Raw genomic sequence first — 58,099 nt, forward strand, 5'->3', positions numbered from 1 at the left:
TTTATGCAAAACATATTAATGTGCTATGACCTCAGATGACAATGACTGTTCTGAATGACGTATTGTGAAGGACAAACTCATGTTTGTGTGAGTGCATGACTTGGGGTGGCCCAAAGCTGAATTGAGGGTGCACAGGACTAGCCCCTTATTCTTTTCTATGTATTTTGGCTATCATTGTAGTAGCTGGTATAATAAACAATTTCAGCATTGTGATTCAGTCACTATGTTGGTCAACTGAATAAGGTTGGAAGTGATCTTAGAGCTTCATATTATATCACTGTGTGATACACAGCTATAGCAGTTGTGCTGGAACACCAGGAATGCAGCTAAATACCAATTGAAAGGACTATAAAAATGGTAGAAAGTGTGTGTGGGGGGAGGGGAGAGGACTGAGAATAGGGGCTCCATTGTTCAACATGCCATTCAGTCTCTCTTGACATTTCCCAGAGCCTTTCCCAGCACTTTGCAGAGGTGGCTACTATAAGGGTCTGTAAACTGCCTGGTAAACATATGGCCCTCCTCTGTGCTCTCAAGGTGGCTAAACAGGCCTCAGATGATTTAACAGGCCTGGGGGTGGGGGTGGTTCTCATGATTAACTGATGGGCAGGGCAAACCACTCCCCTTTTGAAGTTGTAGAGTCTGATGCACCTCGAAATCTTCAGGCCGTTATATCCACCCTCTCTCCCTCGCTTTGCCTCCTGCTGCTGCCCCACAATAGGGACAAACAGGGGAAGAAAGAGGAAGCAAGCAACGACCATGTGGCCTATTCAGTGGACGTTTTTATCGCGCTGCTTCTCCTTGACACAGCAGGAAATGGCGGCAAGTTTCATTATAGTAAAAAAAACCAAAACACCCAGATTTTCCAGAGTGGGAGATGCGCAGGAGGCAGATGGCGTCGTGAAAAGGACCTGTGAAAAGCCATGAGTGGCCAGTAATGAGTGTGCTATAAAACGCTTGTCTGATGACACTCTGTGACCAGGTGATCTATGTGCCTGCCCATTCAGCCTGCTGTCCAGGTGCTACCTCTTGATAGGCAGCACTCCTGATGGTTCTTTAAACTGGAATTGGACTGGACAGACTTTCAAATAGAAAACACCTTCAAATAGAAGACAGTCCTCTGGCAGCCCATCACAAGACCACCCTACACTAGCAAATGCAGACAATTGTACTGACACAATTGTATTTCCATATATTCCAAAGGAGGCCACTGATCTGCTCAAAACTAGAGTGTCCAAATAAGATGCCTGCATGCCATGTACATTCAGTAAACATGGAGACCCAGACAGTAATGAGAAGATGAAGGCTGGTGATTAACCTTTTTCTACCAGAAGCTGGGTGAAATTTAGCAATCTACCTGCCTCACTGCCTTGATCAAACGTCATGAAATTGGTCCTAGAGGGCTGATTTTTGATGTGCTGTAGTTTCCCCACAGTTCACAGCAAGCAGCTTTCTGCCCTTGCTTAGGACATGGTCTGAGGGAGTAACCCTTGGGTACCACTGATCATCAAATGTATCTCCTCTTCATTAATTTGTGTAGGCTAGGATGCATGCCAAAGAGGCACATGCAAGAGTCAAAATTCAGAGCACCTGCTCATAATATGAAAGTTGCCAATTAAAGTCTTGAAGAAGGAGAGATTATGATAGCTGGCAGGGAGCATTCTTTCTTATCCATAACTTTTGATTCCCTTAATCCCTTTTTGGGATCAGAGCTAAAGCAGTGAGCAATGCTAGAGAAAGACAAAAGCATCTGGTACCAGGTATTTGTGGGTGACAAACCGCAGAGATAAGGAGCTGAGGTTGCATTCAGCGCTTGAATGAAGGTGATCCTTAGAGCAGGGGTGGGCAAAAGCTAGATCACCAGATTGTTTGGACTTCAATCCTCAGAAGCTCCTGCCAGCATGGAGAAATCATGACTACAACTTAAAAAGAAATACAATACATCTCACCGTAGTGGGGAAAACTGTGACCAGGTGATCTGTATGTCTACCCTCTCAGCTTGTTGTCCGTGAGCCAAGTGTGGATGGGCAACTTGAAGGCCCTGCTCTTTCTTTGATGGTTTCTTTATCGTTAGACGAAACTTGTTGGACCCGGACAGCCCTTCAAATAGAGAATGCCTTCCAATAGAGGGCTGTCCTCTGTCAAGTAGCACACATGGCCACCCTATCCCTCACCAGCAGCTGTACTATAGGTGGCAGGGATGGGTAGGAACAAGGGACCAGGGGAGGGCTGTGTACCTGTCTGGCCCTTGAAAGAAACAAAGGCCATGGTGGCCTGGGTGCAAGCAGTGTGTCTGCTTCTGGCCCTGCTAAGCTCGCTGGGGACAGGCCAGGGGGGTGCTTTAAGGAGGAGGTGATGCTGGCAAAATTCCTGCCACCCTCTTTTAAGGGCACAGTGCTGAAAGGAGAATATCTGGGCTGGGTGGCTGCAGCAGCTGCCATTTTCTTTTCCCCAAATGCCTCCGTGTTCCACCCCTGACATAATGATGCTGCAGTCACCCAGCCTGGCACTTCTCCTTAAAAGGCTTGGACTTTGTACCACTGTGCCAGACGTTGGCATTGGGCCTATCCTAGACAGTGAAGTATTCTCAAACCTTGAGCTGGCCTTGCCTAGCCAACAATAAAAGTTTTTTTGCCCGGGGTTGGACTTCGCCTGAGCAATAGCAGTGTTTCTGACTGTGGGGTGATTCTGTGGCTTTTCTATCCTGACACAACTCCTGGCTCCTTCCGGACTGCTGCCGCCTCTGGTTCAGCCCTGGCAATTGCAATGCTCACCCAAGCTCCATTGAATTGAGCTAGATCGACACTACTGCTTTATAGAGGTATTGAAGGGCACTGATAACTATTGGGGTACATTATGCATTCCAAATACTGTTTTCCCAGTGCTTTTTATTCCACATTATCCAAAATACCACAAGAAATGTCATTGTGTGTCCTACGAAGTATAGTGTTACCATGATGAGATCATAATGATCTGACACAAGGAGTAGATCTGGCTGAAGCATCTCTTGTTTATTTCCCCCCCCCCCCATTAGTAAAATGTTTTATTTAAGTAATACATGGTAACAAATTACAACAAAAACATAGAATCATAGAATAGTAGAGTTGGAAGGGGCCTATAAGGCCATCGAGTCCAACCCCCTGTTCAATGCAGGAATCCACCCTAAAGCATCCCTGACAGATGCTTGTCCAGCTGCCTCTTGAAGGCCTCGAGTGTGGGAGAGCCCACAACCTCCCTAAGTAACTGGTTCCATTGTTGTACTGTTCTAACTGTCAGGAAGTTTTTCCTGATGTCCAGCTGGAATCTGGCTTCCTGTAACTTGAGCCCATTATTCTGTGTTCTGCACTCTGGGAGGATCGAGAAGAGATCCTGGCCCTCCTCTGTGTGACAACCTTTCAGGATTCCCCTCAATCCTCTCTTCTCCAGGCTAAACATGCCCAGTTCTTTCAGTCTCTCTGCATAGGGCTTTGTTTCCAGCCCCCTGATATCTTGGTTGCTCTCCTCTGAACACGCTCCAGCTTGTCTGCATCCTTCTTGAAGTGTGGTGCCCAGAACTGGACGCAATACTCAAGATGAAGCCTAACCAGGGACGAATAGAGGGGAACCAGTACCTTGTGCGATTTGGATGCTATACTTCTATTAATGCAGCCGCAAATTGCATTTGGAAGAATTCAAGTATGACGTGGCCATACTTGAGCCCATTATTCCGTGTTACATCAATAAGTCTTGATGTAACATAGAGCATCTCTTGTTGCAAATGCGGATGTACCTGGAGCAACCAGTTGTCATGGCTGACAATTTGCCTATAGCCACAGCTGCCTTGAGGCTATGATCTCTTACTAAAACCGGAGTGTGCAACCTGCATCCCAGGGGCCACATGTAACTCCCAGTGAGGAAAGAGTTTCAGGATTGCCAGAGGGAGGTCGGCAAGAGAAAACAGTGTGTATGTATCTGCGCATGCATGTGGCCCTTAGGGCCAAAACTGCTGGAAGTTCATTTCCACCAACTGCAAAATATCGAGTACAAGGATAGTAAAATCTTCTATATGAAGCAAGCAACAGGTTTTACAAAGATTGTGTCCTGTCAACCCTGCTGTAGAACATGGAGCATATGGTACTATGAGAAGGCAACACTGCAGCATACTGATAGAGTAGACAGCAGATGCCTCAGGAGGCTTGCTCAAAATTCTTCCATGGTGAACGTGATATGCTTTGACATGAGGAAATGTGCATATATTAGCAATTGTGGTCATGCATTCAAGAATTTGAGGAGGAGCATGAAGCAGTAGGGTCAAGGGCAAGTTTATGGCAACAAGAAGTGCAATCCAAATAGAGATTAACTTGCAGTAGAGTATTACTGCCATACAAACAACAACAACAGGAGGAGAAGGAGGAGGAGGAGGAGGCAAAATTCTGGCAGGAATAGACAATACAGACAGACACAATACCGCTGCAAAAATAATTCACCAAGAAGTGGCAATTAAATTCAACCTCATCAAGCAACCTACACCATACTATACATACTCACCTGAAACAAAATGCATATCATAAAATATACAGAACAGTTCAAAAAGACAAGACAATACCTTGCAACTGACCAAACATAACAGTTATAGACAAAAAAGAAAAACACACTTGCCTCATTAACATAGCAAAACCTAATGACAAGAATGTTGTAGAAAAGGAAGAGGAATGTGTGTGTTTTCTTTTTCATTTCTTTTCCTTTTTCTATGTCTATATGTAATGCTTTTAGGCTATGTATGTTTATGAAACAATAAAAAATGATTTAAAAAGAGAAAAGGAAGCAAAAAAGAGAGAAAAATATACACCACTGGCTATGGAAGTTAAAGAACTATGGCAACAGGAAAAGACCACAATTATTCTGTTAGTCACATCAGTCACCGGCATCACTTTTTTTTTTTTTTTTACAGAAAACTTTCACCAAAATACATTCACATTAACATCCAGAAAGCAGTCGTACTCATCACATGCTCAATTGTCATGAAATTCCTGAATCAGTAAAAGACAGCATGACTTGGCAAAGCCAGCCATGTCTGTCTAGAAAAACTGCCACAAGCAAGAAAAGAGTAGTAATAGTAGTAGTAGTAGTAGTAGTAGTAGTAGTAGTAGTAGTAGTAAGAATAAGAATTCTCATGTAATTCTTATTTATTCATTAACAAGGTTGTGTGGTATAAACAATTAGAAATTGACTTAGGACTCTGGCTTCCAGAAAGAATTCATCTGTTCCAAGAGCCTTCCCAGATAATTAGAATTTTATTTATTTATTGTACTTTTAAAGCACCCCTTAACCAAGGTTCTCTAGGGAGTGCACAACAACTTTCAGTAGAACAGTGGCCTTCAGTTGGTTAAGAGCTAGGACCTTCCTGGAACTAAAACCTCCAACCCGGGCCCCTCTTGAAAGAGTTCATGCAATGCTGGGGGACAGTAAAAGAGTGGAGCCCATCCTCCTCAGAAAATAAAACAGTGGTGGCAGCAGCATTGACACATCCCATCTGCCCAGGCTCACAGACTTCCTTCCACATAAAAAAAATAAATCCCAAGCTTTCTTCAGGGAGCCTATGCGGCAGGGTTTTGCTATTTTATTGTTTTACTATGTACAGCACCATGTACACTGATGGTGCAATATAAATAAATAATAATAAAATAATAATAACAGCAGTCTAGTTTAGGAAAGGGGGGTTCATTTTATTGTGGAAATTGTTAAACAAGTGGGAGTCAGAAATTCTTGCCGATCTACTGCAAATCACTAGGGGTGTGCACGGACCCCCCTGCTCCGCCCCGCGGGCCAATCCAAAAATTTTGGGTCGGCCCGCTCTGCTCCGCCCATACTCCGCTCCTCTTCGCTGCGGAGCTCCGGCTCCAAATCGGAGCTCCGCAGTGGAGGGGAGTGGCACCAGGTAAGGCCGGGAGAGGAGGGCGGGAGGTTTACCGGGCCCTGCCGCCATCGCCGCCCGTGCGGCGACGGCGGCAGGGCCCGGTAAGGGACCAAGGGAGAGGGGGGCCTTACCTGCCTCCGCGGTCCGTCGGCATCTTCAATTGAGCCCACGGTTCAACCAGGAAGTCTGGGCCGCAAGTGGCCCTGACTTCCTGGTTGAACCGCGGGCTCAATTGAAGACGCCGACGGACCGCAGACGGAGGCAGGTAAGGGAGAGGAGGGCGGGGGGGTTACCGGCCCCTGCCGCCGTCGCCGCATGGGCGACAGCGACAGCGGCAGGGCCCGGTAAACCCCACTTACCTTTCCGGCGGAACTCCGGATCGAGGCGAAGGATCTGCCTTCACCTCGATCCTCTTCGCCACGCTCCGCCGGCCCCCCAATCCTCTTCGCCTCCGCCTTAAGGGCAGGCGAAGCCCCCCGCTCCGCTTCTAATTCGCCGGTCCGATTAGAAGCAGAGCACATCCCTACAAATCACCCAGGGTATTTCCAGATGGAGGGCTTGTAGTGCTTACATAAGAAGAGCCCTGCTGGATCAGCCCAAGGGCCCAGCTAGTCCAGCACTCTGTTCACACGGTCACCAACACAGCCATCGGCCAGCAAGCAGGGCACAGTGCAACAGCTCTCTCCCTCCCACTGCCTCAGATACTGGAGGTAGCACATAACCATCAGGACTATCTAACCCCTTTTAAAGAGATCCAAATTGCTGACCATCACTACAACTTGTGTAAGCGGGCTCTAAAAGACTCACTTGTTTAACTTTGCTTATAATCAAATTAGGAATCATTTTGTAAATGATGGTATTTGGTTTTACCTGTTAATTTTGATCTTCTGTTTTTTTTATCATAATTTTATTATTTATTGTGGTTTTCAAGTTCTGTTGTATTCTGCCTTGGAGGGGTGTACTGTAAAAGGTGGCTTTTAAATAAATAAGCAAGCAAACAAATGTGGGCTCTAATTCTTGAATACTTTGCAGAGAACAAATAATAATTGCTGGCACTTTCAGACCTCTAATTATTTGTCTCTTTTATTTTCTTACCTCCTTACTCTTCCTCTCTTATCATAAGCACTATATCCATTCTGGTGCTTTGTTAGTAAAAAGCAGTACACAATAGTATATTTCACTGTATTCTTTCTTAAATCAATACACTGCTGATAAAATAAAAATTGAGTCATGGCAGCCCTGGGCTACTATCTAAAAAAGCGATAGAATTAGCAGGATAGATCCAATTGTCATCCTAAGCGTAAATATACACAATACTGTAACCTTCTGTTTCCTGGATCCTAAGGGTTTGGGATTTACTCCTCTGAAGCTACTGTGGTTCAACTCAAACCAAGTCTGGGATCTCGCAGAATACAAGACCGGGTTGCAATCAGCTCTGGTCATGCAGGCCATTAATCTTCGTCCATGTTTCTATGCCCTTAATTTTTCTTGGATTTGTAGGTGACTTTGTTGTTAAGGGGCATTTTCCAACTTCTCATGCTGCTGTGAAGGACGTTGAGGATAATCCTCTTTCTGCAAGGGAGAAGTGCAAGGGAGACGGGGCCTCTGCAGAGAGAAACTTTAAAAAGAAAAACTTTTGGGGAACTGAAAAGGTCCTATTCAGCCTTGAAGAATACCAGCATGGAGATGGTCACCTAGCAACCTGGAGCAATGTGGCAGAGCTTGGATTCCAGAGCAGGAGGAACAATAATTCCTTGCTGCCCTACTGAGAACTCAAAGGCTGGAGATCTTCTCCCGAGAGCACAAAGGATGGGAAAACCTCTTAGGAGAAAATAGTCTTTATTGGAGCAATGGCAAATATAACAAGGCAGGCTGCCAACGCCTCACTCCGAAGTATGAAGGAGAAAAAGAGAAGGCCTAATGACTGGGCTTTGCTCTTCTCTCGTTGATTTACTTGATATTCTTGTCTATAAGGCAAGCAAGTTTATCATGGCCTTCTCCATGCTGGGAACAGCTGCAGGTTGAATTTGGCTGGTGCAGTGCAGAATTTTTTTTCAATTTATTTCAGATAAGAATTTACCAAAATTCACTATGTTCATACACGGAAGAGAATGAAATTAAGATTTCAAAAATTCAAATGTGGGAGGAACTGAAACTGACACATTCACCCACCCATGTTCCACATGAGTTTTTGTTTTCAGTTATATGATGTTCAGCCGCAGATTCACAGCCACTACAGCCACCCTTGAAACTCCGAAGAAAAAGAGTCAGGGTCTTACCCTGACTTTTTTCTCCAGAGTGAGGCCAGTATGGCATATCCACTGTCTAGCCTCGCTCCAGAGTTGCAGCGGAGGTGTGGCCAGGCTGGGCAGGTGGTGACCCCTGCGTGGTTGCCGTCCACCTGGGCAGAGGACAGGGGCAGGCTTGGCACCAGAAAACCTGTGCTTTTGCTGCAGTATTGGGATTAGCCGCCCTGCAGCAGTGAAAGCGCGAGGTTTTAGCTCAGCGCAGCAGCAATCTGCCACCGTATAGACAGCCGCAAGGCCTGGGAGATCCTGCAACCAATAGGAAACCTGGAGAAACTCCATTCTTCCTAAGCCTTCCAGGCTGACCTTTTCTCTAAGCCTGGAAGGCATCCAGTTTTTGTTCTCGTGGAGGTTAACATCTAACACATCCTTCCTTTGCTGGATCCACACAGCTTTCCAGTCTCTCTCGGGGGGCTTCCAGACAAGGCACAACCAGCCTCATTGATGGAATTTCACAGGGGTTCCTGGCATCATCTTCTACTCATAAACTCCAGTCCCAGCCCCATGTTTTGCCACAGCTTCTTTCCTCTTATTTCTTACTGCGGAAAATCTATTAAAGAAAAAAAGATGGAATAGCTCTACAAGCCTTCTGATTGTTAGCGCTATTATTTATTTATTTATTGCATTTTTTTATACTGCCCAACGGTCTTCCGTCTGGAACCATCCTTTTTCTTATGTTTTCTCTAGATGCCGTTTTTTTGAGGGCCACTTTGTGGTCTGGACAAAGCAGCAAGGAGTGAGACTAAGAATTCTAAGGGAGGTGTTTTGTTTTGCTTTAAATCACTTTGTTATTATTTACATTGGCTTTAAAAATTATAGTTTGTGTTCCCAGTTACTCAACAAAAAAATAGGCTGAACTTGAACACTGCGAGTCCTCTTTCATTCAGAATGACTCGAAAGTAAAAAAATCTGCTAAAAAAAAAAAGCCCTCTTCAAAAGGAAAAATAGCCACAAGGGATCCAGCTCAAACTTTATGTGATAAAAGTTATTATTATTATTATTATTATTATTATTATTATTTGCATAGCTGAATCTCTCTGGGCTGTTCACATAAGTTAAAAACACTTAAAAACAATATACAACAAATATTTTGACTCTAAGTCTCAAGGTAATAATACCAGCGGGATTCAAATCAACTTTCACTAGTGCTTTAACTATTGAAATTAAAATTTGTTTTCTATACTGCCCAATAGCCAAAGCTGTCTGGGAGAGTCTCAGTGATGAATAAAGTAATAAAATACAATATAAAAATACAGCATATATTATCATTTATTTGAAGCTTGGTCAAAGGCAACTTTCAGTCAGGTATTGTATGTACAACCACTTCCAGCCAAAGCTTCCCGTGAATGGAAGGGTTCCATCAGTAAGTGGGAGTATTTTGATCCAGTAGAGCTTTCCCACTGGCTGAACAAGGAGAGGTAACCTTTGCAGTCCCCTGAAAAACTGCTCTGGATGGCTGGGGAAGCCTTCAGCAACGTGAGGGAGGTGGTGCTGTGCTGGGGGCTACAGAGGGAGGAGTGAGTTGGCAAAAATGGCCTTCCTCCTGTTTTGCTTCAGGCTGTGGGTTCTGTTGATGCTCTGTGCTGCCGTCTGGTTTGCAGGGTTCTGCTATGGGTCAGAACTTTGGCAGGGGTCAAGTTAGGTGAAATTTCTCAGGGAAGCTAAACAGGAAGAGATCAGCACCATGGAAAGCTTCAAGGGAGGCTGAAAGCCAGAGGAGGTTTTCTGTAACCTGGTTTGCTCAACACGACAACTCACTATGGGTGATCTGCCATCATGGGTTGTTGCGTCACGTGAACCTGGCATGGTTTTTGCCAGGTGGCTTATTTTTCAAGAATAAGCTACCGTGAGAACCCATGGCTTGTTTTAGGGTTGTTCATACCCATGGTGGCTTGTTCTGTTGATTGAACCCAAATTTATCATGAGTTGCCAGGAATGGCTACGGAGTTACCTGGCCAGAGCGGTAAAAAAAACCCCTTGTGATCTCAGTCATGCTACTGCCATCCTCCCTCATCCCTCCACCCTGTGCCCATAAAAATAGCAAAGAAAGGACACTGAAGAATGTCTCAAGCACTTCTGAAATTTTTTTAATTTTTTTTTGTTTTGTTTCCATGCAAGTACACAGGAGTGAATGACAGCTGCCATGAGATTTTAACATTTTTTGTCTCCATTTGACTGCTGTCTTGAAATTTGCACAATTTCCTCTCTGTGGTATTGCTTTGCTAAGACATTTGCATAAAATCACAGAATAGTAGAGTTGGAAGGGGCCTATAAGGTCATCGAGTCCAACCCTCTGCTCAATGTAGGAATCTGCCTTAAGGCATGAATCTTGAAGGCCTCTGGTGTGGGAGAGCCCACCATCTCCCTAAGTAACTGGATCCATTGTTATACTGCTCTAACAGTCAGGAAGTTTTTTTCTGACGTCCAGCCAGAATCTGGCTTCCTGTAACTTCCATTATTCCATGTCCTGCACTATGAGATGATTGAGAAGAGATCCTGGCCTTCTTCTGTGTGGCAGCCTTTCATGTCTGCCCTCAATTCTCCCTTCTCCAGGCTAAACATGCCCAGTTCTTTCAGTCTCTCCTCAAAGGGCTTTGTTTCCAGACCCCTGATCATCCTGGTTGCCCTCCTCTGAACATGCTCCAGCTTGTCTGCATCCTTCTTGAAGTGTGGTGCCCAGAACTGGATGCAATACTGAAGACAAGGCCTAACCAGGGCCAAACAGAAGGGAACCAGTACCTTGCACGATTTGGATGCTATACTTCTATTAATGCAGCCCAAAATAGCATTTGCCTTTTTTTGCAGCCACATCACACTGTTGGCTCATATTCAGCTTGTGATCTACAACAATTCCAAGATCCTTCTTGCTTTTAGTATTTGGTTTCTTTTTTGTAGATGTAGAACTTGGCATTTATCCCTATTAAATTTCATCATGTTGTTTTCGGCCCAGCACTCCAGCCTATCAACATCACGTTGAAGTTTGTTTCTGTCTTCCAGGGTATTAGCTATCCCACCCAATTTTGTGTCGTCTGCAAATTTGATAAGCATTCCCTGCATCTCCTCGTCCAAATCATTAATAAAAATGTTGTAGCGCACTGGGTCCAGGACTGAGCCCTGTGGTACCCCACTTGTTACCTCCCCACAGTTTGAGAAGGTAGCGTTGATAAGCACTCTTTTGAGTCCCATTCTGTAGCCAACTGTGGATCCATCTAATAGTTGTTCCATCTAGCCCACTTTTAGCTAGTTTGTTAATCAGAATGTCATCGCGCATGTTGTCAAAAGCTTTGCTGAAGTCAAGATATATGACATCTACAGCATTCCCACAGTCCACAAGGGAGGTTACCTTATCAAAAAAATGAGATCAAATTTGTCTGACAGGACCTGTTCTAGTAATCACTGCATTATTTTTGAGGTGCTTAGAGATTGACTTCTTTATTATCTGCTTCAAAATTTTCCCAGGGATGGATGTCAGACTGACTGGTCTAATGTTTTCCAATCCGTCTCACTGTTCTGTAGCCTATATGTGTATGTGACAGCTAGCATTTATTTATTTATTATTGCATTTATAGCCCACCTTTTTTCCTCCAAGGAACCCAAGGCAGCATACATAATCCTCCTTTCCATGTTATCCTCACAACAACAATCCTGTGAGGTAGGTTGGGCTGAGAGTCTGTGACTGGCCCAAAGTCACCCAGTGGGTTTCCATAGCCGAGTGGGGACTAGAACCCGGATCTCCCGACTCCCAGTCCAAGACTTTAGCCACTACACCACACTGGCTCTCTAACATCAGAGGGAAGAGATAAGCAAAAGTGGCTGGAGTGAAGGCACTTTACCAGTTGTTGTTTTTACTTCAGCCTTTAAAAAGACAAGCACTAAAATGTTGGATGAAATTGACTAGGACATTGATAAGAGAGGGATATCAGTATGCTGGGCTAAATCTGGGAGAGGCGCTATTGGACAGCAGTGAAATTCCACAGAGAAATAAAAGCTGGCAAACACCTTCCCATGTTCATAAGGGCTCTGAAAATTAATTCCATTTGGCAATCTGATACAGGGTGGGGGAGTTTCCCTCGATGGCCAGCAACCCTAATGGCAGAAAGGATGCTGACACAGGGACCGAGGTAACAAGGAGTTATGTTGCAAAGGCATCTGGGATATGTGCCAGAGCTGGTGGGAGGACTGAGGGGGTGGAACAAGCCACAGCAAACTCGATCACATATCGGAAGTACGTGGGTTGTTCAGTGAGCAAAGGGGCAAGAACTAACCAAGCAGACATAGCACTGACCTACATTACTTACAAAAACTTCGTTTCCACCTCTCGAAAATATGCCATGCGCAAGCACAGAGCTAGTTCAGAAGCAGAATACATCTCTGTAAGTATGAGGTTCAAAGCAGGTAGCAGCCATGGGAATGATCTTGGCCTGAGACTTTGGAAAGAAGTGGCCAGCCTCCATAGGTAGCACCAGGAGGATTGAACCGTCTCGTTATAGTCAAAATAGACTCTCAGGAAATAATTAACCCCACCAATTATGTCCTTACATAATAGAATCCTTTTGAATTTTGTTTTGTCACATAACTGGCAACTGTGTGTGCAGTGGGGTAGATGTTTTTGCGAGAATGAATTCCATAGTCTTTAGTGGCAAGGAGCCTCTCAACAGAAATAAAAATATGGCTTGGGTCGAGGGACAGCCCTGCTTCCAAAGTTTCTGTCTCCGAGCCAAAAAAGAAAAGAAAAAAAAGCTAACCATCCGAGTTCTATCTTGGTCAAGATCGCTGGTAGAGCTTCATGATGTTTTCATCATGAAGTTTTTTCCATACCCTCCGTTCCAGATCAAAATCATGGTTGGAGTAGAAGATTAGCTTCTTCTTTTCCTTGTCGTAATAATGATCGGAATAGTTTTGGTAGCCTTCTGTGATGTAACCATAAGCGCTGACCTGCGAAAGGCAAGGAGTCATAATCAGGGACAAAGAGCTAACAGGACAAAGAGCTTGCATTGGCTGCAGGAAAGGAGGGCTGGGAGCCATCTTCATAACCTAGGGTGACCCTATGAAAAGGAGGACCAGGCTCCTGTATCTTTAACAGTTGTATTGAAAAGGGAATTTCAGCAGGTGTCATTTGTATATATGGAGAACCTGGTGAAATTTCCTCTTCATCACAACAGTTAAAGCTGCAGGTGCCCTGCCCTCTTTTAAATCTGGTCACAGTATAGCTGCAGTATAGTTCTTGCAGCTTTAACTGTTGTGATGAAGAGGAAATTTCACCAGCTGCGACATGCATACAAATGACACCTGCTGAAATTCCCTTTTCTATGCAAATGTTAAAGATACAGGAGCCCTGTCCTCCTTTTCATATGGTCACCCTATCATAACCACAGGAGGAAACCACGTTGTTATTAACTGCATCTTTAAGAAATAGCGGATACCTCCCCTAAAACCTGGCTTTTTAGTGCTTGAAAAAATATGCTTCCAGGTCATCGGTGGGTGGGGCAGAGTAGAACCAAATGTCATCAATGAAAGAAACTTGTTTCTCTGCTCCTGTCCAGGCTCCCCAGCTACTACTACATTTTTATGAATGGAAACTAATTAATACACTAGAAATGGCTGTAGTTTCATGAAGGCAAATTAGCCCCAGCCAGGGAACTCAAGCCTCAACCCCTTTTGTCCTTTTCTTCCACTTCTCTCTGCTCACAATGACGGCCTCTCCTCATCCTGATCCCGCAGTAGATCACTACTTCGATTCAGTACAAATGCACTGTTGTGTAATGGCAAAGAAAATAGTAAAAGCTCCCTGTTTGCAACTCTGGAAATGCGCACATTCAGAAATGGGTCAAAGTACAAAGAAAAAAGGGGAAAGGAAAGGAATAGAAGTAACTGCTGAATAGGGGAAAGTGGGGGGATGGGGGAAGAAGGAAACTTCCATGAAGAAGGAAAAATCCCAAATTATCCAGGACAGAGTATGAAGGCTCCCTATGAGAGCACCCCACCACCGCAATTTCACCCAATTCCAGCAAACTGTCATGGAGTTATATAGCTTCCTACCCGTTTTTACTCCAAACATCACAGAAGCGAAGTAAAGCAAACTTCAGAGAAGCTAAATAACACAAACATCAGAGAAGCAAAAGCTAAATAACAGAAACATCAGAGAAGCGAAGTAATGCAGCAATAAGGAAGTGCAAAATCACGGCTTTCAACAGGAACAGGTGAGGAAAAGGAATGGTTGGGGGAGGGGTCCCAGCCAGGTCACTAAGACATGCAGAGAATTTCATGTGGAGGAATGGGGCATATTGCAGAGGAAGAGCCTGGGAGCTGCTTTAACTAAAAAGAACAGAGTAGAATGAGTCTCCAATACTTTGGCTTTTCGAGACGGAAGCAACTGGTTGGGAGCACACAGGCCATGACGTTATGTGCTGCAGGAAATCCCCTGTGAGAGACAGCCCCCTGGAAAATGAGACTTGGGGCCAAGCTAAGTGTGCTATGGAAGATCCATGATTGGGATCTACTGCAGAGATTAAAACAATCGCAACAATTATTAGCAGGTCTATGTGGGATGCTTTGTAGATCAGGGAAGTGGCATTCTGGGAGAGGGTGCTTAACTCTTATTCCCTTGTCATTTCCCCAATTGGAAGCATTCACCCCAAAAGCTGATGTTACCTTCTGAGGGATTGGGGGGGAAAGATAAGTACACTTTTCTGTACTTACCCCCCACCCCACTGGTACAGGTAACAGCAGTTGGTGGGGGCAAGATTTGAACCGGAGAAAAAGCAACACTACTTCCCCAATCTTCAAAGCAACTCCAGCATCAGGTCTACTTTAAGGCCTTAATTCTGAAACTAATGATGACTGGAGGTGGGCAAGATGGAAATTTGACATACAAAATTATGGCATGCAGTATTGGCAGACTGTGGAGCTCCGACTTAAACCATGAAGCCTGGAGGAGATGGGCATATATTTGTCATTTATAAAACAAAAATGTTGCAGCTGGACTAAGTTATGCAAATCAGATAATACACAACATTCATTCAACCTGCATATTTCAAACTGGCTGAATGTTTTTCTTTCTTTTGCAAAATTTGGCCTTTTTTTTAAAGGCAATGAAGGAATAATGTAAAGAATAACAATATGAGAGAAGGAGATACAGGCAGTGAGACAAGGACTGGAAGGCATTAGGGAAGACTGGGAACAGCCCAGCAGCGTGCTTATTTCTCCTGTCCATCTTGCATCAGGCAGAATGCTTGTGCCAGAGACTAGGGCAAGAACTACACGAGAGCTCTGTTCATGTGTCAGGCATCGCCATGCTGACATTTCTGCAAAACAGATTCATTGCTGTGGTGACAGATGCTGATAAATATAGTGCAGTATCTACCATGTTTATAATGTGATCCCGCATCACACGCAAATGTAATTTCAGGAAAAATAGGAGGAGTTTCCTTTTCCTTTCCTTTTTTGTCTGAACTGACAGTATGTGCATCTTTGACGGTGTGCAGCAACAGAGGCTTAAAAGTAACTTGCATGATAATTCATGATGGGAATAATTTAGTATTGATGCCTCTCGTTAGAAAGGCAGTTAACAAAGAAAAAACAAAAGGCAGTAGAGAATGAGCATTTACCAGTCCACATGCATACAAGGCTAAAATGGAGGCCACACTCTTTAGTGGAGAAAAGGTAAAAAAAAAAGTTTATTCACATTATTCTTGCACAAAGTGTGCAGGTATAGCATAGAGTTTCAAAAAGATGGTTTGTTCAGTCCATTTGTATTCTATAACAATGGCAGGAGCTAGAGAGAAAACACAAGTGCTCCCAGCAATGGAAGAAGTTAGAGAGAGAGAGAGAGAAAGAGGGGGAAGGAAGGGGAGGAGCGAAAGGAAGAAATCACAGGAAACCACACTGTAGGCAATAGAGATCCTAAGGCCAGCTGTGGTCTAAATTCCCATGCATTAACTAACTGCAACACTGGCCCCTTCCAGTAACTTGTAGACGAGGTTGCAACATTCCCAACAATTTAGAGCTCCTCTCCTCCACATGAGTGCAGTCAAAGGTAGCCTCAAAAAAACAAAAAATTGTAGACGAGGAGGGGAAGGATGTGTGTGTGTGTGTGTGTGTGTGTGTGTGTGTATTGGGTGGGTGGAGCTGCCTTTGAGCTTTAAATCCACTCTTACTGGTAACATTTATAATACCGCTAGGATGGAACACGCGTGTCTTTGTAGTGCATGGAAACCAGCAGCTTCAGAAAAACCATCACAAAAGTAGTTTGAAAAACAATGGAATATTGAGGGAGAAATAGTATGAAGAGGACAGTTTGTGGTGTGCATCATGTGAGTGCCAGTGAGGCAGGCATTGCAATGCTGGTAAACAAAAACCCTCATGTAGATCATCCCAAAGTAGCCAGAGGAAGAAGCAGAAGCAGATCCAGCTGTTGCTAGGTAAACATGTCCTGCAGAGCTGGTTCTCGAGACAAATGTCCCATTTACCCAACATGAAGGTCAGCCCTTAGTTGCTCCAACTATATGGCTCAGATTATCAACTTTATGTCCTGTGCAGCCCCTGTAAATCCTTACCTGGTCACAGAGCTGGAGTGCAGTTAATAGAAGGAAAGCACCTGTTGTGGGTCTATAGATCCTCCAGTAAGATTTGTGTAGACTTGAGGAGTTTAAAAACCTACAATGGGGCATAAAACAGATGACATGTTTTAAATAATACCTTTTGTTGAGTTGATAAAGAGAAAAACCACACCCCAAGCAATATAAATTAACAAAGAAAACATATATATCAAATGTGTCTTTCCAAAAAGATTGATGAGCTAAGGAGGGCTTAGGAAGAGACTGATTGTATGACACTTATAATCACCAACTGCATGAAGTGGTGCCAGAGTTCAAGATGGGTGATATTCTTGAAATATGATGTCTGGAACATCATCATGTTCACCCTGGCTTTGTAAGCTATGAATATCCATGCAATAGGAGACCGGTACTCCCTGTCTTGACCATGGCAGCTTCCCCATGTGCAGTGACAATTGAAATTAGCGGTCTGCCAAAAATTTTGACCATTCCATTTTTAGCATTTCATGGGGGGGGGGGGGTAGGGGGAAAACAAAAACTCAGATGAAAGAGGCTGGGGAAAGTAAAATTCCAGAGAATTTTCTCCTTGGGGAGGCGGACAAAGTGTCCACATACCTTTTTAAATGTTGCCAGTTGTTGAGGGGTCTTCCTTCTTTCTTTCCCCTTTTTTTTAAACAACACCCCCAGCATTTTCAAGAGCCCAGGAGTTCTTCCTGAATGCTTATTGGAGAGGGAGAGGTCACATGGTCTCCAATAGGCATTCACTAAGAATTGACAACCTGCTCATTTGGACCAGACAAATCCAACATGTCCCTTATTTTTGAAGAGAACTTCACATCCCACTTACCTGTTTTTCATGTATCTAAGAACGTCTGGATGAATCACAAAGTATTTATCCAGGCTGAAATCATTATCAAATTTGTCCCGAGGCCTTGGCCTAGGAAAGGAAAGAAAGACCTTCAGGCAGAGCACGTCCCATTCAACCCTAAACTGGTTTGGCCACCTTTCCTACAAGTTAGGCAGAACTAAGTGAGGGAGGCTGGCGTGGTCTCTCTAACACGTCGCAGGCTTTGTGAAGTTCACAAGGGGCTAGGAGATACTGTGGTATATTTCCCACCAAAAGAAGGGGTGAGAAGTTGACTCTAATCTATGCCTGCTCCCAGCTGGGGTGTGTTGTAGGCCAGGAGTAGCCCTCAGGGGATTGTCACACAGAGCATTCTGTGAAGAGAAACTAAAGTTGCAAAATGCTTGAGGAATATGGTTTTGAAAAGGGCCCAGAAAGCACACAGCATCTCTCACCCATAGATGTCCAAAAATCCCTTCCTGACTCTCGTGTTCAGCAGAAGCGCTTTCAGCCATTCGTAATCTCTGTGCCCTTCCAGGAAATGGAGGTACTTGATCTCCTAGGAAACACACCACACTTGCGCTGGTAGGGGGGCACAGCAGATGGAACAGAAGTGCTGCCAGAAGCACATCTAATGAATGGGTAGGAGAGGGCATGCTCTATGCTGGCCAACCAAAAATCACATTCTGCTCCAAACCTCAATCTGAATCATTTATGTAAATGATGCATGGCCAACCCAAGCTTTTCAGAGCAACAGAACAGGGTTCAAAACGAGAGAAGGGAGAAGATGGACTACGCTGCCAAATTTGGAGTGCTGGTTGAAGAATCTGGAGGGGGTCCAGACTCATCTAAATCAATACAAAGCAGGTACTGTGCCTCTCTGAAGTGCTGACCAAAGGGTTACAACAGTTGGTCACTGTTCAAGGACATAAAACACATCCGAGAGGTAAAAGCTCCTCTACTGCCAAGCCTAATCTCACCAGATCATTAATGTTGACAGTGGGAGGAACCACTGCTTAGAGTTTATGCAACGACACCTGAGTATTAACACGTTAGATAGTATCAGCAGCCAACACTCTGCAAACTATACTGTCCAATATTACCTCTCTGCAGGTGTGTTTGCTTGCAGCGGCTGCTTGTTGGCTTTGGAGCTAATGGTGGTGGTGGGGAAACATCCTCAGGGCATCTATGCTGTGCCAGAGCTCTAAGGGCCAAACTAGATGAGATGTTGCTTGATTTGTGATGAGATCGCCCACTTTTAAAAAAAGAAGAAGCCAAAACCAGCTGCAGGTAGTGGAGGGGAGTTGGGAATCAGATTTGAGCTGTGGAGCTTGTTGGTGGGTGAGTGTGCTAAACTTTTCTTCTCCACTATTTTCCTTTGCCCCCAAAGCTCCTGTTTGCCCTATGGGGTGGGGGGGAGGTCGGGGGCATATAGATAATGTATGGTAGCTGCCTTACCTTTCCGATGGGCACCTTCTTGAATCCTCGACGGCCCAGTATTGCAACAGAAGATGCTAAGGAGTAGGCTGTGAATCCATAGAAGGATGTCCTCGTTCCCACATCTTTCTCATAATCCTTGACCACGGCCCCGCTCACTCTGGCCCAAGAGACCGCAGTGAATGGCAAGGTTAGCGACTTAGGTGCTCCATCACTAGATTTCACTACACGCTGCAGGGATGGGTGATTTTTAACAGATGATGAAAAATAACTGACTCAGGCTTGGACTTCCCTAAGTTTCTGGCGGAAGGAGCACCAAAGGTTGAATGTATGTAGAATGTTTCATTTTTCTATATGTCAGAGTATTCAAACCTCAATCAAAAACACTGGTCTTCCTACAGATGCAGAGGATTGAAGTATAATGGATATTTGCTAGAAACTGACATTTGGAGGAAGGAAAGTTTGTCATTCAGTTTACTCCCGAATCTAGCACACATCAGCCTTTTCTACACCTCCCAGTCTTCTGGGAGGGAGCAGAGAGGAACTCTGGATTTCCTGGTTCCCAAATCCTCCCCCTGGGTCCACATGTGGCATGTGACATGCCGAGAGGAAAGAGGCATGTCACGACCACCATTTTTTTTCCATGAGCTGGGCTGGTTGTGCTAAAGCGAGGCCCCGCTCCAGCAAAAAAGTAAGGGGGGGGGAAATGACCGCATGCCCCTTAAACTCCCCCCCCCCGTCATCACAGGGATGGCGGAATGGCTGTCAACCCCCCCCCCTGGGCACAGAGCCACGCAGTGCGGCTCCATGCCCATTTCTAGTGCCGCACTTACTCACAAGTAAGCGCAGCACCAGGTGGCATGGGCGCCCACACCTCCCACAGGAAGAATCGGATTTTCCTAGGGTTTTTTTATTCCTGAGAAAACCTGTCCCCATTCCCCCCTGCCCCCAGGAGTCCCTGTGTGTTATTTGGATACACAGGGACTCGGCCGTGACCAGCCCAGACTATAGGGCTGGGGGCATATAAGCAGCACCCTAACTGTCCAATAGTTAGGACTCTTTGACCTAAAGAAGCCTCAACCTCTCACGCAAGAGGAATCTTGTGAAAGCCCCATTCCTTTCTTCTCTCCCCCTCCTTCTCTCTCTCTCTGCTGCTGCAAAGGCGCCCCATTGCCTCCAACCTCATCACATCCCAAACTGTTTAGATACATAGCTCCATCACACCTGTTCCCCCCCCCCCCCTGGATATGCACCCATGATTTTGGCCTCTGTTTCATTAACACAGCAAGTGCTGGTCAATTTCATGTGCATGCGCTGTTGTGCTATTTCATCTCATGGCTTATTCGCTCTCCCACTCCACTGCTCCCCGCCCTGCCTCCTTCCCCCTCCAGTTCATTGGTTCTTGTTCTTGATAGATGTTGTGATGGACATGGCATGGCTGCCTCCGTTCCATTTTCAGATAACTGCTTCATTATAGCCTATTGGAATTAACCAAAATGCTTTATCTTTAAAGCATTTTGCTTTAAAGATAAAGTGATGAAACTTGGCAGCATGATAGCTCTTAAATATGGCTTTATGCAAGCCAAGTTTGAAGCCAATCCCTTCATCAGTTGATTTTAAAAAGTATTTTATTTTTTAAAAAAATGCTCTCTCAAACTGTTCCTCCTTCCTATAAAGACACACACAACTCTCTGATTCTCTGTTAATCCACCCCTGCACATTTATGGACGGAGGTTTTATCTTTTACTTTGCTGGCGGGCATGTCCCTTTAATGAACTGTTAATTTGGATCGCTGGATCCAGAATCAAAGACATGGAACAATTCTCAGGTACAGAGGGAAAAGAAAAAGAAAGGGTTCTCGTTAAAGCCAATTTGGCAAGCATCCGTGTTACATATTCATGCACCTTCACCCCTCCTCTCTGCATCAGCAAAGTAAAGGATAAAACCTCCCTCCATAAATGCAGAGCTGTGTGGGACTATAAAATGGTTTTATTTCTTTTCTTTTGGGGGGAAGGTGCAAGAGTATGCAACACAGATGCTTGCCAAATTGTCTTTAACGAGAGCCTTTTTAAAAATTTCCCTTCTGTACCTGAGAGTTGTTCCGTGTCTTTGGTTCCAGATCCAGCAATCCAAAATAAACAGTTCATTAAAGTGATATGCCAATGTGCAGGGGTAGATTAATGGAGAATCAAGAGATGTGTGTATGTGTGTGTGTATGGGGAGGAGGAATGGTTTGAGAGAGATTTACTTTTTTAAAAAAATCCTTAAAAATCAACCAGTGAAGGGATCAGCTTCAATCTTGGCATGCCTAAAGCCCTACCTAAGAGCTATCACGTTGCCAAGTTTCATCTCTTTATCTTTAAAAATGGGGGAGTTGTAAGCATTTTGGAGCAGCGAAAGCCCATTTGACTGGCTCAGTTCGTTGGGCATGGTGTGCTGGAGGAGAACCACCCTGCCCTCCTCTTTCATCAGCAGGCACATGTTCAAAGCACCCACCCTCAACAAAAGAGAAAGTGTGAGGAATACACAGGGGTGGAAGGGCGCTTTAATTCCACATGGAGGAAATAAACCAGACTTTACCCACTACAAAATATGACGGGAAAGGGAGGGGAAGAGGCAATATGAGTGCAGGACAGTGACGACGTCATGTGAGTACTGCGTTGCAAAACCACAAACCAGGCATGACAAGTGTGTGATAAAATGCTGGTGTGATGGAGCCCATGGAGAGGTAAAGCACAGCCCCTCCTTTATTAACTTCTCCCTGGCAAGTCCATTAGCTTGTCAGCCCTTCCCTTTTCACAGAATCATAGAATAGTAGAGTTGGAAGGGGTTGTTAGCAGAACCACCTCCATTTTTAACAGGAAACTGTAAAATCTCCATTGCACTCCAAGCAAAATGTCAAAATGCCCTGTATGAGAATGTCTCCTTGTGTGCGTCCTTGCATCCTTGATTACTAATATAAACAAGAGTCCTGGCTCCAGCTGTCTGTGTTGAAGTTAACTCTCTGTAACTTACTGTCAGGCCAAAGGTATTGTTTACAGGACTGTTTAGCATAATTAACTATGCCTCAGTGTTATGTTCTGATTGGTTAATGCTGCTACTGGGCCCTGCCCCTTGAAAGCTTTAATACTGTACCATATTCCCTATGTCTTTTGTCTGATTGCTCCCTTTGAAGAGACCAGGCCTTGATTACAAATCAATAAAGCGCTTTTGAACCCTCTGTCGTTGGAATGGTGGAGTCGTGCTTAAGGGCTGTTTGGATATCGTCCTTGGGTGAAAAGAACATTGATCTAACAAATGGCGCCTGACTCGGATCTACCCCACGACGGATTCATGCCTGCCAGTGGAGCCTAGATTGAGAAGCGATCGCCAAGAGAGATTTCTCTTGCCTCAAGTAGGTTAACATGCACTGTGCAGACATGGAGACCGAATTGACGGGACCATTCGAGCCAAGGTTACAAAATCGACTCCACCCGACAGATGGAAGGGAACAGGCAACAACAATTTGCAATCAGACGTGATTAGAAAGGGCAAAGACGGGAGACGGCTATTTGGTGAGTGAAACCTTTAATCCCATGGACCCTGACGGGAAATGGAGGGAGTGGGTGTTCACAATTGACCTCAGAAATGGGAAGCTTATAGTCAGTATTGGAAAAGAGTCCCCGAGCCCATTGGGGTTGTTGTCTCTGGGAAAGCTTTCATTGAAATTGAAATTGAGATTTTGAAACTGTAACAGTGTAACAATGAGTTAAAAATGTTTGTGACTGTGAATGAATGTCTTTTTTATGTTAGATTGTGGATTTTTTGAACTTGATCCAAAGTTAATTTCAGCTGTGTCATTGGAATCAATTTGCAAACATAGAAATGTAATTGAGTAAATGTACCTCTCAAAGGATCGCCCTTTAGAATTACAGAAAAGTTGGTGTTGTGTTAAAGTGAAAGGAAAAAATTGTCAGTTTGTGTTTTCCACCCGGCCCAAGTGAAAGAAATTTGAAGTTTTTGTTTTCCTTCTCCTCCCTAGTGTTTTTTTGCTTCTCCTATGCTTAGCAGCTAGAAATAAGCAGTTTTATTTTCAGTGAAAGTTTTTGTTTTAGATTTTGAAGACTTTGTGTATTTTCTCTTTCACAAACCTCAGATAATTAGAACCCCATTTTCACAGAAGAAATGTCTTCCATAGCTTTGAAGATTCACTGCCTGAGTTGAAAAGCTCAAGTCCTTGTTGCCAACAGTTTTGCCAAGATGAGAGAAAGAAAAAGTATGTTGTTAAAAGTGGATAAGAGAAATGTCTGAAAAAGAGAGAGAGAGAGAGAGAGAGAGAGAAAAGGCTGTGCAGAAGAGATAGTTTGAAAGACTTTTAAAAAGGTTGTTTTGGTTGTTTTGAAAAGAAGTTGATTTGAAGTGAAGTTGATTTGAAGAAGAGTAAAGTATGTGAATAGCAGAGGTGAAGAAGATGAGAAGTTGAAACGTAGTGAAAAAGGAAAGTGTTTGAAGGTCAGTGTACGTGGCATGGTTTTTGACCAGAAGGAAAAGGGGGGTGAAGAAGCCCTGCCTTGAAAAAGTTAGTGAATGGACAATCTTGCATCCTCTGCTGATGAAGATTGGAAATACTGAATTGCTATATTTTTGTGTGTGTTTTGAACGTTGTGTTCTGAAAATTGCCCAGTGGTTCTTTTTTTGGGGGGGCAGAGATATTCTAACTTTGGCCTAATAGAACTTTTGAAATGCTTTGAGCCCTGAGCCTGAGCCCTAAATGCAACTACAATTGAAGCCTAAAAGCACCCCTGTGTTCTTGCATCAGTATCCTTTGAAATTAGAAGCCAGAAGAAGAATACAACTATTGCTTTTTAAAAATGGACTTGTGAAATGATTAAAGCAATTAAAAACTCCAGCTTGCATCACTATGTTTGCCCTACCAGCCTCAAGTGTGCTGTGCAAAAAACGTGGCACAGACCAGTAGAGTACAGTGGCAGAAGCTAACACCTGAACCCTGCCTGCCAGTCCAGATATGAGATCAACCTCCTCGTGGACCCAAGGCTTGCCTCATTGAATCCTGCCACGTTGATACCTGAACTACAAAGAAAAGAAGTTCCAGAGCATGAATGCCTTGAAGTCTTGCAACTTGGCACCAAACCTCGCCCAGACCTATATGATGACCTCGAGTTGTTTACTGATGGATCCAGCTACAATTGTACAACAAGCAGCTGAACTCGTAGTATGCACAGAAGCCCTGATGCTTGTTTCAGGCAAAGGACTATATTTACTGATTCAAAATATCACATGGACAGATTTGGAAAGAAAGAAGATTTGTGACTGCCCGTGGAGCAGTGACCCATGGAGAATTAACAGTTGATCTGTTAAAAGCCCTGATGTTGCCAAAAGAATTGGCTAATTTGTCTACAAGCGAGCTGCCATAATTGGAGCTAGCCCATTTCTCAGTATTTGAATCCACCTTATGAAAAAGGAGACTTGGAATTAGCACAATAACTCAAAGTTTTCAAGAACCCAGAAAGATGGGATTTGTTACCCCTGATGTGCCAAGAATCATCATGACCGCCGTTTAAAGACTAGGTGTTTAAAGACCTCACAAGATGGACATTGATCAGACTCTTCAATGACTGAAAGACTTTTTTGAGAACCAAGAATCAGCCAAAGAATATAAATGCACAGTGAATTGTTTTTACTGGCTTCATTTGTAAATGCATCAAAAGAAAAGCCCCTGCAGACATGGACTTGTTATCTTTTTTTAAGAATCCAGATTGACTTTGTTGAAATGTAAAAGTTTTTTGAACACCTACTTGTTTTTGTTCAGGTTTTTTTCTGAACACCTACTGTTTTGTTCAGGCCTGAAACCATAGAATCAGATCTAGAAAGCTATTTTACTTCTTAGGTAGTGTAGAACATGGCACTTTTGTCCTAAAAATAGGCTGGCATCTCATGAAGATTCCAGTCTGGTAGGCAGATAGAGTTAATAGGACCCTGAAAAGAGACCCTAGCAAATTAGAAATTTCCTTGAAATGGGTGGATGTATTTCCAATTGCATTGTTAAAATCAGAAAAAGGTCTTAAATTGTTTCATTTTGAGCTAATGTTTGGCTTTTCCTCTCAGTTTTTAGTGGGGGAACAAGAAAGAATTAAATAGGAATTGGGAAATGTTTTATTCCAAGAATATGTAATTGCCCTGCAGTTTTCTCTTTTCCAGCTCCATCGTTACCTGCACCTTTCCAGAGATTGTCGTTAGAAGAACCCTGCCTATTCCAGCCTACCTGCTTAAAGTAGGACCCCAGGATTGAGAAAGCCCTTGCTGCTTTGTACTTGTAAGTTGTAAGTGAAATTATTATAGACAGATAAATGGACACATTGTTCTAAAATAAAGCCTCCCCTGTGCCAGAAGGACACAGGCAAAGCAAAGTTCATCTGCCTTCTGGTGCACCGGAAGCCACCAGCAACATAGGCGAAAAAACCAGCACGGAGCAACCTAGGTACTCAACCCAACATTTAAAAGACACTAAAGTTATCTTACATGTGTGTGAAGATTGTGTAGTTGTAATTTTGATAATTCTTACTTTAGTAGGTTCCAAGTGTTTCTTTAATTGTCATAGCAAATGTTTTTAAGAAAGGATTTGTGCCTTTTACCACTCATAAGTGACTTGGCTTCGTTCCACAACTGCCAAATGTTCTTTGCAAAAGCTTATCTTCCTGCCCTGCAAAAGCTTGTGATCACCACACAAGCCAAAATATCAGAATTGTGTACACATATTATGATTCTACCCAAGGACTTTTAGAGCCCTACGGTAGTTGTAAATGAAAGTTAACAAAGAATAGCAGAGTTGGAAGGGGCCTACAAGACCATCAAGTCCAACCCCCTGCTTAATGCAGGAATCCACCCTGAAGCATCCCTGACAGTTAGTTGTCCAGCTGCCTCTTGAATGCCTCTAGTATAGGAGAGCCCACAACCTCCCTAGGTAACTGATTCCACTGTTGCACTGCTCTAACAGTTAGGAAGTTTTTCCTGATGTCCAGCCGGAATCTGGCTTCTTTTAACTTGAGCCCGTTATTCTGTGTCTTGCATTCTGAGAAGAGATCTTGGCCCTCCTCTGTGTGACAACCTTTTAAGTATTTGAAGAGTGCTATCATGTCTCCCCTCAATCTTCTCTTCTCCAGGCTAAACATGCCCAGTTCTTTCAGTCTCTCTTCATAAGGCTTTGTTTCTAGACCTCTGATCATCCTGGTTGCCCTCTTCTGAACACGCTCCAGCTTGTCTGCGTCCTTCTTGAATTATGGAGCCCAGAACTGTACACAATACTCTAGGTGAGGCCTAACCAGGGCTGAATAGAGAAGAACCAGTACCTCACGTGATTTGGAAGCTATACTTCTCTTAATGCAGCCCAAAATAGCATTTGCCTTTCTTGCAGCCGTGTTGCACTGTTGGCTCGTGTTCAGCTTGTGATCTACAACAATTCTCGTTTGTAGTATTGCTGAGCCAAGTGTCCCCCATCTTGTAACTGTGCATTTAGTTTCTATTCCCTAAATGTAGAACTTGGCATTTATTCCTATTAAGTTTCATTCTGTTGTTTTCAGCCCAGCACTCCAGTCTATCAAGATCACTTTGAAGTTTGTTTCTGTCTTCCAGAGTATTAGCTATCCTACCCAATTTTGTGTCATCTGCAAATTTGATCAGCGTTCCCTACACCTCCTGACAAATCCATGTTGGCTTCTAGTAATCACTGCATTGATTTCAAGGTGTTTACAGATTGACTTCTTTATAATCTGTTCCAGAATTTTCTCAGAGATGACTGGTCTGTAGTTCCCAGGTTCCCAGGTTCCTTTTTGCCCTTTTTGAAGATAAGGACAACGTTAGCCCTCCTCCAGTCGTCCGGCACCTCACCCATCTTCCATGATTTTACAAAGATAATAGACAAGGGTTCTGAGAGTTCTTCTGCTAGCTCCTTCATTACTCTTAGATACAGTTCATCGGGCCCTGGAGATTTAAACTCATTCAGGGAAATTAGGTGTTCTTTGACCATTTCTTTATCAATCTCAAACTGCAATCCTGCCCCCTCAACTTCTGCTTCACTTTTTCCAGGGGAGTCATAGACCCGCTTTTAAGAGAAGACCGAGGCAAAATAGGAATTAAGCACTTCAGCCTTTTCTTTGTTGTCTGTTATCAATTTGCCTTCCTCATTAAGCAGTTGAACCACCCACTGATGATCTATTTAGATGGCTCACTAGTTAGTTGTCCAATATGGAGTAGTTAAAAGAGGGATTTCTTGCATTGTATTTTGTTCCATTGTAATGATTTTTGTTTATCCTTGCTTTTTGCCTTCCCTGTATTTTGTCTTTTATGAAAAATCTTGCAAAGTCTGTAATCCACCAGCAAATGTATTTGTATTGTGAAGCCTTAGCCACAGATGATCTAAAAGAAGTTAGCAAGCTTGATTTTTAAATTGCTTTAAAGGGGGGAAAATGTTAGCAGAACCACCTCCATTTTTAACAGGAAACTGTAAAATCTCCATTGCACTCCAAGCAAAATGTCAAAATGCCCTGTATGAGAATGTCTCCTTGTGTGCGTCCTTGCATCCTTGATTACTAATATAAACAAGAGTCCTGGCTCCAGCTGTCTGTGTTGAAGTTAACTCTCTGTAACTTACTGTCAGGCCAAAGGTATTGTTTACAGGACTGTTTAGCATAATTAACTATGCCTCAGTGTTATGTTCTGATTGGTTAATGCTGCTACTGGGCCCTGCCCCTTGAAAGCTTTAATACTGTACCATATTCCCTATGTCTTTTGTCTGATTGCTCCCTTTGAAGAGACCAGGCCTTGATTACTAATCAATAAAGCGCTTTTGAACCCTCTGTCGTTGGAATGGTGGAGTCGTGCTTAAGGGCTGTTTGGATCTCGTCCTTGGGTGAAAAGAACATTGATCTAACAGGGTCATAGAGTTGGAAGGGGCCATAGAGTCCAACCCCTTGCTCAGTGCAGGAATCCACTTTGAAGCATCCCTGACAGATGGCTGTCCAGCTGCCTCTTGAAGTCCTCTAGTGTGGGAGAGCCCATGACCTCCCTAGGTAACTGGTTCCATTTTCGTACTGCTCTAACAGTCAGGAAGTTTTTCTTGAGGTCCAGCTGGAATCTGGCTTCCTGTAACTTGAGCCCCGTTATTCCGTGTCCTGCACTCTGAGAGGATCGAGAAGAGATCCTGGCCCTCCTCTGTGTGACAACCTTTCAAGTATTTGAAGAAAGCTATCATGTTTCCCCTCAATGCAGGTTGGATTCCTGCAGGGGGTTGGACTCGATGGCCTTGTAGGCCCCTTCCAACTCTGCTATTCTATGATTCTATGATTCTCCAGGTGAAACATGTCTCTCTTCATAGGGCTTTGTTTCCAGACCCCTGATCATCCTGGTTTCCCTCCTTCATTACCCACAGTTTTCTGGGGAACGAACTCAGCTTTCCCCTGCTCCTTTTTCTGCCTCTTCCCCAGGCTTGTGTGCCTCCAGGGCTAAGCAACTTGCTGGCTTTCTCTCTTTTGCCCAGAAACTCAGCTTGGTTCCTTACCAGGCTCCTTTCCCTGCCATTCTCCACATCCATCTCCTTCCTCCTTCTCCCTACTACCAGGACTCCTCCTGCCTGCAGCTTCCCCACCAGCACCAGCACCCAACCTATTTCTTAGTTACACTAAACCATTGCTTCTCATGTCTCTCTTAATAATTAGAACCAACAATTGATACGAATAAATAATGAATCCTATAAAATGCTTACTGCCTTTTCTGGTCTATTAAGAGAGCAATCCTTTGCCCACCAGACCATGCTCTCCATCCCGTCCTCATCCTGCTTGTAGCCGGCGTGGAGAGAACCAGGCCAGCTATTTCTCTACATTCAAAAAGTGGAGTGTGGAGACAGGGAAAAGGGGTGTTTCTGGGGGCAGGAAGATGAGGAGTAGGGCAGCTGCTTAATGCCATTTCCTATGGCTGACCCAGCCTCCTTCCCCACCCTCCGAGGCACTGCTGCTAGATGGGCAAAATCGCCTGTCTAGCAGAAAGGCAAGTTGGCTGGAGCACAGAGCCACTGCTCTCTCCTCCCGCTCTGCATCAGATACTCAGCAGCCTGCAAGCTTGGAGGCTGCCACCTATCTGGATATGATTGCGCCCTAAATGTTATGTTTTAGTTCCTTTCAGTAAACTTCTCCTGGGGGGATTCCACACGTCGTACTGAGGTCGCTTCCATGCGGCCCCAGTGCGACGTGAAAGCGATCGTGTAACTTGCCTGGCGAAGAGACGAGGAAGAGGCGGAAGAAGCTCTCCACTCCGCCTTCTGCCACCGAGGTCTCCGTCCCGGCGGGCGAGGAGGTAGGTGGGTGGCGGTGGCGGCGGCAAGGACGCCTCTTCCTCGTCTCTTTGCCAGGCAAGCTACACGATCGCTTTCACGTCGCACTGGGGCTGCATGGAAGCGACCTCAGTACGACGTGTGGAATCCCCCCGGGTTAAACGGTTTTATCTTTAATCCCCCAAATCCCATAACTCTTAAGGTGCGAAGCTCAGTGCTCTGTGTTAAAAGAGCCCTCCAAATATCAAGGCTGCATACCTGAAAGTACACACTCAGGCCTACATCCGTGTGAAAAAGAACATTTGGTAACATTAAGAACAGCACTGTAAATACAATAATATTCCCAGGGCCAGCAAAGTTGAAGTGGGGCTATAAATATAAAAATATTAAAAGTTAATAATTAAAAGTACAAGTAAATAAGCAATTAATTAAAATGCACTTTTAACATGTCCCACTCATAATAATAGAGGATTTAAGAAATGAAAACATCACTGTAAAAATATTCTTATTCTTATTCTTAACAACAACAACAAAACATTAAGAAGGTGAGAACTTTATTGGGGCCAAGGCAGGGGCCACTCCCTGCTTCTGCATGGGCAAAAGAAGGAACGAGAAGCCAGACAAAAGCATCTCCTTTCCCCCTAAGGGCCTCTCTTGAGATTCACATACCTTTTCGCATAGGAGCATCACCATGTTCTCAAATGGCCGAACTCCCCTGTATGATCCCCGCACCCAGCCCTCCATGCTCTGAAAGACCCCAGGGAACATGGCCACACGCCCTGATGTCAGTTCGTTCCCAGTGGGCACACAGGGAGGATGATCATTCCGGAGCATCCACAGGAACTCCCTCCTGAAAGAAGTTCATCTTATCCAGTTTGGGCAGATGGCCGTGCCTTTAGCCTATAACATCTGATTTAATAGTGGGCTAGATAGTTTGTTTTATGCTATTGAGATGAGGTGCCAGTTGTAATTAGTGTTTTAGCTTCCGTTGCTGATGCTTTTATAGACTTCTTTCATCTCACTGTTTTACACTGCTTACATTTATTTGCAGTGTTTTCTTATGCTTTGCCTCAATGCGGGGTGCGGGGAGAAGGTGAGGTATAAATCTTTTAAATACATTTATAGATAGATGGGGAAATAAATTAAAACAACAGCGACGACAGCAAATCCCCTTACCGGAACACATAATCATGGGAGTCAATCTCCTGGCCCATTCTGGAGTTGTTCAATATGCCCCCATTTGCTACAACTGCACAGGTGATACATCTGGAAGCCTGGCTGCTGTTGCGTGCAAAGAGAACTTGATGGTAGGGTTTATGAGGAAGCATTGAGATGACTTCTTTTACCACTGAAAAGAGAAAGGCATCATTATTTCGTACAAGGGGCTAGCAGGTAACAGGAAAATACATAGCTCTGAAATGGGAGGGATATAGGCCATTACCTAGGCACAGAAACAGGACTGAACTGGAGTACATTGCTTGCTATCTAGACTTAAAGATGGGACATGAATGTTCATCAGTGCTTAAAGTTTGTGGCCTTTCATAATAATGATTGGATCTAGAGTTGCCCTTCTTTGAAGTGAAGGATGCCTTCTATTTGCAGAAGGGAGTGAGATCCAGAGGAGGTTCCCACTGGACAAAAGGCCACACTGCTCCAAAGGTTCCCCAACCTCCAAGAGAAGTTTTTCAGGGGGGAAGTGGAATCAAAGAAAATTCCTTATTCCCCCCCCCCCAATGTTCCTCCAGCAAGAACATCCAGTGAATATTAGCTCCATCTATCACCCTGTTGAAGGCATCCAAACTCTTCCACCTGAGGACACTACCTCATTGTAACTCATAGTTGGGCCAGCTCGGCTTCTTGCAGTATGTTGCAGTAGCAGCTGGTACCAACGAATCAGGGTGCTTATGTTTCTTCTCATCCTGGGTTTCCTCTAGGAAGTGGCAACTGTTCATTCCATTGTCTGATCAGCCTTATCAGGACAGGAGGACAAAGAGCATATATTCAGTCCACGACACTACTGCTTTATAGCAGTACTGAAGTGCATTGATAACTGTTGGGTTTGCAATCCACATTCCACATACTGCTTTCATAATGTTATATCCTGCTTTTTATTCCACATTCGTAACGATTTGACACGAGGTATAGATCTGACCTCAGTAAGGGGACATTTAGAGCTCCATCAGACGGACGTTTTATTGCCTGCTTGTTAACTGGGCACTCATGTCGTCTGCCTCCCACATGCCTCCCATGCACCTCCCGCCCCTTCTAGCTTTCTTCATGCCACAAAAACACACCCCAGTAAGTCTGACTTATTTTTAAAGACAGAAGTTGCTGCTATCTCCTGTCATGTGCAGGAGAAGCAGCGCAATGAAAATGGCCCACTGAATGGGCCAGTGCAAGTTATTTACTTCCTCTTTCAAAAGTGGAAGTAATTAGGGACAAAAGCAAATGCAATTTTCCCCATGTGATGAAGCTCATTGAGGACTGGTAGCCTGTTTGAGATAAGACCTGTGATTCCTTGTTCCAGAGAGGGGAATTCCTGTTCTTATCCCTTTCAGCATCCCCCTTAGTAGAGTTGCTCACATGAGTAATTTAGTTCCATGAATCCAAAAGGCGGGACAAAATGCTCCAAGCGGTTCCATTCGCTGTCACTGAAGTGACTCTTGTCCATGAAGAGCGTGATGTTGGGCAGAAAAACGTTCTTCAGCCAATCGGATTTGGCAGCCTTGAGCCGCAGAGAATCAGGACAGCTCTTGAAATGCAAAAAGGAGGGAATGAAGTTAGGAGGTGGCTATGGGAGGAACCAAATTCGTCCAGTCAGGAAGAGCTTCCTGTCTTTAAGACCATCTAACAGGGCACTGTTAATGTTAAGGATGTGACTGAGATAGTAGTCTAAAAGTATATGTTTTGCATCATGTCAAATATTTTAAGAGCTAAGGTAGTTTCGGCAACTATCTTTGTTCTCCTGCTGTTGTTTTGTCATCAGTGTGGTGTAGTGAAGGTGGCACTTTTTGGTTAGCTAACATCTGCCCCCACCCCAGACTTCCTTGTTCCCTCTGAGCTTAGTTACAATTCACACAGTACCTGGAGGGAAATGAATTGAATATATTGTTCCCTGTTGTAATGCAACGTATTTTGGGGTGGTTTGGTCTCGAAGGGGCAATGAAGACCTCTTCGCTTTATAAAAGACCTGCTGGAACAGGTTTGTTGATATGGATCCACACATCTGCCTGAAGTTTCAGACTCTCCTTGGAGGCTTGGCTACAAGGCCTGTCAGGGTGAGAGCCTGCACTTTGAAAATCTACCACTGCACTGCTGATTGACGTTGTTTCTGTAGGTTATCTTCTTGTGATGTCCTTGGGTTATATAAACAAACAAACTAACTAACTAAAGTGTTTGAGAAAGATGTGAGTGGTCTGGATGCCAAAATGTACATTAGGGACCCTAATGTGGGTTCTAGACTTGGCAGTGCTTTCCGCATGTGTTTTCATGCTTGAGGCTTAAAGCGGCTCCTGTTTCCATTTACGTTCATATTACAAACCAAAACATACATTAGCCAGAATGCTCACTCACAATACAAATGCCTCCCTTCCCCATTCTCCTCTGTTTAGCAAACCAGCCTCAACAGCAGCAACAACAACAATAATCCCACATAAGAGACAGGAGATCTCTCTATACATGCTCAAAGCCCAGTTATATGACACAGCTGCAGATTCGCAGCCACCGTGGGGCTTTTCTGTGAAGCTGTGCTGTTAAAAAGTTGGGGACTTAACCCAACTTTTTTTGGTGGGAGCGAGGTCACCCCAGCTCTTCTGCCATCTGACTTTGCTCTGTGGTCAATCAGGGGAGAGTTCCGGGAGGGTGGCGACCGGTGATTGGTCGCCGGAAGAGGGCTGGGGCGGTTCCAGTGCATGCATGACCACAGAAACCCCACACTTCCTCCTTGGCATAGGGATTACCAAGCACAAACCCACAGCAGGGAAACCACAGGGTTTAGGGTGAATGTGGTGCTAATGCAGCGCTGTCAAGGCAGACCCCTCCTTGTACTAAAGTCTCCTATTCCGTAACACCATCTATTCAGAGAAAGTTGGGGATTTGGGCAGTTGTTGCAGGGTTTTCAATGATCTGTCTAACCCTATCCACCACGTCAGGGTGTTTTTAAAACAATAATATGGTGCATAGCTTGATAAACCTCCAAACATTCCAATAAAAGCCGTGTCTGAAAAATACTGTCACACTGCTCAAAACTCTGGGTTTCAAGTTGTTAAGTATTTGCCTGGGTTTTGACAAATTCTGCACTTCAAAAAATGCTCATGATCGGTTTGCTCTGTGGTGATGTTTGGCATTCTTTGCTAAAATCTCTCCGTTTCTGCCATCAGAAAGCCAAGCATTTTGCAACTTGAATAAACTTTACCATTTGGGTAAATTTGCAGAAAATTGCACACATTTTATTTTCCTGCATACCTAGTTGCAAGGTTTGTTTGCTTCCAACAGAATTTGATTATTATTTTTTATAATAATTTTGGGGAAGCACACAGTACTGGGAAGGAGACAAGGAGGAAGGAGAAAAGTATGCAATAGGTATGTAGAGGCAGAGGGCAAAAGGCTTTGGGTCATGAAGAGGAATGTTTAGCAGGTACTGCCCACATGATATCTTTGCAGTGACAAGGTCTATAAATATGCTTTTCAAAGACAGATCTCCCATCCGCTTGATTTTGCAGAATGCATTTGGCCTTAAAACACACACCATATTCCATGCTTTGCAGTGCAGCAGCAGCAGCAGCCATGTAGAGTTTTAGCCCTTCTCATTGGGTTGTTAAACCTATGTCTGAACCATACCAGGTTGCAGATAGGGGCCAATATGACTGAATGGTCCTCCGTACAAGACATTTCCTCCATAGAAAAAACTAGACATCAGGGGAAAGGATTGTAGCCTATTCTCCCTGCACCCCACACTCTGATATGCTAGTTTTCAAAGTTCAGGGATTTATTTTGTATGGACAATCATGGAAGTTGTCACTTGCTGTATGAATTAGTACAGCCCAGATGCAGGTTTATCACCTCAATGAGAACTAGGCCTTAGATTCAACACCTGTTGGAATTTCCATTGGAAATATCATCTTCTTTAGTTTTACTATTGTTCTTTTGCTTTATTTATTTATTTCTAAGATCCAATGGGCTTGCCCTTTAGAGCAGTGGAGGCTGGTGGCTCCAATTTTAGTGGGGCTGTGAATCCATTCTGGGTTTCAGTCAGGACCCACAAGAACTCTAAATGCACTATCCAAGGTGCCGAGCCTATTTTGTGGCTAGGGTTCAACACCTTGGATAGATCCTTTAGAGTTCTGGCTGGCTCTGACTGAAACCCAGAATGGATTCACAGCCCCATCAAAATCGGAGCCACCAGCCTCCACTGTCTGAGAGAACGGAGTTTAAATCCAGCTCAATCCAACTGGGATCCCATGAACAAGTCGAAGCAAAGGTAAGCATGCTGTAGCATAAACATACTGCCAAAAGCTACTTGATAATTGATTGTTTTGCAGTCATCATCTCAGACCAGAGCTTATAATGTTTATAATACTGTAGGAGGCCCAGGGTAAGCCCTCATCCCAAAGGCCAGGAAAGATTAAAATGGTGGGAAGAGAAGGTGACAATGCCACCCACCATCGCCAATTCAAACTTTCCTTTCATTAGATCTCAGATTACAGATAACTGAACTGATCGAAACCAAGTCTGTAGTTAGTTATCATTTGTGTGTGTGTCATAATGGAACACAGATATTTTTAGGAGAATTATGACCAAGTCATGTTGTATTGACTTACTGATTGTCGGGTGGAATTATCCAGGACATACTCATCCTCAAAGTCCCAGTGGGGCTGAATTTTGTAGTCAGATGCTTTAAACCTTTTGTGAGGAGTTGCTGTAGGAACTCGATTTGTGACTTTTTGAGCTGTCATTGCAGAAACATTGCGATCTATAACGGTGGGGAGTGATTCAACTTTGTTAGAGTTCTCTTTAGCTGTGTCTCTATGTCTGGATCGTGTCCTCTCGGTTTGCTTTGCTCTGGATGGTGGTGTGACATTTTTCTCTTTTAGCTGCAGTTGACTGGATGCTCTTAGTACATCCTTTCCCTCGGCCGGCTTTTGGCTGGCTGTGGATATCACATCTTTAGCCTCTGTTTGCTTTCCTCCTTGCTGTTTTGGCACTACACCTTTATGTTTTTCTTCCTCTGGGCTGGATGTTGGCAAAACATGCTTCTCAACTCGTTTTTCCGATGTTGGAGTTGCATCCCAAGCTTCAGGTTGGCTTAAACTTGCTGCAGGTGTCACATTCCTGTCTTTAGCTTGAGCCTTATTTGGTGTGGGCCCTAACTTCTCTTCAGTTGCTGTTTTTATTGGCTGTTTTGCATCTGGAGGTCTTGGTATCTCCCCATTGACAGCTAGAGCAACTGGGCTAGTTTGCTGGAAGTCCACTTGCCACACTTTGATGGGATAATGAAAATAAGAAAAGTGCCTGGAAAAGAGTTCAAAAACAGGGTTATAGCCAGTATATTTGTATAGAAGATAGACTCAACAAAAATTATTACACAGAAATCAAAACAACAGGTTAAAGCTCACAGATTAACCACACTTTATTTATTGTACTTCTAGGTTAGTAAATAAAGTGTTTTATCTGATGCCTAAAAGATAGTGACATTGGCATGAGGTGAATGTCCTCATGGAGAATATTCCATAATTGCCCCCCCTCCAGTTGACATCTGTCTTACTCTGCAGGAGAAGGCACTCTGCAAAGGGCCTCACTAGATTATCTTGCAGGCAATTGCATATGGAAGTAGCTGCTCTTTCATGTGCCTCGATCCCAATCAATTTAAGGCTTTGAAATAAGAACCAGTACTTTGAACTGGTCTTTGAAGCAAACAGGCACCCAAAAGCCATTCTTTCGAAACTGGCAGGATGTGATCCAAGCAAACTGTTTAAGTTAACATCTGGCAGGCGTACTCTGCACTAATTTTCAAAGACAGCTCCATATACAACACATAGCAATAATTTAACCAGGATAAAATGCTGTTACAAGTCCGGCTGAAAAGAACATTCTGGATATGGTAGAAACATGCATTATGCAGAGCAGGTAAGAGGCATTAAGAAAAAGTATGGGGCTAAAAAGGGCAATTGAACAAGGGACAGCAGCTGTAGTAACATAATCACTACCAGGTGTTCTTGACATAGTAGGAGGATCTGGTGGACTGATAACTCCTTCCCTTTCTCAGGGCTCCGACACACCTTTTTTTTCCTCTGGTTTGCCTCCACGCTTTTTACCTCTGTTTCTTTAGCGCTGCAAGCACTCCTTCCTTTCACGATCGTAGCTATACTGGTGAACTCCTTTTCACTTGTTTGCTCTCCCGCTGCTATTGCACCGACCCCACCCCTTCTTCTTCTCCCTCCAGTTCTTTGGTTTTTGTTGTTGATAGACATTGTGATCAATGTGGCAGCCTTCCCCTCTCACTCATTTGAGCTCCTATGGGAATTAACCAAAATGCTTACAGCTCCCTCATTTTTAAAGATAAAGAGATGAAACTTGGCACAGTGATAGGTCTTAATGAGGGTTTTTGCCATGTCAAGTTTGAATCAGATTGGTTCATCTCTTGAGTTGTTAAGATTTTTTTAAATTCTCCCCTTAAACCATTTCCCTGATAGGCCACCAATGTGATATTCCACCTGTTTGCATTTGTGGAGGATCTATTTTCCTTTACTTTGATAATGCGAAGTTGTGCATCTTCAGTTCATAAAATAGAGAACTTGGCATGCCTTAAGCTTTACTTAAGAGCTCTCAAGGTCCAAAGTTTCATCTCTTTATCTTTAAAAATAAGGAAGCTGCAGACAAGGAGGTTGAGGTTGGAGCAGTAAAAAGTCCATTCATTTGAACGTTCGACATGGAATGCTGGAGGAGAACTGCCCCGCCCTTCCCTTTTGTCAGCAAGACTACATTCAAAGCACATGCCCCTAACTAAGGAAAAAGTGAGAGGACAGCACTACATGGAGGCTTCAATGTGCACTAAATGTGCTTGGGGAAAATAATCCAGACTTTCCCCATTCTAGGAAAAGATGGAAAAGGCTGGAGAAGAGGTGGGGTGTCTGCAGGACAGGCACGGTGTCATGGGAGTACCGTGCTGCAGAACTGCACAGCAGGCATGGTGAGAGTGCATTAAACCACTGGTGTGATGGAGCCCAATATCAACTATCCATCCTTTTAATCCACTACACCAGTGTAAGCAGCTCTGCTGGTGTAGGAAATGTGATTCATCCATCCACACAGCTGTGGTTATACAGACAGATGTGTAGATCCTGTAAGGTGTACTAACATAAGGTAGGGAGGGGGATTTTCCCACTGTACAAGTACTGCTGTGTTGGAATGCTGGGTGTTTGCAACTGAACCATGAAAAGCAGTTCCTTCCGCCTTTACTGCTGTCTAGGGTAACCAATGCAATTACACAAGTTACACATGGTTAGAACTGCTTCTTATGTTGGCACAAATGTGCAGCGTAGCTTCTAGCCAGAGAATAGCTCAGAATGACTTAACGCATTGCCAGAGGGTTTAACAAATGTTGCTAACTCCAGGATGTGTCAATCCTTTCCCGGCTGCTGCAGTTTTGGAAAGCAGCCAGAGCAGATGATGTGCCCATTTGTCATTCCTCAAAGCAGAACTGCAACATTGCAGGTGTTTGGTTAATGGGCTGAGGTGCTGCCCTCTTGGGAAATGGCTTCTATCCCTGAGAGTTGCTGATCACTCTCTGAACAGTAATCCAAAAGAATCCCTCATAGATATTCATCTCCATTGCTTTCCTGTAGGGATGCCGCCTCGATTTCATAGTAAGAATTCAATGTTGCAGGATAGGAAAAGCCACACATAGTAATTTTAGCTTTTGGTGGGCAGGAAGAAGAGCAGCACATTAACAAATAGCTTTATAGCACTTAAGGTGTGGGAACTAGGTAATTTTACTATGTCACACTGTCCTCTGACATCTGGAAAGGGAAAAAAATCAAGGGAGGGTTATTTGAGACTGCCTCCTATTATTTATTCATTTCATTTCATTTCTATACTACTCAATAGCCAAAAGTCTTCATCCCACATACCTGTTTCCCTCGAATTATCCCCTACAGCGCAGAGCTGTCGCTGTTGTTGTTGCTAGCTAAATCACACCCTGGTGGCAGCGCTCCTAAGATCCTTTGCATACCATGAAAAGGGTTTAAGGGGGAAATGTTAAAAAATCATAAAAAATCAATGGATGAACCAATCCAATTCAAATTTGGTATGCTTAAAGCTCTCCTTAATATCTATTGCTGTGCCAATTTTGATGTCTTTATCTTTAAAACCAATGCAGATGTAAGCATTTGTTTAATTTGAAGCTTAAAAGTATCAAATCCTGCTCCTGCTCCCCCAGTGGCCGCTCGGAAAACAACAAATGATTTGCTCCAAAAGTAGTAGCAAAATAGGTCGGGTCTTTTGGCTTTATAGCACAATTAAAGCAGGATGCATGGGAGTACTTCACAGTCAAAGAAGATTATAAACTGGGAAACTTCAGAGTCCTTGGCACGCAATTCGCAGTGATTCACAGTATAACGCTGGTGTGATAAAGCTAAAAGTTCAAGAAAGGAATCTTGTCATACTGGTAATACAAAAGACTTAACAGAAATAACATTCAGAACAATACAACAAAATCCTTGAGAATAATAATGTTTAATATTCTTCAAAGTATGGGTGTTGTTTTGTATTCTTATATGGTTTTAGTATTATATTTTGATTGTAGCTCCTGACGAAAGTTCCTGGTATCCGAAACGTTGAGCTTTTTGATTTTTTTTAAAATTAACTTTTGACAATACCATTAAAGTTTTATCATCCTTCACAGCACCAGAGCCAGTCTCTCTTCTCACGCCATTTAGTGGTGTTTTTTCTCCTTTTTTTCCATCTATATCGCCCAATAGCCAAAGTTCTCGGGCGGTTAAGGGTGCCACATCATGCTAGACCCATCTTCATTCATATCTTTTCTTGGAAAATAGTTTCCCTGAATTTTTTCAGGGAAAAATGAGGGGCATTCTAAACACGTTGAATATTTTGATTGCTTCCCCCTTTTAAATTCGTCTTGGGCAGAACAGTCCTAACCCCCCACCCCCTTCCATGGTTCTAGAGCAATGCTGCCAAGTGTGTTTGAGGGGTGGTGGTGTACATCTGCCTGGAGGCCCCAGTTATACAAAGAGAGAGTTCCACAGGATTACACCTACCATTAGTGGTGACTGCACCACTGGTCATTGTGAAGGAGAGCAGATAGACTGCGCTGGGTGGAGGACAGGTTGAGTGAAGTAATTGGGAGAGGGTAGTTTTAGTAGTATATTTTATGCATGTAGTTTTAAACTGAATAAAGCCTTGGCGGGCCACTCAGCGGGAGGAGGAAGACGAAATAGTGAGTCCCTGGCACCAGGAAGAAACTCTTTATCTGCATCAAGGTTGTAAACCATCGTGAGAGGCAAGGAGGAGGATTATGCAGCTGGGAGGTGTGAAACCTATGTGCCTGACTGACGCCAGGGGGGAGGGTGGAGGAAAAGATGAAACAAGGGAAAAGGGTATATAGTGAGGGCCCCCTCCCCAGGGTCTGTCTTGTCTCTTCCGAAAGACGTGAGGAGAGTCTGGGCCACCACCACCAACGCCCTACTTAGGAATAGGTAGTTTGAGTTAGGTTTCTTATTTTTAATGGTTTACTGAGGTTTTATGCTATGCATGCTTACTAGGTGATTTTAGTTACTCTTCCCATGTATACCCTGCCCTAAGTCTTAATAAAAGTCTTCTACCTTGCTATTGTATTTATTTATTTATTACATTTATATACCGCCCCATAGCCAAAGCTCTCTGGGTGATTTACAATGTCTTGCTTCATGGGTTCCGTGCTAGATCCAGTGGCACAGAGCGGTTCAAGTGTTTGCTCTACCTTTACATCACCGAAATAGGGTGCTCCAGGACAGAGGGGCATTGGATCCCATGGAGCCAAAATCCCTTTGTTCCCCCGAGGGTTCCCGGGAGTGGGCCCTCAGCTACGCCAGCCTGGAACTGCCTAATTCCCGCCACCATCACCCCGCTTTCAATGCAGAGAGATTTAAAAGGTGTGGGGGGGAGACCTGCCAACCTCCCACCTCCTGCCCTGGCTGACGTGTGCTGGCAGGGCTTGGAAATGGCGGGTGAGCTGCCACTTGGCTCTCCACCCCACTTTGGATTGTGCTTTAACCTTCTCTTCTGACCTCCCCTATTCATTGCCAGCACCTGTTTGCCTTCTCTATTTTGTGGGGAAACTCTATGACTGTTTAATGAATGCCAGAGGCTGCAAATATAACAGCAATAATCCTTTATTGTTTACAAACCGTAACAGTCCCAATGAATTCACTTCGTGAAGGCTTTGCTTCTTTGTGCGTCAAATCCTTCTGCTTGTAACCTTCCTTTTAAATATGAGGCAGGAGTGGGGGAACACAGCCTGCGGCCCACATGTGCCACTTTGACCATTTTTGCACCCTTGCTGCTGTGCCACCAGACTGTGGCAGCAGCAAGGCAAGTGGGGGGGGGGCAAGAAGGTGGCCCACGTTGGGGTCAGGAGGGCAGTCCAGCCCTCTGCCCCCTGGAAGTTGCCCACCCTTGATATAAGGCCTTGGTTCTCAATCCCTATTGAGGATCCCATTTCACTACAATACCAGTGCTAACCACTGACATCATATGGGTTAGCTAATTGGTTAATGGTCCCACGTTACGATTGTTTCGTGGAGAAGCCACCACAAGAATGCTGTCTGAGAGGGCTGTAACATGACCATTGACCAAAAACGTTTGCAGGAGGTTGACGCTCTAAATCACAGCAGCGATCACTCCCAGACTACATGTTTGGAAGGTGGCGGAGGCCGACAAACACTGCTAGACTACAAGGACGGCCAGGAGAATACACTGTTATCATGCCCAATCAGTCATGGTAATCCCCTGCAACAGGAAGTACTGCTTGGAGAGAGTTCTTTCCATTGCTCTTCCCAGTTGGTGGCAACTTCCTCTGATCAGGACTACACACTGCAGCATCTTGTCAAGATACGGATGCATCGTTGATTTACATAGAGGCCTTATATAGGGTGACCATATGGAAAGGAGGACAGGGCTCTTGTATCTTTAACAGTTTATCGGAAAGGGGTATTTCAGCAGGTGCCATTTGTATGCATGCAGCACCTGGTGAGTTCCCGCTTCATCACAACAGTTAAAGCTGCAGGACCTATACTAGAGTGGCCAGATTCAAAAGAAGGCAGAGCTCCTGCAGCTTTAACTGTTGTGATGAAGAGGGATTTTTCACCAGGTGCTGCATGCGTACAAATGACACCTGCTGCAATTCCCTTTTCTATACAACTGTTAAGAATACAGGAGCCCTGTCCTCCTTTCCACATGGTCACCCTACCTTATATTTCTGTACTATCTCCCATCCAGGGGGAGACAGGGGGAGTGCGACCCTGTTGGTTCTCCTGGACCTCTCAGCGGTCATCGATACCATCGACCATGGTATCCTTCTGGATAGGTTGTCTGAGCTGGGAGTTGGAGGTACTGCATTGCAGTGGTTCCGCTCCTACTTGGATGGCCGATTCCAGAAGGTGGTGTTGGGGGATTATTGCTCTGTGCCGTGGCTCCTAAGCCATGGGGTTCCGCAGGGCTCTATCTTATCCCCTATGCTGTTTAACATTTACATGAAGCCGCTGGGGGAGGTTATCCGGAGATGTGGACTGAGGTGTCATCAATATGCGGATGATACCCAGCTCTACCTTTCCTTTTCATCAAACCCAGGTGAGGCAGTGACTGGTCTGAACCAGTGCCTGGGTACGGTAATGGACTGGATGAGGGCTAACAAACTGAGACTCAATCCAGACAAGACGGAGGTACTGTTAGCGGGTGGTTCATCTGTCCGGCGAGGTATGTTTGCCCTGTCCTGGACGGGGTTGCACTCTCCCTAAAGGATCGGGTCCGTAGTTTGGGGGTGCTCTTGGATCCAGAACTGTCACTTGAGGCACAGGTGAACTCAGTGGCAAAGAGCACCTTTTATCAGCTTAGGTTGATATACCAACTATGCCCTTATCTGGACAGAGATAGCCTAGCTACAGTTATCCATGCTCTGATAACCTCTTGCTTGGATTACTGCAATGCGTTATATGTGGGGCTGCCTTTGAAAACGGTCCGGAAGCTTCAGCTGGTACAAAATAGGGCAGCAAGGTTATTAACAGGGACTGGCTGGCGAGATCACATCACGCCAGTCCTTTTCCAGCTTCATTGGCTGCCAGTCCAGGTCCGGGCCCAATTCAAAGTGCTGGTATTGACATTTAAAGCCCTAAATGGTTTGGGGCCAGGTTATCTGAAGGAACGCCTCCTCCCATATGTACCTACCCGGACCTTAAGATCATCTACAGGGGCCCTTCTCCGTGAGCCCCTGCCAAAGGAAGTGAGGCAGGTGGCTACTAGGAGGAGGGCTTTCTCCGCTGTGGCACCCCGGTTGTGGAACGAGCTCCCCAGAGAGGTCCGCCTGGCACCTACACTGTACTGCTTTCGTCGCCAGCTGAAGACCTTTTTATTCACTCAGTATTTTAACACTTAATTTTAAATTTTACTGTTTTAACTCTGTATCTTAATCTTATATCAACTTTGCTGTGTGGTTTTATCCTGGTTGCGCTTTTTATACTGTATCTCGTAATTGTGTTTTAACCTGTTGGGTGTTTTACTGTGGTTTTAATTTTTGTGAACCGCCCAGAGAGCTTCGGCTATTGGGCGGTATAAAAATGTAATAAATAAAATAAATAAATAAAATAAAATAAATCCTTAAAGGTCAGTACAAGGACCTTCAGTACAAGGTCATGCATCACACCCACCCTAGATTTATGTCAGAGAAATTTGAAAAGACTTGGCCTATGTAAACATCTTAGACAGCAGATGGCTGCCAGCCTCACCTCCAGGCATAATAACAGGATACAATTGTAAAGGCGAATAGGTACACAATTGCAAACAGAACTATTGGCACTCAAAGGCATAGACATGTTCCGAAGAATGAGTCAAGCTGTGCTGAACATTTGGTAATAATTGACGCTTTAAATTGCAGTTGCTGAGTTCAGAGGAGGATAGGGTTGGCATGCTGGTTAATTGACTGGTCAAATATTATCAGTTGGCAGCCCCAGGATTTGACTGCAGTCAAATAGTCCATGGGCACATCTAAATGGGCTCTTTACAGTGAGGTAAATGTGCAGATTCTCATTTTTGGACACATGACGCAGCCGTCCATTCACCACAGCGGCGGCTTTTACCCTTGATAGTGCGCATATTTGGATTTCCATTTTACCGCGACTTTTAGGCTAACGTCCGACTTTGCATCGCATTATGGTTATGTGTCCTTGGGGAAGGTAAATTGCATGATGACATGTGTGATTGGCTGATTTTCCTCCTTTCCGCTTATCTGCTGCCTTGTTCCTTCCCGCCGTTTACAACTTGAATTTGACAACAAAGATGGCTAACGGGGAGCGAGCGAGCCGTACCTGCTCGCCCTTGTCTGCTGCCTCGTTCAAGTTGGGGGGGGGGAGGGTAATTCAGGTGCTGGGCTGTAACCCAGGGCATGATCCTGCAAGGCAACACCACACTGACCTCTCCTTTCTTCCATATAAATATGCGGATCTCTGCATATAGAATTTATTGTGTTATTTGTCCCTCCTCTGTGCAGAGGTGAGAATGTGCACAGCATCAAGGACACTCAATATAAATCACTGTTGCTGCTGCACTGTGATGGTCACTGACTAATTCAAATCAGTAGAAAAAGGGTTAAAATTTAATGAAAAGCCATTCAGCTGTCGTATAGATGAAGGCCATGAAACTAAAAAGCTACTCTGTAGATGGCAGCCACCTAAATAGCACAACCTCTCTCCAGGCCTCCTGCTACAACTGCAGGCACCTCCAAACCGTAGCACAATTACAAGTGGCAACAGTACTCACTGCCTAGGATTGCCCACGATGCTATCTTGTTTGTTGACGGAACCAGAGAATACCTCCCTCCATGGGATCTGGCAGTATCAAGCCTAGACATTTTTTTTTAGATGTTAATTTCGTAATTACAATATCAGTTAACTAATTTGATTTGTAATGAGCATCAAAACCAGATGGCAAGTAAAATAACATTTTTGTAGTTCTAATAAAGTTAATGCTTTAAAACTGCTTGACCTTTATCGACTGGTCCAATGTCTAACTCTAAAAAGGAGAGAACACAAAAAAGATATAAATCTATTTTCCTAGTTTTAGCTAGTTGTGTATAAATCAAATAGCGACTTAGTAACATACAAGCAAAATCTAAGGTGTATGTGGTATTAGAACTATTACATACAGGCCCCGTTCAGACAACATGCTAAACCATGCTGTTTAACCACAAAATGCATTCCATTAACCATTTTGTGGTTAAGCAGCATGGTTGACTGTGAGCTTTATCACACTAGCGTTATACTGTGCAATCACTGCGAATTGCATGCAAAGGACTCAGAAGTTTTCCACCTTATAATCTGCTTTGATTGTGAAGTACTCCCAAGCATCCTGCCTTAATTGTGCGATAAAGCAAAAAAGATTCGCCGTATTTAGCCCCTACTTTTTGAGCGTATCTTCCGAGCCGCCGCTGGGGAGCAGGAGCAGGATTTTAAAGCAATGCTTACATCTGTGTAAGCTGTAAAGCTAAAGACACCAAAACTGGCACAGACATAGGTATTAGGGAGAGCTTTAAGCGTACCAGATTTGAATTGAATTGAGTCATCCATTGATTTTTTAATGATTTTATACAACCCCCCCTTAAACTCACTTCCTGGTATCTAAAGGATCGCTGTTGCCCGGTAGCAAAAACAACAACCGCAAAAGCAGGTACGTGGGATGAAGCTCTGTGTTGTCTGAACGGGGCCAATGAGAGGCAGTTAATAAGGATGGGACATAGCCAAGAGGCAGGCCAGCACAAAATGTTGAGTTGAGTGGGGGGCCAAGCTGGGCTCAGTGGGGTTTTTTTGGGGTGGGGATAATGTACTGTCTGCAAAGAACTAGGGTTGGCAAAAAGCAAGTATCTGTAACCTTTTTTTCAAGGCTTTTTGGGTACTAACTACCAAAATGACCTTCCTTAGGGTGACCATGTGACCGGATTTGCCTGGATTTGTCCAGGTTTTCTATGGCAAATCTGGGAGGGGGAGGGGAAATCCGGATTTTTTTTTTACAAAGAGCAGCTCTAATGGGAATTAACAAAAATGCTTATAACTCTGTCATTTTTTAAGATAAAGACATGAAACCTGGCACAATGGTAGCTCTTAGGAAGGGCTTTAGTCATACCAAATTTGAAACAGATCCGTTCATCCATTGATTTTTTAGGAATTTTTTAAAAATGGAGGTTTTAAAATTATTTTTTAAATCGTCGTTTTTAAAGATAAAGAGATGAAACTTTGCACCATGAAAGGATTTAGGTAGAGCTTTAGCCACACCAAATTTGAAACATCCGTTCATCCATTGATTTTCTTAAAAAATGAGGTTTTAAAATTATTATTTTTTAAACTGTCATTTTTAAAGATAAAGAGCTGAAAGTTGGCACCATGAAAGCTTTTAGGTAGAGCTTTAGCCATACCAAATTTGAAACAGATCTGGGGGCAGTAGCAAACCCTGTTAACAACAACAGCAGCTTTCAATGAGTGAAGATACAGTCAGAAAAGATATTTGAGGGAAGGGGAGAATGTAACACACAGAGTATAGCAAAAGCTTCAAAGTACAGCAAAACCTACAAAAGTAGGAGTGAGTGAAGTTAATTTCAAATACATTGAATCTCTCACTTGTTCTTTATTTCAGTGATTTTAACATTAAGATGTTATGTAGAACAGATTTGTCTTAAATGTGTGCTGTAAAATCAGACATGTGACCAAGGCTATGTTCGGGTGGGCACGCCCCCTTGGTACTGGACACGCCCCCTTGGGAAGCGACCATGTTGTCTTCCTTTTTGGTTTCCAAAATATGGTCACCCTAAATTAGCTTTAAAGTATGTTTCTTTTTCAGTTTTCACTTTGATGTCATTTGTGCTCGGTAAAAATCAGTGGGGCACAGCTTTACTTTAAAGTGATGTTACTGAGCACTATAATTTATTTATTTATTTATTTATTACATTTTTATACCACCCAATAGCTGAAGCTCTCTGGGCGGTTCACAAAAATTAAAACCATAACAAAACAACCAACAGGTTAAAAACACAAATTCAAAATACAGTATAAAAAGCACAACCAGGATAAAACCACGCAGCAAAATTGATATAAGATTATAAGCATTATATAAATAATAATAAAATAAGCCAAAAGCTGTAAGAGATCAGGTGGATATCTTTTTTGATTTTAAACATGGCTTTATTATCTTTAAAGATGAACATAATGGATGTCCTATAAACAATGCTTACACATAGGAACTGTCACCAAAAAGAAAAGAAAAGAAAAGAAAAGAAAAATATTGTAAGTAAAACCTGTGATAAAGTTCTGCTGTGTTGCACGGTGCCCTGAGACTGCTTAGAATGTGGCTTTTCGAACTTTGGCTTGTGCAAACTGTAGCACAGAGGCTGAGAGAACCAGATTTTGAGCAATGTTGCTTTTGATGGACATCACACTTGCACCAGGCCCCATAAATCCTCTGGGTGGCACTGGCCCTGCAAAACTGACTGGGAAGGGGGAGCACAGGCAACCCTTGCCCAGGTGGGGATTTATCCTAAGGCCAGCCCTGCCAGGAAAGCCCAGTAGACGAACCTCCGTACCAGGAATACTTACAGTATTTATTCCTCTGTGTGTGTGTGTGTGTGTGTGTGTGTGTGTGTGTGTGTGTGTGTGTATTTTAACCACATCCTCAAGTAATATGGAAAAAAGTGACCAGCAAAGAACTGGTTAACTCTCTTGACTCTCAGATGGACTCTCTCAAACCTCCTAAATATATGTTTAGTGAAATCCTTTGGTTTGATAGTTATGTTTTGTAATTCATGTTAATTGTATTATGAACTTCTAACAAGAAAACTTTTTTTAACTGTTCCTATAAGAACATAAGAAGAGCCATGCTGGATCAGACCAAGAGTCCATCTAGTCCAGCATTCTGTTCACACAGTGGCCAAACCAGGGATGAACAAGCAGGACATGTGCAACAGCACCCTCCCACCCATGTTCCCCAGCAACTGGTGAATATAAGCTTACTGCCTCGAACACTGGAGATAGCACACAACCATCAGGGGTAGTAGCCACTGATAGCCTTCGCCTCCAGGAATTTATCCAGCCCCCTTTTAAAGCCATTCAAATTGGTGGCCATCACTACATCCTGTGGTAATGAGTTCCATAATTTAATTAGGCGTTATGTGAAGAAGTACATCCTCTTATTTGTCCTGGAACTCCCACCAATCAGCTTCATGGAATGTCCCCTGGTTCTAGTATTTTGAGAGAAGGAGAACAATGTCTCCCTATCCACATTCTCCATACCATGCATAATTTTGTGCACCTCTATCGCATTTCCCCTTCGCCTCCTTTTTTCCAAGCTAAACAATTCCTGCTGATGTAACCTTCCCTCATAGTGGAGATGCTCCAGCCCCTTAATCATTTTAGTTGCGCTTTTCTGCACTTTTTCCAGCTCCATAATATCTTTTTTAGGTTTTGGTGACCAGAATTGTAAACAGTATTCTAAGTGTGGTCGCATCATAGATTTGTATAAAGGCAGTATGATACTAGCTGTTTTATTCTCAATTCCTTTTCTTATAATGCTTAACATGGAGTTTGCCTTCTTTACAGTGGCTGCACACTGGGTGGACATTTCCATAGAGCTGTCCACCACAATCCCAAGATCTCTTTCTTGTTCGGTCACCGCCAGCTCAGATCCCATTAGGTTATACTTGAAGTTGGTTTTTTTTGCCCCAACATGCATCACCTTTATTTCAGTGGAAAAGTTAAGCACCACTTTCTGATTGAAAAACATGAGACTTGGAAGTGCCTTTCCGTGGCCAGAGTGTACCCTTCCTTAATTACCTGGCCTTTTTGTTTTGTTTTTAAATGTTGGTGAGATTGAGATTGTCTCTGAGAAAATTAAGCTGCTTAATTAAAGCACAAATTATTTTATTTTAATCTTTTTGCTACCTTATGCTATTACTAATAGTATGCAATTACTATTAATTTCTATAATTTTAATGAAAAAAGAAAAAAATGTACCAGAGACTCATCTCAATGGATTTGCAGTTCATTTCCATTATGCTCCATTGTCATTTATCTGCATAAACTCATCTTTAAATCTATCCCTTTTACACATTATATGAGGAATGTATTCATTATAAGTATGTGAAAGCATTTCAGTTTAAAAAATAATTGTTCTTATTCAATTTATAGGTCTCTAAAGCTAACCATTCATATACATAGAGACACAGATGGGGTGAAAGGGGCATAAAGGCTTGTTGGTTATGAAGTACTTGCCACTTCTAAATCTTCGAAGCCTGATACAGAGATGTGGCAGTCCCACCTTGCAGGGAAGGCTGGCTATTACCCTGCAGCTAAAACTGAGCGGCTGACAGAAAAAATATCTTTTTAATGGCAGATTACACAAGTTTCCTTGCCTGGGGAGTATGCTGACATGTCTGTGAAAGAGAAGATAGAGTTGGGCAAGTCTGATGCACGATGAAATTCAGTCTAAAAATAAAGACCAGCTCAGCTTGTTAGAGCAAGGAATACATAAAGTACATCCAAGAAGGAGATGGATCTCCTCTTACCTTTGTGGATATTTTTCTGTAAAGAGAACGTAGACAGTAAAAGACAAAAGGAGGAAAAAAAACCCTATGAGAAACAGCCTGGGCAGCCTAGGAAGCCTTCTCCTGATACTCAGTGGTCTCATGGTTTCATGATAAACATCCCAGGAAGTCTCTGCCTGCCTTGCCACAGCCACGCTGCAGAATAGCCAACCCACAGCTATGCTCCTCTGAAAAGTCCCTGGACAGGGAGGGCAAAATGCATGTTCCACTCACTTTGCCCAGCTTCATTCCTCTGCCAAAGAGACCAACCAGCTTACTTCCTCATATCAGTTCTATTGCTCTTGTGGGCAGAACGTGTTAACAGAAAGACACCCATATGTCAAATAAATGCTTGCCACAGACCTCATTAGCCCCTGGAACAGTTTGGTCAAAAGACAAAAGAAATATGCTCCTTTTTTTTTGAGGCAAATATTATCTGAGCCTTGAAATGTATAGATATAAGGTGAGCAAGCGGTAAAAAGGGACATAGTTAAATACAGATGGGGAGTTAGGAAAGTGAAGCTTTTCTCACTCCTGCAGAATAAGCAGCACCTGCCAAAATTGCCTTTTAGAAACACAGTTAGCAAAGACACATGTGTTTGTTTGTGAGTGTGTGTGTGAAAGAGAGGGAGAGAGAGAAAGAGAGAGAGAGGGTAGCTATGTTTATGAAAAAGAGAAATGAAGACTATGATCTTATACCTGCTTACTTGAGAGGAAGCCACCTGAAGTCAGTGGCACTTGCTTCTGAGCAAACTTGAATAAGAACCAAATCTAAGTTGTAACACTTTTAGATGATTTTCTTTTTAAAAAATTGTGGTGTTTGTACATTTTTAACTTCTCCTTTAATAAATAAGGATCACGAAGAAAGTGAGCTAGAGATAGGAGGACAAGGCTTTTAATAATTGCAAAGAATAACTGCAACTTTTTATACTGTATTTCGTAATTGTGTTTTTAACCTGTTGGATGTTTTTTGTGGTTTTAATTTTTGTGAACCGCCCAGAGAGCTTCGGCTATTGGGCGGTATAAAAATGTAATAAATAAATACATACATAAATAAATAAATAAGAAGAGGAGGGTTTTGTGTGTTTTTTTTTTTTTGTAATATCGTAGGTTTTTGTTTGTTTTTTGCAGATGCTCCTCACCCTGCAGGGCTGAGAGAAAAGCACACCTATAGGAAGTTCTATCCATCCCACATGAATGCATAATAGGAATTATTACCTATGCAGCTGTGATCAAGAAACATTTTCAAAGGAAAAGAACATTCTCTAGTCCATATACATTGACACAAAAAGCCTCCAAAAGGTAGTATGCTAGATGTTTTGAGGGAGCGTCATGGTGAAATACAAAAGGGCAGTCAGGGCAAAGTTGTAAACAGATGTAGACAGCTATAAACAGAGGTTATGGGGCAGAACTAGATTCCAAGATGAAGCCGAGGCAGCTGAGAAAATTGATGTAGCATACAGGTGGGGGCAAAGGCCACGTTCTCTGCTAGCTCTACAGTCTTCCATCTTGTGCAGCCGTAAAGTAGCTCTGAGTTCAGTGAGTCCCTCTCTAGTAATTGTGGGTGGGATTGCATTGCACATCTTTCAAGGTTGGAAGGAATTTATTAGACCTTTCCTCCAGTTAGGAGCTTGCAGTGGAAAGCTTAAGACAGACCGGAGATACGCATATGCATTTTAAAGCATACTGTGGGCTTTGATGGATTGGGCAGAGTTTGTTTTTAGCAAATAATTGACATGTTGGGAACCACTTTGACAGCCCAGTAGACCTGGTTTAAATGAGACAGCTGCAGGGTGGGAACGTTAAATCCCCACGGCAGGAGGGAGCGCAGGGGCTTGGGGCAGCATGATAGGGCGGGAGGGAACTCACGGTTGCTTAGGTCAACAGGAACTTTAAAGGGACCCTTTAAACAAGGACTGATCATTAGGAAAGGGAGCATAATAAAATAAAAATAATCCTAGAGGAGCTGCTGTTCAGTGAAGCCTTTATGAGCCCTACCCCCTGCCCGGCCTTCCTGCGCTTCCTGTGGCCTATCCATGGCCGCAGACTATTCCCAGAATGCCCCCAGCCTCAAGCTGTAGCGAGGTCACCACCAGCAGATGGAGAAAGCTGTGGTAAATCTGCAGCTTTTAAAAAGTTCAGTTTCAGGGGAAAGCCCCGTTGTGGCTGTGAGTTAGCAGCCACATTGTATAACCAACACAACGCCATATAGCAGCCACCATGGGGTATACAGGGTGTATAGACAGCCCCCCAAACCACAGATAATTTAAAGTAAAATAACATATGCAAAATGAGTGGTTATTCTTGAGGGCTGGGGAAGAGGATTGTGGGAACCCTATTGTCAAGTCATTTTGACACACATAGTTACTTCTTGACTTTCAAGTTGCAGTGAAGAAGGTACTATGCTCTTCGTACCAGGAAATTGTCTTGCTTTAGGCAACGTGCTCTGAACATACTAAAGTTTCTCTACATTTGCTTTCATCAGACTCATTCCTATAGTATAATTGTTCTTTAGAAGTATTTTTATGAGGTCAAAAGTTACACTGTATCTCTGGCAGGGGCAATTTAGATGGGAGAACATCACCAGGTGACACTCCCTTTTGTTTTCCAGGGTGGAATTTTAACTACATCGCTCTCCCCGAGAAACGTTCTGTGGCACTCCTATGCAAGAAAAAACATGGCATATGAGCAGCGCAAAATATAGGCTGAAAAGGTTTCGAGGAGATCCCTGTGCCTGTGCAGCTTCTCGACCTGGGAACAGAGACTGCTGTAAGAGCCGTAGCAACTCCTGCAGTTCCTTCCCAGGTGTGTGCAAAGAAGAGAGGCCAGTGGTTTGGTAAGGAATTCAATAGGGGTGTGCACAGACCCCCCAATCCGCTTCTCTTCCAGATCCGCAACTTCCAGATTGGGTCCGCTCCACTCCGCCTATAGTCTGCTCCGATTCGCTGCGAAGCTCCGGATCCGGATCGGACCTCCGCTTTTCCCCCCATAGGCTTGCATTGAAATCCAGAAAAGCCTACAACTTTTTTTCTGTTAAGGTTAGAAACCTCAAATTTGGCACCATGACATCTCATGCACGTATACACATGCATGCCAAGACTCAAGCCAATCCAAGCCTCCCCTGATTTTGGGGGAATTTTTAAAACTCGGACACCCCATTTTCAGACATGGACTGTTCTCCGACATTTTGACAGATAAAAACTTGGAAGCAGGCACATCCGCATTCATGGCAAGTTTCAAGCAAATTCCATCATCCCCTGATTTTGGGGGGGCTTTAACCTCTAACGCAGCACCCCTAACCCCAATTCACACCCCTTTCTATATCTCCGTCAATTTTCATGTTAGAAACCTCAAGTTCGGCACCATGACACCTCATGCACATATACACATGCATGCCAAGACTCAAGCCAATCCAAGCCTCCCCTGATTTTTGGGGAATTTTTGAAAATCAGACACCCCAGTATCTCAGGGATTTAAAGCTGCAGACAGCTCAATGGGGCCATTTCAAAGGAAATCCCAACATGCCATGAATTGGGGAGTAGATAACCCTAAATATGAATCTTCTTCCACACTTGAAAAATTGATCTGGAACTTCAAAAAGTCTAAATGAGCGCAGGAAGGACTTGTCCCCTGAGACAAAGCAAGACACACACAAACCATCCCTGCGAGGTGGGCAGGGGAGGAGGACAGGCGGGCAGAGAGCCAGGCAGAGATATGCCATAGATCTAGTATGGGGGAATCAGTCCCGGCAGATGCCCCACCACAGCAGCACCCCGGGGGGGGGGGGGGAGGCAGTCAGGCAGGCAGCAGGCATTTCTGGGGGCATAAGGAAGTGAGGCAAGGATGGTTTGTTTCAAAGCCAGCAGTAAGTCATGCATTACAAACCATCCCTGTGAGGCGGTCACAGAGGAGGAGGACAGGCGGGCAGAGAGCCAGGCAGAGATACACCATAGATCTAGTATGGGGGAGTCAGTCCCGGCAGATGCCCCACCACAGCAGCACCCTGGGGGGAAGGCAGGCAGGCAGCAGGCACCCTGGGGGCAAGGCGGATCAGGCCAATTCGCTTCTGATTCTCCAATTCTAAGCGGAGCGGAGCACATCCCTAAAATTCAGCTTCATGCCCAAACTAGCATGAAGAAAGGTGATATAAGCCTCATGTATAAGAAGAGGGGTACATATGGCATCTTCACATGCCTCTTCCTCCCACCATGCCACCTCTACCCTGGCCTGGAACCTTTCAAAATCTGATCCTTTTAATCATACCTTTAATACACACTGAGAGCGAGAGAGAGATAGAGAGACAGAGAGAAGACCTTTTTTAGTTCTCCTTGAAACTAAACAAAGATGTTGATTTTGCTTCAGACTAGAAAGGACTGAAAATTCAATTGCGCAAGTTCATGTTGGTTCAGTAAGAAAGTCTCATCAGCTAAGATGATCCTTCTGTACACACTGACGCCCTGAAAGGGTGAGGAGTTCACGCATTTGCATTGACTCTGCCATGCAGCACTGCACACCTGACCACAGGTTGATACCTCTTGAATGGGTGTACAAAGTGAGTCATTCCTGGATTTCCATGAAGGGTGAAAGGAAGCAGGCCATGGAAAATGATTCCACAGCACCCCAACCTCCCATTACTTATTTATTATTTATATTTATTTAATTATTACATTTCTATACCGCCCAATAGCCGGAGCTCTCTGGGCGGTTCACAAAAGTTAAAAATATTCGAAGTATAAAACAACAGTATAAAACCATAGTACAAAATACAATATAAAAGCTCAACCAGATAAAAACAGCAGCAATGCAAAATTACAAATTTAAAACACCAAGTTAAAATTTATTTATAGACTGTTAAAATACTGGGAGAATAAAAAGGTCTTCACCTGGCGTCTAAAAGCATATAATGTAGGTGCCAAGCTAACCTCCTTAGGGAGCTCATTCCACAGCTGGGGTGCCACAGCAGAGAAGGCCCTCCTCCTGCTAGCCACCTGCCTCACTTCCTTTGGCAGGGGCTCGCAGAGAAGGACCCCTGAGGATGACCTTAGGGTCTGGGCAGGTACATATGGGAGGAGGCGTTCCTTCAGATAACCTGGCCCCAAGCCGTTTAGGGCTTTAAATGTTAATACCAATGCTTTGAATCAGGCCCGGACCTGGACTGGCAGCCAATGAAGCTGGAAAAGGACTGGCGTAATGTGGTCTCGTCGGCCAGTCCCTGTCAGTAAGCGTGCTGCCCTGTTTTGTACCAGCTGAAGTTTCTGGACCGTTTTCAAAGGCAGCCCCACGTATAACGCATTGCAGTAATCCAAACGAGAGGTTATCAGAGCATGGATAACTGTAGCTAGGCTATCTCTGTCCAGATAAGGGCACAGCTGGTATTTCAGCCTAAGCTGATAAAAGGTGCTCTTTGCCACTGAGTTCACTTGCCTTTTGGAAAGGTGATGACCAGAATCACTGAGTTCGCTTGTGTGGAAGACCAACTGACAGAAGAGGTATGGAACTGGCCTGAAGCTACATCCAATTAAAGGGGGGGATTAGCAAAATATCCTGAGGTGGGGAAGAGGGGAGAGACTGCCTTTTTCTTCAGTAGTAAAACAGCCCTTCCCACCCAGCTTATCTGAGCTTGTCTTTCATCCCTTGAGTGTGGAGGACAAGCAATCAACAAAGGCATATTTTTTTAAAAAAGCAAATAGTTACCTACCTCGCAAGAGCAAGAAGCTGGCTGCAAACGGAGTTCTGAGAGGAAAGAAAAGAGTTCTTCTGGGGTATCTAGGCACCTCTTCACCCTGCTGGCTGGCTGGTAGGGCACTGTGATTCTCTGCAGAATGTCAACTGAGTGGGAGCTGCAGAACTGGCACTGCCCACACTGCCATGTTAAGCCCGTGACCCTAGTCAGCACAAGCACTCTTGTGACACCTCTAACTGGTGATGCTGGAGGGATAAAAGCATAGAAACAGTGTGGCGGTGGCAGCTATGCAAACTAGTAGGGAACTGTCATTACACAAAAACGTTGTATAGTCCTTATTTTCTGTGATCATGTGGATCAGTTCTCTACTGCTGATTGTATGTGAATGTCACGCACATGGAGTTCATTGTTCACTCCACACCCAACTGGGTGGACAGAGTGCTGGACTAGATGGACCCTCGGTTCTGATCCAGCATCAGGGCACTTCTCATGTTCAACTTCTGTTCTGGCAAACTGTTCAGGATGCATAGCCATTTGCAGCAACAATGGCATCGTTCTAATGTTTCATTAAGGCTCCCAGAGGCTTATAAGCATGAATGCCAAGCAATTGCAATTACAATTATAATCCAAATTCTATTCCAGGGCATGTGTTACAGCTAATCCAGCTGCATATTTCTCTCGAGGTTTTCTAATGAGCTTGCCCGTATGCCATCACGCTGGACTCAGATAACTGAGCAGGGCTGACTCTGAGAAGGAAAAGTGAGCAAGAGGGCTGATTAAGGCACAGAGAAAGCAGGTTATAAATGCTCTAGTAAACAGAGGAAAGTGGCTTAAATAAGCCTTCCTTATCCTTCAACTACAGGGGTTTTGCACACACATTTACAATTCTTATAGGTAGGCAAATTGCTATAATAGCACAAAGATTATCCAAAAAAATTATAGTATAGGGCTAACAAGAAAGTCCCTATCCCAGAGGCAACAGACTCCAATCCTAGACAACACAAAGCAGGAACTGCCTACCCCAGAACTGAACTATACTATATGCACCCACAAACAAGTCTCCAAGTTCCCGGTCTACTGGACTTTGCCCAGGATCTGAAAACATCTTGCTTCCGTGGTTCTGGTTTGTCCCCATTTTCTTCCTCCTGTGTGTGCAATTTCCTTATTGTACTTCAACCTAGAGTAACAAAATGAAACCCAGCTTTGTCTTATTTCTCTCCTTCCTGCAATTTGTGATGAACCATGGGGACAATGTTATCTTGAAAATGGCAAAAGTGACTGCTGAGCTAATGAATGCCTGTTCACATTTGTGGAGGAATTCTTATGATTCCCATTCAACTGAATGAAACTCAGCTAGTGTCTCCAGCCTTTCATGGGATGTTATGGGCTGAATATATCCAATTGTATGCCAAAGTACCAGGGAAGTTTTGTTGGGGTTGCAATGGTTCTGCCTTTTGAGTGGGGAAAAGTAAATGTGTGATATTACTTATGTTGTAAATGGTGCCCAAGCATCTAACGGGACATGGTTACCTAACTCGAGTCCTTCTTTCCCAGGGTATTATATGCAGTGGATGATGAGACCTCAGTGCAAGTATGGATTCACTGCCTTAGCAGGTCATTATTTTGTTTGTGGGAATAAAGCATACAAACACCTCCCCTTGGGATGGGGAGGCATGTGTTATGTGGCTGCGTTATTACCTGCTATTAGAGTGCTTGACCAACTTCCTGAAGGTAAAATCAGGAATGCTAGAGATGCCAGAGAAGAAATAAAATCACGAAGTGCACTCACTGATGGTCAGGTACTTGGTGGTGGCATATTATTCCCTATGTATGGTGCAAGTAGAATTGGCTCGGCTGCTATTAGATTGCAAGCTGAAATTGAAATTATGGCAAATGAAACTGCAGATGCTATTGGTAGCCTAGCTGCTGAACAAAGAGATCAGACAGATGGTGTTATTGAATCGCATGGCCTTAGATTACATTCTAGCCAGTCAAGATGGTGTCTGTGCCCTTGTGGGTAAGGAACGTTGTGTATACATGCCTGGTGACTCACAAGAAGTATTTGACCACGCTACAAAGATCCGTGAGATGGCAAAAGCTGTCCATGTCGAGCCCTGGTCCATCTGGTCTTGATTTAGCAATAGATTTGGCTCCATTGGTGCTAAAAGCTTGCAAATAATTATGCTTGTGATTGGTGTAATCATTGCTTGCATAGTAATAATCCATGTAATCATTGCTTTCCTAAAATAATGTATTAAATCTACTACTAATGCTGTCACAAAGACAGAACTGAAGCAAGTGGTCAGTGTTACGCAGAGAGAAACGCTTGAGGAAGAGAAAGACAGAGAGAGAGAAATAGAACCATTGATGGCAATGCAAGTTTAATGTGGACGGTGGGTCTAGTAGGCCCATAGGGAGGGGGGCTGAGAAAGCAAGGTCACAAGCCTTCGTATATCTGCTCTGTATAGTTTGGCTCTTGCAAGTGAACTGCATGATGGGACTTGATGCATGTGCCTGAATGTGCTCTAATGTTGAAACTGCTTAATTGGAAGGAAATGCTTATCTGGAATTTCTAACTGTCAAAACCTTTAGTATAAGACAAATAAGCTAGCTTGATAAAGAAGCCTCATCATCTAGGTCAATCTGGCATTGCTAGAAGAATTATGGGCCATCTGTTTTTAAAGTATAATGGAGTTTTCTTTGATCTGTCTTTGTCTTGCTTTAGAATTTTGCCAACTGCTAATTGGTTAAGATGCTACTGTGTAGAAATATACCTGCTTTTCACATTGCCAGGGGAGAAGTTCTTTGTTTATAGGGCCAGACCTACACCAAGCAGGATATGACACTTTGAAAATGGTTTGAAGACTGTCTATGGAGTGTGTCCTGGTCCCCAAAAGTTGTCACGACTGTTATAAACTCTTTTAAAGCAGTAGTGTAGATCCTGCCCAGCCTCTCTTCATATGGCTGTATTATGCTCAATGAAACAGAGTTGCCTTACAACCAAATGGATTTTTACTCTTGACACAGCTTATCCAGATGCATATTTCTCTCGAGGTTTTCTAATGAGCTTGCCCGTTGGCCATCATGCTGGACTCAAGTAACTGAGTAGGACTGACTATGAGAAGGAAAAGTAGGGGTGTGCATGGACCCCCCCGATCCACCCCGCGGGCCGATCCAAAAATTTCGGATCGGCCCGCTCCGCTCAGCGCTGCTCCACCCATAGTCCGCTCCT

General features: G+C 43.9%; 1 protein-coding gene across 1 annotated transcript; it reads right to left on the reverse strand.

Moving 5' to 3' along the window:
• Nucleotides 1-12,884: 12,884 nt before the first annotated feature.
• On the reverse strand, nucleotides 12,885-57,093 carry ST6GALNAC1 (ST6 N-acetylgalactosaminide alpha-2,6-sialyltransferase 1). Its single transcript, XM_063121509.1, has 9 exons — nucleotides 56,921-57,093; nucleotides 35,176-35,866; nucleotides 31,940-32,108; nucleotides 30,533-30,704; nucleotides 19,057-19,195; nucleotides 18,054-18,157; nucleotides 17,602-17,691; nucleotides 16,755-16,854; nucleotides 12,885-13,134 (listed from the first exon to the last, which is right to left on the reverse strand). Exons 1-9 carry the CDS (start codon nucleotides 57,091-57,093, stop codon nucleotides 12,964-12,966), a joined length of 1,809 nt encoding a protein of 602 aa, XP_062977579.1. The 3' UTR covers nucleotides 12,885-12,963.
• Between the last annotated feature and the right edge of the window lie 1,006 nt (nucleotides 57,094-58,099).

Source organism: Elgaria multicarinata, chromosome 3, assembly GCF_023053635.1.
Source record: "Elgaria multicarinata webbii isolate HBS135686 ecotype San Diego chromosome 3, rElgMul1.1.pri, whole genome shotgun sequence".
Classification (NCBI taxonomy): Eukaryota; Metazoa; Chordata; class Lepidosauria; order Squamata; family Anguidae; genus Elgaria; species Elgaria multicarinata.

Excerpts from the sequence above, each read along its gene's own strand:
- ST6GALNAC1 (XM_063121509.1), bottom strand. The coding sequence starts at position 57,093 with ATGGATTATTACTATGCAAGCAATGATTACACCAATCACAAGCATAAT. Across the intron at positions 35,867-56,920 it reads AGCGTGGTCAAATACTTCTT|GCACTTTTCTTATTTTCATT; the intron begins GTGAGTCACCAG and ends ACTCTTTTCCAG. Across the intron at positions 18,158-19,056 it reads AGAAGGTGCCCATCGGAAAG|GAGATCAAGTACCTCCATTT; the intron begins GTAAGGCAGCTA and ends TGTGTTTCCTAG.